Raw genomic sequence first — 72,089 nt, forward strand, 5'->3', positions numbered from 1 at the left:
TTATGTCTTTCATTTTTATTTTTTCATGATACAGAGCCATAGGCTCAGGGATTTCTCCTTCCACTTGCCTGCAACTTAATACATTTGTTTTGTTTACCTTCCTGAAGTCAGGATTTGTATGTTTTGTTTACTGCTGTATCCTCAGTGCTTCTATGACAGCACTTAACGCTACTAGGAAATATCTGCCAAATGGATGGATGGACAGAAAGATGGCTCATCCGTGCCAGGTACCATGCCTCTATCACAATAAAATATCAAAACTGTGATTTAAAATCATGAATTTAAATGTAAAGGAGAGTCACAGAACGAGCATAATCATTTTGCAAGGAATTTACAGTGTAATGGAAAAACTCCAAGTCATATGGATTTTTTCAGGGGGAAAAAGCAAAATGTAAGTACAGTTGCCTAGAATTCTCACAGTGCTTATTTATAGCTGTGGCCCAAGTGTAGTACAGACTTCTCTCGCTTTAGTGCAGCTTATTGTGTTTTGCAGATATTGTACAAAAAGCTAAGGTTTGTGGGAATCAGACATCCAATAACTGTATTGGAACCATTTTTTTCAAGCATGTGTTCCATCTCTTCAAGTCACATTTTGGTCTTTTTTTTTTTTTCCAAGATTTATCTATTTTTATTAGAAAGGCAGATTTACAGAGAGCAGGAGGAAGAAAAACAGAAAGATCTTCCATCTGCTGGCTCACTCACCAAATGGCTGTAACAACCAGAACTGAGCCCATCCACAGCCAAAAGCCAGGAGCCTCTTCTCAGTCTCCCACACAGGTACAGGATCCCAAGACTTCGGGCCGTCCTTGACTGCTTTCCCAGGCCACATGCAGGGAGCTGGATGGGAAGTGGAACAGATGGGACATGAACCAGTGCCAGATCCTGGCACTTGAAAGTGGAGGATTGAGCCATTTAGCCATCGTGCCAGGGCCCCACCTTTGGATCTTTTCCTCATTTTTAGCATAGTAACTTGCGGTTAGTAATCTCTGATGTCACAAACTGCACCCGTGTAAGATGGAGTTCCTTTCTATAGTTTGTGTGCTCTGCCTCCATCAACCACCTGTTGTTCTCCAGGCTCTCTTCTCCCAGAATTGACTGAGACACAGCAATATGGAGGGCAGATCAGCAGTCCTCTATAAGCAGTCTCCAGGCGTTCAAGGGAAGGGAAGTCACGTGGCTTTCACTTGCAGTCAAAAGCTTAGTGAGTATTATCAATATCTGGGATACTACAATACTGAAAATAATGAAACACTGAAAACAGAAAGTTCTTGAAGGAAATTCAAAGTGGTCCTGCAGTGAATACATGAATGGTAAGAAAGCAAAACAGCTTTAGTGCTAAGATGCAGTAAATCTTAGTGGTCTGTATAGAAAATGAAACCACCTGAATATTCCCACATGAATCAGGATTCAGACAGGGAGTGACGCATCCAGGCCCATCACATGGGCGGCAGGAAAGCAGGCCTACCTTCCATCTGCTGCTCTTCCCACCATTCTGTTTCAGCGTTCGCAGAAAGCACAGGCAGGACTCAGTCAAGAACCCAGTATAGGATGGAATGGGATATTGTACCAAGTGGCAATCCAACCTGCTGCATCACAATGCCTGCTTCCCCCACCCAGGTCTTATTACTAAAAAAGATTTTGTTAGGTATCACCATTGAGTGATTCCTCAATTGGATCTGAGATGTGGATTTTAAATCTGGGTGTCATTAAAGACATCTGCGACTCATGGAAGGCTGCTAAACATATCAACAGAGGGGTAGGCATTTCCTTAGCAATAATAGCTCAGTTGTGTTCATGCCACAAAGGAGACCCCGAGTTCCCAGTTTTTGGTTTTGGCCCTGCTCGGTGGCTTTGCGGGCCTTTGGGGAGGGACCCAGTGTGGATGGGAATTCCATCTTGATAGATGTCTGTCTCTCTTCCTCTCCGGTAAATATCTACCACACCATTTAACTTGTTAACAAATCTGATGTCATTCTTGCTCAGAACATTTAAATGACTTGCATCACCTACAGAGGCCATGTGCAGAGGCAGGGATTTGACATAGCAGCTAAGATGCTTCTGGGGATGCCCAGATCCCGCAACAGAGCACCTGGGCTCCAGGGCTGGCTGTGCTCCCTCTTGCAGCCCCCTGGGGGGAGCAGGTCAAGCAGCTCAGGAGGTCGGTGCCCTGCCACCCGTGCAGGAAGCCCGGATGGAGTCGGTCTGGTGCAGCCACAGCTACCGCAGGCATCTGGGGAGTGAACCAGTAGAGGGGAGATAGTTCTGTGTCTCCTTTTCAAAGAAATAAATACATTTTTTTAAAATGTTTATTTTTTTTCAAAGAAAAACAGCAACAGCTAATTGGAAACCTACTTATTTTTCAACTTCAATTTTGCTTTATTTAAATTTAGAAGTGACTTACTGATTACTATTTTCAACAAACCTCCCTTTGCCCCTTGAACGTTTACCATCTACTCGTGCACAATCCTTCCAAGGAGATTGCTCCCGCGTATTATCTCCAGGTCCTCGCTTTGCTCCTTTTACCAAAAAATGCAAAACACAATTCCGTCGTGCATCTTAACGGCTCCAATCATCAAAAGAAAAAAAAGGAAAAAATTCTTTGGAATAGCCAATTAAGTGGAATTTTAAAAATTCACAAGAATATATAGCCAATTAGGTTGAATAAAAAAAAAATCCACATGAATATGGTTTGGTTGGGGCAGGAATCCACTCCCATGCTCCTGGAAATCTGATCCCATTCCATGAATCCTTGTAATTCATCCTCCGTATCTTATCCACATTATGATTTGAATCCAATGATCCAGCGCCAAGCATTGGGATCCAGTGAGCCCTCTCCAGTCCAAACCTTTATAACTAGCAAAGCCAAAACAGAGGAGGCAAAATGTTAGATACTGCCGTCAAAAAGGGTTTCTGGGGAATGAGTTATATCTGTCATCAATTTCACAGATGTACATCAATAACTAGCAAAGTCCCCAAAACAAGTTTCTGAATGGTGTTCAGATAAACTTTAGAAACTTAACCATCATAGAGACTAACTGAAGAAGCATCTAATATTTACAGTTCAATGGATAATGCCAACATTTGTTACTTAACAGCGCATTACAGATTTTGTGGTTGCAAAGTTATGCGGTTGTAAAGTTAACTGGTATTGCTACCCACCTAAGCCTAAACTAAATCTAAAGCTCCCATTTGCAATTTAACTTGTAAATTAAAGTGTTTCAAACATGAGTCAATTATGAATACTATTTTAAAGGGGAAGGTGAGACTAGATTATCTACACCAAAATGCTGGAATTCAACATTCTGCTTTCATTTTGTCTTTAAAAAATGATATAGCAATGCTCTATCAGTCACACAGAGGACATGCAGGGTTAGCAGTATTGATACTATACTCTGTCTTGTTGGAATCACTGACACCCTGTACCCACACGTACAGCGACAGCAGGTCACAAATAACAGTTGGAACTAAGCTCTGTGACACATTAACCAATTCTTCCCACATTACTCCCTATTAAAACAAACCAAAAAATAGGGAGCGGGTGAGGGGAGCAAAATAAATTGTTACCAAATGGGCAATACAATGATGCCACAATTGCCCAGGTAAAGAGCATTGCAATTGTAGCCAAGGGTAACTGCACTAAGAAGCAGTTTGCAAGTATTTCGAGGTAAACACACTCATTTTTAAACCCTTGTATTTTAGTATAAGGTCAATACTGCCAATTTCATCTGGGACAATAGCACTTGGAGTCATACCATTGCCTCCATTGTTGATCTGATCCTCCTCCTCCTCAATCCTCCGTTTGACCATCCTAAAATGATTGAAATGTGCTCCCACAATCCTTAATCCAAAGCATCCTTAATCCATCTCTTCAGATATGTCTACAGAAAGACACGTGAAAAGCAAGATAAACAAAAGAACGTCCCCAGGTAAGATAACCACAAACAGCCCCCACATCCCAGTTCACACAAATCAGCAAAACAGACATCACAATATCGCAGTCTGAAGGGCATGGAGAATGAACTAAATTTAAACAATCCTGTCTATGACATCCCTTAAAGTACAATTTATCAAAGGCATGAGGGGAATGTAGTTGTTAGGAGCAAGGGGATTTTACACAAGAATGCGATTTAACACCAGCCCACTCTGAACAAAAACTGTTTGAATTTAAAAAAAAAAAAAGAAAAGAAAAGAAAAGAAAAGAAAAGATTGTACTGAGTAAAGGATAATTGTATACAACATGGGTTCTACAAAAAGTGTCACCAAACCAATCATCTTATGTACGGGAGCGAGATCTGCTATGACGCGGGGAATAGCGGGGTGACCCTCTGCTTCTGCTCGGGGAGTAACTGCGACTCCTGCTGTTGCTCCTGCTGCGGCTTCGGCTGCGACGGCGGCTTCGAGATGGAGATCTTCCAGAACTGGGGCTTCTGGGCCCATCAGCCTTCACCCGGATGTAGGCGGTTTCTCCCACGTGAGATCTAAACTTAGTGTTGTCCAGTTTTCGAACTGCATAGGTCATATCTTCTTTCCGTACAAACTCCACGACACCGGTGCCATCTCGGTGGACATCAGCGTAACATATATCGCCTGCCTCGCGCATGTGATCCTTCAAATCCTGCCAGCTTCCACTCGGAGGCAGTCCAGAGACCACCACGCGGTGGTCGGACCGCCGGGATGGGGGGCCATAGCGGCCTCGGGGCGCTCCGCCCCATCCACCTGCACCTCCGCCTCGGCCCGGCCCGCGGCCGCTCCGTGGAAACTCGACCCGGAGACGGTAGCCGTCGTAATCGTAGCCGTCTCGCTCGTGCACCGCGTCCTCCGCGTCGCGCGGGTCCTCGAACTCGACGAAGGCGAAGGGCGGGCCCCAGCGGCGGTTCTTGAGGTCGATGTCGCGGATGGCGCCGTACTTGTAGAACACGGCCTCAATGTCCTTGGTTCGGATGTCCGGGGGTAGGTTGCCCACGTAGATGCTACAGTCGCTGTTCCACATCGGGCCACGGTTCACACCACCTCTGGACATGGCGACGGCGGGCGACGGCGACGGTGCTGAGCGCGGGCGCGAGCAGGAGAGGCCTTCCCACCAAGTCAGCTGGCAGCAGCACTGAAATAAACACATTTAAAATTTTTATTGCGAGGTTTCCTTATTCATTACAAGGCATAGTTACTGAGACACAGACACACGGAGAGATCTTCCATTTGCTGGTTCACTGCCCAGATAACCATACAGGTCAGGGCAGGGCCGGTCTGAAGTTAGAAGTCCAGAGTTTCTTCCAGATCTCCTACACGGATGGCAAAGGCCCAACCACTTGGTCCCTCTCTTAGCAGGGAGCTGACTGGGACGGACCTCAACGGCACAAAATGGCTTAACATTGCTCCCAAGAAATACATTTTTCAAAAAGATTAATTTTCAAAACTTTGGTTCATAATTCTGAATGGCAAGGCGAGTTAAAATTCAGCTTTCTAAATTCATTCAGCAGAGGTGCTCATTTAGTTTAATCTGCCTTCACCCCCGCTTGCCTTTTCCTCTCCCACACCTCGTTTCCTACCTTCATCCACTCCTGGGACTTCCTGTTTTGCCAAAAAGCAAACAACTTTGCATTTCACCTACATATCACACTCCCTCGGGCCTCTCGGGCCTGTCGGGCCTGTGGGCCTCGTTCCTATAAAGGGCCACCACACACTAACACCCTGTTAAAGCTGGACGGCTCCGAAGCCCCCTTTTCCCGTGTCCCCAGAGGACGGAAGACGTCCCAGTGTTTCTGGGTGGACCCAGGTAGAGACTCGTGCTTGTGTGTGCGCGACCACAGCTTTCACGGGCATTTTGTTTGCACTTCTGCCTGCCACGTGTGTCTGACCTACACTGCGTGTTTCTCCAAGTCTTCACCTTTCCACGTGGAGCGAACCGACTGGCACAGAGCACGGGTTTCAACCCCTCGTTAGGGGATTTTGCTCCGGGGAGCAGTGCTGGGAAACCGTTTTCGCACGGTCACAATCCGAGCCAGGCTCTTCGAATTGCAGGTGCAACGGTTTTTTGGAATCGCTGTGGCCCTCTTTTGGATGACACGTCCATCCGTCGGTCAGCTGCACAGGTTTGCGCCGCACCTGCAGCACCTGCCACAGCTTATCATAAGGCTAAAGCTCTTTGCAAACAGGTCTTACCTGAGAACAGCAGTCTCCAGTTCAGCTGGCTCTATCTGACTCAATATTTCCCGCAGGCCTAGCAAATTAGTAGGATTCAAAACAAAAAAAAGTTGTTCGAGTGACACAGCTGTTTACAGACAGACAGGACTAAGTACGAATAACTTCAAACGTGCCAATTCTTGGCCGTGCTTTCGGCCCCTCCACGCTGTTTTAAGAATTTACTATCCAGGAAGACGGACTGGCGGCAGGCGGCCCCCCGGAAGTGATGATGTCACAATCTGGACCAAAAACTACCCTTCCCAGAATGCGCGGCGGAAGTGGCGCGCTCCCTGAACGAGGTGTGATTGGCGAGGAGGCGTTTTCTTCCGGCGGGTCAGGCCCTCGGAGGCGGTGACTGGAGGAGGTGTAGGGCACGCCATTACCGGCTTGGGCGGGCTCTCTCGGGGAGGGATTTGTGGGTAAATTAGGTCTCCCGCCCGCCGAGGAGATGGATGAGGACGGGCTTCCCCTCATGGGGTCAGGCATAGACCTGACCAAGGTTTGTAAAAAGACCGAGTTGAACTTCCGGCGGCCGGGGAGGAGAAGGAGGCCGGGGAATCGATGTTTATCCGGAACCTAGGGAGACCCCCTCCCCTTCACCCCAACTTCCCCAGGCCCCAAACTGGCCCGAAACCCTTCTGCCGACCAGGGAGAGAGGGCGCCGCGGTGCACCTTCCTGGAACAGGGATTAGGCGAGGCGTGTGCGCCTTCAGCCATAGCTTCCCCGCCGGAGATGGCGACTGGCTGCGACCTTTGAACCAAATGCTTTAGTTAGTCCCCAAGTTTGGCGTTATAGACGTCGTCCTGGTGGATCTAGAGCCCCGTCCTCAAACTTTGCCACGAGACACCCCCGTTGAGGAAAACAAGCTTGACAGTCCTACAAATTCACGTCACATAACACAATGTCCCAGCGGGAGGCCTGAGTCGAGGGGTTGGCCGGCCTGCGTTCCTTCTGCCCAGACCTGTTTGTTTTTACACGACACAGGTGCCTGCTATTCAACAGAAGAGAACGGTGGCCTTTCTAAACCAGTTTGTGGTGCACACTGTGCAGTTCCTCAACCGCTTTTCTACCGTGTGTGAGGAGGTAGGTCCTGTGATGCGGGGTGGAGGAGAGTCACATGGCTCTGGGGCGGCTGCCCGTGCCTAGGAGCCTGTGTTCCCCTATAGGCGCTCCTACCACACGGTTGGGGGATCAGCCCAGCCCCAAGCTCTGCTGACTCAGCAATCCGATGAACATGGGATCTTGTTTTTAAGCTTTTTTTTTTAAATCTAATTCTCGGAACCTTTTTTCCTCAAAATGTATAGAGTTCATTCAAAGACAAAGGGCAGAGAATGATGGGGGTTGCCGTGGGAAGAGACGAGGTTCCTGGTCTTCGCACACAGTGGGCAGGGGCCCATATGCGTGGGTCATCTGCTGCCGCCTTCCCAGGAACATTACCAGGAAACAGAAGTTCAAGAGCTAGGACCCCATCTGATACTGCAGTGTGTATGGGGTGCCGGCATCCAAAGTACATGCTTAATGAGCTGGGCCACAGCTCTACCACAACACTGGCCACTAAGCAGCAAAATCTTTCCTGGTTTCCCAGTAAGACAGAAGAAAAAAAATATGCTCATTGATTAAGTCCACAACCCAATCTGAGTGTCCCCCTTGAGTGACAGGAACTCATATACTTGAGCCATCAGCCAGTTTCCAGGGTGCGCATTAGCTCAAAGGTCAGGTCAGACACAGAGCTGGAGCTCTGAGCATTTTGACATAGAACACAGGCGTGGTGACATCCCCACCAGATCCGAGCCCACTGCAAGCGCTGACACGTTTCATTAACTATATCAGAAGCCCACTGCCAGCCATGATGCATTATATTAACCTACTCTTGCTTATATAAAAGCCTCCACATGAGCAAATTGTAGCAGTAAAGGGTAAAATTAGCTTTGGTGTCATAAAAGAAAGATTCTAGAATTTTTCTTAAAAAAAAATTATTGGTCTTATTGGAAAGGCTGATTTACACATTGAGGGAAATACAGGTCTTGAATCTGCTGGTTCACTTTCCCAGAGGCCACAATGGCCGGAGCTGACCTACTCCAAAGCTGGGAGCCAGGCCTCCCATGAGGGGACAGGTGCCCAAACATTGACCCATCCTTCGCTGCTTTCCCAGGCCACTCCTGGCTTTAGATTGGCTCAGCTCCAGCTGTCACACCCCTTTGTGAACCAACGGATGCAAGCTCTTTCTCTGTCTCTCCTTCTCTCTGTAAATCTGCCTTTCCAAAATAAATAAATAAATATTAAAAAAAAAAAAAAGTGGAGTTGTAGGAACAGGAACCAACGTGCCCATATGGGAAGCTGGCGCTGCTGGCAGAGAATCTTCTGCAAGCCACTGTAGCAGCCTCTAATATTTTCTTTCTAATAAAACTTCCTAATATAAAATGCCCATTTTAAAAATAAGCATACCTTAAAGAATTGCTTTCTCTGTGGCCAGCTTCAGATTATGTACTCTTTCTGGTTGTTGACAAAAACGATCATTTCTCAGGATATTGAAGTCCTGCTTATTATTCAGAGTCTTAACAAAAACCTAGAAAGCAGTCTGAATACTGTGTGTCTGCCAGATCGGGAACTGGCCAACCTTCATGGACTGTGTGACCAAGTATAACAGTGTTTGCAATTAGAAGGGTTTATGGACTCCCGATGAAACTGTTGAATGTATCTTGACAACAGGATGCTGGACTCTGCCATTGTCCATGCCTGCAGTGTCAGGATACGCTTAAATAGCGGAATGATGGACTTATACCTGATTGTGAAGGAGTATGACATGGGGGAAATTATTGGTGGGAGGGGGAACAGGGCTTTGGGAAAGGGGGCAAGGGAAATGCTGGAGCCTGTGGAACTGTATCATGGAATAATAATTAAAAAAAAAAAGAATGTAAAAAAGCAAAAAAAATTAGGAGGTTTTAAACAAATATTATGGATTGTACTTTATGATGATATTTTTATTTGTGTGGGGATGCACACACATATCCACTGGAGGGTACTTTAAAAAGTCTATAGAAAATGGAATTAAAGTATGTTTATTTTGGTACAGATTTTGCATTTGCATCAGATTTTGGAGGACGCGTGTGTGTGTGTGTAGGAGAGAATTGCTTACATTTAAATTTTATATTACTGTTTTGCCCTTTTACACTTCAAACTTGAGACTGTGAATTTGGGATTAATTATAGAATGCTTGTCTATCTAAGTAATTTTAAGAGTAGAGTCTGTTCCAGGTTCTCTAGCCTACTTTTTATTCTTGTTTTCAATGAAGAATTCCTTCATTCGTCATCCAGTAATAATTATGCACCTATTAAGTGTCAGGTATTATTCCAGCAATTGGGGCTATAGCAATGACCTAAAGATTCGCTAGTTTGGGTTGATATGCCAACCCCTATGATTGTTTACTGCTTAACGGTGAGTTTGCTAAAGTTGAAAATGAGTTTTCTTTGTCAGTGAATATTATTTTATGAAATATCTGTGAAATATTCTAATGAAGACAATTAGACACTTGAGTTTCATCGCTTCTCGGCCTTTTGGCTAAGATCCTGGATAGATACTTGAGTTGAGTTTCCATTGCTAGCCATGGATTTGGACATTAGTTTATCAAAAAGTGACACATATTTAAATCATAATTGCTTTTATTTTCAAACTTGTGTTTAAAGACTCTGTTTCGTTTTTAAAAGATTTCTGTATTTGAAGGGTGAGGTGACAGAGAGATCTTTTATCTGCTCATGACTTCTCAAATGGCTACAATGACTGGGGCTAGGTAAAGACAAAGCCAGGAGCCTGGAGCTCCATCCAGGTCTCTCCCATGGGGGAAGGGGGCCAAAGACTTCCGTCGTGCTCTGCTGCTTCCCTGGGTGCGTTAGCAGGGAGCTGGAGACGAAGCCAGCAACTGGAGCTCAAATCACGCTCTGATATAGAATGCCAGCGTGCCACACAGCGACTTAGCCCGTTGAACTACAGCGTTAACCACGGACTTTATTCTTGTCTCTAAATTTTTATTTTTCAGAAACTGGCAACCCTTTCTCTACGTATCCAGCAGATTGAAACAACTCTCAATATTTTAGACGCAAAGGTTTGTATTTCTGAATAATTTGTAGTATAAACCACAATGTGTATGCCAGTTTTTTCAGTCATACTTTCATTGCATTTGAAAATGAACTCCACTTATCTGCTGCGTCTATGAAGTGGTGTGGTGTTCTGTTATTCACTGTGAAGCATTAGCCAAGTCTATTTAAGTGTATGCATGGCTTTAGATTCCTTTCATTATATTATTCAAAAAATAATGTAAATAATATGTTAACCAGCTGTACTGTTACACAGTTAACTTCCTTGATGGGAAATTCCAAATTACTTTACACTGTTGTAAAAAAAAAAAAAACACTTTAGATGTCTCCAGTGCAAAATTCAGAGATCAGATCAGATAATTTTCTTTTTTTTTAAAGATTTATTAATTTTTTTATTACAAAGTCAGATATACAGAGAGGAGGAGAGACAGAGAGGAAGATCTCCGTCCGATGATTCACTCCCCAAGTGACCACAACGGCTGGTGCGCGCTGATCCGATGCCGGGAACCTGGAACCTGTTCCGGGTCTCCCATGAGGGTACAGGGTCCCAATGCTTTGGGCCATCCTCGACTGCTTTCCCAGGCCACAAGCAGGGAGCTGGATGGGAAGTGGAGCTGCCGGGATTAGAACCAGCGCCCATATGGGATCCCGGTGTGTTCAAGGCGAGGACTTTAGCCGCTAGGCCACGCCGCCGGGCCCCAGATAATTTTCAAGTGCCAAGTAACAGAACCCATTCTTTTTTACTGTTAAAATGAAGTAATTTTCTTTTAATCAGCTGTTGAACTGATCCTGATTTTATTTTTATTATTGTTATTTTCCACAATATGGTTTTGTCGACGTAGGAGTTCATCCCTCCGATCCCCATTTTCCCTTCCTACTTCCCTCCAGCCGTTTGTCTACAAATTATCACAGTAGTTACCCCCATAGTAACAGGTATACGTTTAAGGTTCTGCTGTTTAAATGTATTGTATCCTGCTAGGCATAGAGAAAGGTACAAAACATAATATACTTTAAAGATATATTTAAATATTTTATAGGGAATCCTGCTGTTTTTTGGAAGTAGAGATATGTAACGGTACCTATTTTGATATCATGGATTTTAAGAGATGATCAGGAAAAATAGAATGCTATTTTGAACTAAAAGATTTGATAAATGACAGTGCCATATTTAATTTAATTAGGTTTTTTAAAGCATGATGTATCTTTTCCCTGCCTGTCAGGTAATGGATACACCTTTATTTGTGACTTTGCCCTTTTTTTTAAGATTTTTATTTTAAATTTTGAATTTTATGGTACAATTCTGTAAAGTCTGAGATTTCCGCCCCCCTGCAATTGCACCCCCTGGCTGATTTTCCCATATTGTTACATTAGTATAGTCCTACATAAGGAGTTATAATTCCATCAGTCTGTTATGTAAGTGTGTCCCGACATTACTGGTACAGACAATGTCAGACAGTCCAGCATCCCGTTGTCTAGACATGTCCAAACGTTTCATTGGGAGCCCATCTTTGATTTGGAAGTAGAGATGCATGTGGCATTGTCTTCACATCTGGATGTGTTAGTCTATTTTTCTATCACTATACATTCCAGTTTGCTTGATGATTTCCTCATATTAGGGAGTACACATGGCATTTGTCTTTTTGGAATTGACTGATTTCTCTAGCATAATGGTCTTTAGTTGGGACCATCTAGTTGCAAATGAAATAATTTCATTCTCTTTAATGGCTGAGTAATTTTCCGTGGAGTAGACATACCACAGTTTGTTTAACCACTCATTTTTGGACGGGCATCTAGATTGTGTCCATGTCTTTGCTATTGTAGATTGTGATGCTGCAAATATAGGATTACAGACCTTCTCATATGCAGTTTTCATTTCCTTTGGGTATATTCCTAGGAGCAGGATAGCCAGGTCATGTGGCTGGTTTATTTGCAATTCTTTAAGCACTCTCCATACTGATTTCCATAGTGGTTGCATTAGAGTGCACTCCCACCAGCAGTGATGGAGGATACCTTTCTCCCCAGATCCACACCAGCAGGTGTTGCTAGTAGAATTCTGAATGTAGGCCAGTCTCACTGGAGTTAGGTGGTACCTCAATGAAATTTTCATTTGTGTCTCCCTTATGGCTAGGGAGCCTGAGCATCTTTTCATAAGTCTGTTAGCCATTTGAATCTGTTCTTTCTTTTCAATGAAGCAACCAACAGAATGGGAGAAAATTTTTGCGTACTACACAAGTGATAGGGAACTAATATCCAGGATTTACAAAGAGTTTTAGAAACCCAGGGAAAGTTAAAAAAAAAAAAAACCTGCGAAGAAATGGGCAAAAGAAATGAACAGACATTTTTCAAGTGACTTTGCCCTTTTACCCCAGGAAATTTAGCCTTGAAATTATTTATTGAATATGTATGTAGAGGGAAAAATGGTATTAGTCTTTTTAGAATTATGACCAGAATGCAGTGTAGGGACTTCAACAAGTGTTCCTCTCACATTTCTCTTGCTTGAAGTTCAGGATACCTGGCCATGAACATGTTCATTATTCTAGCAGCCATACCTGCCTGACACGGGCCCATAGTCACTGTGTTAGAGAAGTGATAGCTGTCAGCAGTTCTCAATGAGTAATCCTACTTGAGCCCGTATTACCATCAAATTTTTTCATCTTTGTTGTGAGTGTCTGACTCATTTGAATGTTTGAGGAATTCTCATGGAGGTGAGTCCAGGGTCACATATTAGGTTTCCATTTGAACAAGTTAGCTTTTTTTCCATGGCCATGGTTTATTCCCTAGGTTAACCAAACATCTGAAAAAACATTTATCATTGATGGCAAGATGAAATTGGGGTTGAAAAGGGTTAGCATACTTCATGAGACGTTAACCTGATATGCTTCATGATTTTAGGTTGAAGTGCTTACCCATTTTGTGTTCAGTCGCTGATGGTATGCCCAGTTTTTAATACACAAGAAATCTATTTTAGTAATATTCAGCAGTAAACGTTTGAACAAAGACAAAAGAATGAGCTATGTTATACATTAAAGTGTAAAGACAAGAGTTCCATCATACCCCAAATAGTTTAAATATGCACCAAAGATCTTTTGGTTACAAAGCATTTTTAGTGAAATTTTACAATAGCTTTGTAAGGCACTTCCTCTGAGTCCCCACTTTCCTGATGAGCGTCTTATCGAGACATGGGAGATTGACAAAATGTCCCAGCTTGCAAGTGGTTGAACTAGAACTTAATACTATGCAATCTGACTACAAAACCCCATACTTTCAGTACTTACACAATAAGATTCTCAGTATTTTAAGAATAATTTGGGAGAAAGGAGTGGTTAAGGAAAATTTAATTTTTGAAAAATTCTTCAAAAGCATTTTGTCATTGTAATTCACTTTTAGTTTGTGATGTGGAAAATTAAAGATGAGAGATTATAAACCTAAAAAAGTTGCATAAACTTAAGATAACTGTTAGAAAATACACATGTAAAAAAATCATAGCATGAAATTATGCTCCTAATGCTGTCCTGAGACGCCAACACTGAGTTTCTTTTCTCAGTTGTCTTCCATCCCAGGCCTTGATGAAGTCAGATTTGAAGTATCTACTTTAAGTGTCACAGATGACTCACGTTCGGAAACTGCGCTGGAGCCATCACAGGTAAGTCTTTTAAGGTCCAGGAAGCAGGAGCAGCTCTCCTTCACTGTGCCTGGTAGACCTACCTAGCAGGTTGGAAGGAAGAAAAGTGGGTGAAACTAAGTTTTGTTTTGTTTTGTTTTTAAGATTTATTTATTTATTTTTTTGAAGATTTATTTTTATTGCAAAGTCAGATATACAGAGAGGAGGAGAGACAGATGGTGAGATCTTCCGTCCGATGATTCACTCCCCAAGTGACCTCAACAGCTGGTGCTGTGCCAATCCAAAGCTGGGAACCTGGAACCTCTTCCGGGTTTCCCACGCGTGTACAGGATCCCAAGGATCTTGGCAGTCCTCGACTGCTTTCCCAGGTCACAAACAGGGAGTTGGATGGGAATTGGGGCTGCTGGGATTAGAACTGGCACCCATATGGAATCCCGGCGCGTTCAAGGTGAGGACTTTAGCCGCTAGGCCACGCCGCCAGGCCCAATTTATCTATTTTTATTGGAGAGGCAGATATACAGAGAGGAGGAGAGACAGTAAGGAAGATTTTCTGTCCGCTGATTCACTCCCCAGCTGACCGCAAAGGCTGGAGCTGAGCTAGTCCGAAGCCAGGGGCTCTTCCGGGTCTCCCACGCGGGTGCAGGGTCCCAAGATTTTGGGCCGTCCTCGACTGCCTTCCCAGGCCACAAGCAGGGAGCTGGATTGGAAACAGGGCTGCCGGGATTAGAACCCTCGACCATATGTCTACGGCCATACTGCCCTGAACACGCCCAATCTCCTTTGATCTCGGAAGCTAAGCAGAGTTGGGCCTGGTTAGTACTTGGATGGGAGAACCGGCGACCATATGGGATCCCAGCATGTGCAAGGGGAGGACTTTAACCCCTACGCTGTCACGCCAGGCCCGAAACTAAGTTTTAATGTGAAGATTGTAAAAACTTGAAAGATTATGGGTTTTTTTGGAGTGAAAAAAATTTTTTTTTTAATTTTGAAAGGCTTCCTGCAGTTAACATTTTCTTTACCTGTAAAAACCAAGATCAGTCTAAGTTCCTATGAGAACATAGCTGTGAAATGTTCAATGTAGAATTTTGAAACATACACAAAACAAAATAATGAATACTCATATACCCCATTCCTGAATTCACTAGTTAAGAGTTTTTTTTCCCACAATTGCTTCATCTTTTTTTGTTATTTCCCTAAATGAATCTCAGATATATCATTTTACTCACCATAAATCCTTGAGTCATTTCTGAAAAGTCTTGACATTCTTTAATTTTATAAAAATCAGTGCTTTTATTATACACATTACAGCGAACCATAGTTCTGTTGTCCATCTGACCCCTGCTACTCAGGGATGCCTCTTGGACCAGGTGCAAGGGCCTAGGCTGAGTATTTGTTAGATTTGAGGCATCTCAGCCTGCCCTCCAAAACTACTGAATCAATCTACATTTTCACACATTCCCTAGGTAGTTTTAGGCTCTTGAAATTTAAGAGCTACGGATAATAGATATACCATTTGTCTGTAAAGTTTACAGCTCATTTGTTCACAGAGAATGGAAACGCTGCTGTTTCTCAGTTGGGTAACAAAATCCAAACTCAAGTAATCACTAAACGACTAACTTCCAATGTAATTTAAGTCTTCATTTTTGCCTAGATTTGGTATTTTTTCAGATCACAATGATGTTGGTAATCACAATAGCTAAGACTTGAAGTATGCTTACTTTTTGCCATGGCTTGCATGTCTAGGTGATTTCTATAACATAACCCATGTTAAATATGATTTAAACACTTATAAACAATCCTTGTTTATACATGTGTCATGTAAGGTACACAGAGGCTTAAATTAATTGCTGAAGGTCAAACAGTAACGTAAGAGCTGACATTTAAGCCAGGCAACCTACTGCCAAGAAATCTAGCTCATATCTGCTGTATTACATTATACCATCTCTGGTACCGGCTTTCAGTTCATTAAACATAATGAAGATGTGTGAAGCCCTGTGGAGAGCACCTTGTACAGTGGGTTCTGTGTTCTGCATCTATGGACTCAGCTGTCTGTAGTTCAGAAATATTGTTTTAATTGTGCCTGTACTGATTATGTACAGACTTTTAAATAAAATTTTCTGAACAATAAGCGTGAACAGCTATTTTGCATTATAAAATATATGGAAGAATAGTATGAGTTGTATGGAAGAACTACACCATTTCATTTAAGGGCTTTGAGCATATATGGTCTTTGGTATCCTTGGGGTTTCTTGGCACCAATCCCCCATGAATATCAAGGAATAATTGTGTTTAGATATAGTATTATTTAAGAAATGAATTCAGTGATCATTTATGCTACACTTAGATATTAGAAAATGTAACCTCAGTTTAATTTATATAATGAATTCCATTATGATGGAATGTGTTTTTTATATAAAGTTCATGTGGAATTCTAGCTGTTGTAGGGGTGTCTGACAAGCTTGTCTACAAAGACCACCCTTTTTCTGAAATGACATCTGTAAACAATATTAATATAATGTTTCCACTCATTCATTCTTTGGTAGCATTGTCATATAGTTCTCCAGAGCTTTTAAGTATGATCTGTCTTTGACCATGACTTTCTCCCAAGTGCTGATTTAAATTTCATCTATGATACATACTTGGATTTTAAAACTTAAGCTGTTGTGTTAGTCTTTGCCTAAGATGTGTCATCAAAAATTTAATACAATAATCACAGATAAATTTCCTAATTTGCTTCACAAGTGATCTGATATAGCTCTGACAGTTTTATTCTAACATTGGACATTAATTTCCCTAGATGATTTATAAAGATCTGTTGGCTACTTAATTTAAAAAATAATAAAATTGTATGATTGATTTTAAAACTGATAAGTATTGGTAGTTTAATAGTTTAATAAACTGTTCGCTATGTTCTTAATATGTAAGTCACTTCACATTCCTCCTTCATTGTTACTAGCTTGTTATGTGAAATATTTTCGAAATAGGCTTAACACTAAGTTTCCATTTGCCTTACTGTCATCTCAGTAGTCAGATAAATAGTAATTAGATATTTTTAGGGAAAGTCATCCATTTATCACCATCTCTAATCTATCCTTGAGTCAAAAGGGTTTTTGTACACATTTTTTTATGCAACTTTAAGTTCATGGTTCACATTTTAGTATTTGTAATAGAACATCCAATTGTACAGATTGAAGTTGATTTGAGAATAAAATGAAGGGCAGTTGAGAGATGTGACGGAGGATTTAGTTGGTTGTCCAGATAGCCAAGTTGTAAGGCATCATGTAATTAAACCTTGCTGAGGTCTTGGTTATTAGGACAGAGTTAATAGCTGAGTTGAAATCTATTTGTAAAAACATACTTGGATACATTTAAATTTTGTGCTTTATTAGTAATGTTTTGAATTTTTGTATTTACATATAATGCAGGTAAGTATACACAGAGATAAACATGTAGGTTTAAATATAGATACACTCACTTTTGTAATACTTGGTATCATATAATTGGAAAAACTTGAAAATTTTTGGATGTTTCAGAATTTTTGACAGATTAAATTGTATTTCAGTTATTTAAGAAAAATTCATTTTAAAGAACAAAGGAAGATATATACTAATTTATATGCATTTAATCTTAAATACTGAGATACAGAATTGAGTTCATTTATTAAAGAATTTCCTCATAATGCTTATGTGCTGATAATGGTATTCACAAAAGTGATTCTAAATTTGTAATTTAATAGAAAATTCAAATGTTATATACCTGTGTCCTTTATTAATGACAGGATTCCAACAGAGACAAGCTTCAGTTACACAGTATCATGCAAAATGAGGACTGCCTGTATAATGAAAGCACCTTTTGCTCTAAAAAAAAGACCATTCTACAGTGTTTACGTTGCTAGTTCATTTTATTTAGTCTTAACTGCTATGTGAATACCATTACCACTGTTGCTTCTATCAGCAGCTGAAATGTGCGGAACCAGATAGTTCTTTCCCACCAGTTCTGCAGGCAATGCTTTCTAGAAAGTTAGAATAGACATGTCCACTTAGAATAAGGTGATTTATAAATGAAGAGTTCAGCAGATGATGGATACCAGTGAGATAAATTCTCTTTCAGAACTGATAAATTGACAAATAGTTTTTTTTGGTGTCATTAAAAGTTCCATTGAAATAAGATATCTTGCTATTATTCATGTTTTGTGTGAAGACTCTGAGGTGGCCAAGTAAAGCAAAAATATGTTTTTGCATACCATGAGTATAATTGTGTTTTAAGGAACATTTGTTAAGTATAACTTCCTCTGAAGTCATATTTAAGTATTTATAAATATTTGGAAGCATGTATCCCATAATTACTGGTATTTAGACTCAGAAGTGTGATTCTGTTCTACATGCCAATTGTCGTGTAATTATAAAGAGGAACATTCCTTGTAAGTAACTTGAAGAAGCCCTTTATGAACTGACTGAAGATTTACACCAAGTACTCTGCAGCAGAATGGTGTGCGAGGCTCTGGACCACAGGAAAATGAGGTATCAGCAGAAAATATCGTAACTGTAGCCAAGGATCCAAGATACGCCAGATATCTCAAAATGGTTCAAGTGGTAAGTTAATTTAGTCTGTCTTTTCTGTTCAGCAGCCTCATTTGAAATGAATAACCCTGGAGGTTTCATTGTGATTTTTTTCAGTCTAAGGAAACCACCAAGCTGAGTGACCAAGTTTTCTGTTCTCTTGCTTCTTTCCTGTTTTAATACCCTGATAAAAAGTTACTGCAAGTGACAGCTTTCTAATTAGCATGCTTTAAGTTAGCATAGTTTAATATAGATTTATGTTATGTTTTTGGTTTACACAAAATTTTCATTGCAGATCTTGGTTGAATCAGCAAATAATGAAAGGATTATTCATTTAGAAAATCATTTACTGTAGCTTAATTCATGTATACTGACATATATTCTTTAGAATACATTTGTTGCAGTGTTCGTTTGTAGGACAGAAATGAATTCTCTTGGCCGTGTCAGTAGTGCTTTTAAAATTATGTGTTTTCAGAATATTTGTAATTCTCCATAATAAGATAGTTACTTTCATCCCTGTAGAAAGTCTTCCGATGATTCAAGAGCTAGCTGAGCATCATTTTTCTGTTAATCAAAAATGCCATTTTTATTGTTGTCACACCAAACAAAAACTGATATTAAAGGAGAAAAGTTATGTTTCTGTATGACACATAGAAAAAAATTATTCATTTGAAGGGAGAATAACAAAAAGGGGAAGAGTTTTTTTTTTTTTTTCCCAATGGAATAAGACAGTTCTCTTTCCTTTTTTTTTTTTTTTTTTTTTTTTTTGAGAGTCAGATATACAGAGAGGAGGAGAGACAGAGAGGAAGATCTTCTGTCTGATGATTCACTCTCTAAGCAGCCGCAACAGCTAGAGCTGCACCAATCTGAAGCCAGAAGCCAGGAGTCAGGAGCTCCTCCAGATCTCCCACGCGGGTGCAGGGTTCCAAGGCTTTGGGCCATCCATGACTGCTTTTGCAGGCCACAAGCGGGGAGCCGGATGGGAAGTGGAGCCTCCGGGATTAGAACCAGAGCCCATATGGGATCCCGGGGTGTTCAAGCCGCTAGGCCATTGCACCGGGCCCTCTCTATTTCTTTTCTTTGTTTTTAAAGATTTATTTATTTTTATTGGAAAAGTAGATTTACAGAGAGAAGGGGAGACAGAAAGATCTTCCATTCTCTTGTTCGCTCTACAAATGGCCAGAAAGGCTAGAGCTGAGCCTATCCGAAGCCTGGAGCGTGTTCTGGGTCTCCCACACACTTACAGGGTCCCAGGGACTTGGGCTATCCTCCACTGTTTTCCCAGGCTGTAAGTAGGGAGCTGGATTGGAAGTGGAGTAGCTGGAATACTAACCATGCTCTTTTGGGATCCCTGTGCTTGCAGGGGAAGGATCAGCAATTGAGTCAACATATGGGCCCAAAACAGAAATCTTGCCTGCTCTGGTTTACTCGCTAAAGAGGTACAAAGCCCAGGTTCTGGTCCAAGGCAGGAACCTGGGACCACAACCAGGTCTCCCTCAGGGGTTCAGGAGCCCGAGTCCTTGGAGTCACTTTGCACTGCTTTCCCAGGCACACTTGCAAGGAGATTCAACAGAAACCTTCATCTCTCATACAAGTTGCCAAGGTAACAAGTAGCAAATGAACCCACTGCACCACCATACCAGTCCCTGTTCCTGGCAGGGTTTTTTTTTTTTTTTTTTTGGCAAATCATCGAAGTAACTTGAAAACAAAGTATATTCTCTTTGAAACCCAGAAAGAATAGATTAGCTCCTATCAAAATTCTTCACTAACACTAATACCCTGAACTCTGGCTCCAGAAAAAATAAACTAGATTTTAGGATGAAAATGCCTAAAAGTTGTTTTTTTTTTTTTAATAGGAATAAAGCCAAACTAGTTTGAGTATGAATCACAATGACTGTATTTTTAAAGCTAGAGCCCAGGAAGAGCAAGCCTCAAATATAGACTGTTTAAAATGACAGTCTCACCAAAGAAAAAGCTTCAGAGTGACTCATAAAGGCTTTTTATATTGGTCTCAGCTTACCTAACCTACGTAAAATAGGAAATAGGAAAATCTATTCCGTAAGAATGACCTGAAGTCTTACATGAAAGATTAGATCTTAGAATCACTTTGAAATAGCAGTCCCCATTTATCTGAAGTTTTGCTTTCTATGGCTTCAATTACCTGCCATCAGTCATATCTGAAAATATTAATCGTAAAACTAGGAAAAATAAGTAATTTGTAAGTTTTAAACTTCATTCTGTTTCGGGTAGGCAGATGAAACCACACTGTCTCCCACCAGGACGTCAGTCATCCCGTTGGGCCTGTCCACGTGACACCTACTCGTTAGTCATCTAGGTTATCAGACCACCTCTCCTTTCCTCTCCAACTTGGAACTTCCAGAAAAGATGGCAATGTCATGCCACTTTAGAAAATGCCTGAAGAATCATTAGGAACCTGTTGCAATCTATGCGTTAAATTATTCAATTCTGCTATTCATAATGTAAAAAAAAAACCAACTAGGTAGATATTTGTGTACTCCAGGTGTACTTTCCTATTTTTATGTTGGTATTGTGTATTTATTTATGTTTTAAAAGCTTTATTTATTTTTATCTGAAAGTCAGATATACAGAGAGTAAGAGAGACAGAGGAAGATCTTCCATCCGATGACTCACTCCCTAAGTGGCTGCAACGGCCGGAACTGAGCTGATCCGAAGCCAGGAGCCAGCAACTTCTTCCTGGTCTCTCACTCTGGTGCAGGGTCCCAAGGCTTTGGGCCATCCTCCACTGCTTTCCTAGGCCACAAGCAGGGAGCTGGATGGGAAGTGGGGCCGCTGGATGGGAAGTGGGGCCGCTGGAATTAGAACCGGTGCCCATATAGGATCCTGTACGTTCAAGGCGAGAACTTGATCCGCTAGGAATTTAGCCGGGTCCTGTAGTTTGTTCTAAAGTGGTTTAGTTTCTTGAGTGTTACTGCAAAAAAAACAAAAAACAAAAAACAAAAAAAACCAGTATTCAGAAGGAATCTACATAGAAAAAATAAATATGACCTCTGACCATAAGGAGCTGCCACCTCAGTTCTGGAGGCAACCTCACTTTCCCAATAAGATTACAGATTTCACTAAGAATTATCCAGTTTGTCTCAACTTCAGAGATTAGCGAAGATTTCTCTTGCTTATCACTTGTGAGAATTTAATCTTAATTGTTAGTTTAGTGAAAGACTGACTTCAGTATGAGTCATCAAAGGAGTTCTACTTTGTTGGTGTGTGATCCGCATAGTTTACTACCTGTGGTATTCTTTCCTACGGGGAATCAAATCAGGATATTTAGAAGCATGCATTCCAGTTTTTAAGGAATTGTTTATGTTAGCAAAAATGAAGATACCATTCTAAAACATAGACTGTATTCCTGAGATTCTAAAAAGTAACAGCGCAACAAGGTTTCTCACTTTAGAAGACTAATTAAAGATGTTTGTTCTTCAATTGCCTCTGCATTCTTACCATTAAAAGAAAAATAAGTCAGCTGATCCCCTGTGGTGCCTTTTATGTGTAATTCCACTTCCGCTCAGTTTCTTCTGTGTTTGTAATGTAGAACTTTCTTTCATTCAGTAGCATCTCAGTGTTTCATAAGCCACTCTACAGTCTTGTAACTTTATCCCCACTTCCTTCCTAAACTATTGCTAAAAATCATTTTATCCTAATAAAGACAGGGACAGAAAAATGTTTCTCAGGTTGCTCCAGTTTCTTCTCTGTTACAAAGTGCTAGAATCTATAGACCAGATCATTCAGTTTAGCTAGGAAGACCCAGATGGTCCTGCAGACTACATAAGCAAGATCGGTCTTTCCAGACTTAACTCTGGGTATTAGCATGAACTGTAAGCTTTTTGCTTTCCTCTAAACTGCCTTGAAAGCTTCCCCTTCCAGGATCCTAGGTACATCCTGGAACAGGCTGCTTTTACATTAACCTGGTCTCCCCTTTCACATACCTACAGATACTTCACAGTCTTAATAATTATCATAACCTCCTTTGAACAAAAACAGATATAATTTTTTGCTTGCCACAATTACCACTTAACAGAGTAGTAAACAGGACCTTGGTTTTTGGCCTCCAGTGTCCCCCACCACCCTTTTTTTTTTGTCACTCCTGTGAAACGTGAGATGGGGTGGGTACTCTGAGAGACAGCTGAAGTGCCCAGGAGGACACTGGATCTGTGCCCTGGGGTGCTGGGACGCAGCGCGGTCCACTTTGCCACCTCTGCCACGTGCGGCCCGTCTGACCGTGTTCAGATCGTGTCACCTCTCAGAAAATGAGACCTGAAGTTCCTTCTTGGTTCATGGTGTATTAATTGATACCCAGATTACTATTTTGTTACTAATGAATGTCACTGGAACATCTACTGGCATTTTCTGATTTTTCTGTCTTTTAATTTTTAAAAAGATTTATATATTTTTATTGGAAAGGGAGATCGGATTTACTGAGAGGAGACAAAAAGATTTATATCTGCTGGTTCACTCCCCAAATGGCCACAGTAGCCAGAGCTGAGCTGATCAGAAGCCAGGAGCCAGGAACTTCTGGCTCTCCCGCACAGGTGCAGGGTCCCAAGGCTTTGGGACATCATCTACTGCTCTCCCAGCCATAAGCAGGGAGCTGGATGGAAAATCCAGCATCTGGGACACAAACCGGTGCCCATATGGGATCCTGACATTTGTAATGTATGGTTTAGCCATTTCGCCATTGTGCCAGGCACCCTTCTAAAGTAAATTTTACACAAGATTTTTTCAAGAAATAATACTGTTATGTTCCAAATGTAGCAGATAATTGATTCTGATTTAATGTTTGTTGTCATAACAGTACAGCTTGACATATTGCTTTATTCTGAATTACTTATTGCTTTTATAACTTAACTGGAACTGTATGTATAGGTCACTTTTCCAAAATTTCTCCACTTTTAACTGGCAGAGTTTGGTGATTCCTTTGCCAGTAATAAATTGTGTATTAGGAAAGTCCAACCCCCACATTAAGAAGCTAATGACTTGTATTTTTTGAAAACATACTTGCCAAAATGGGACACTTACACTTTTTTTTAAGCTCTATTTTCTTTGGCTGACATAAAAAGTGAATTAAATAATCTCTGGGTTTGTGGTTCAGCTGGATCTGTTGCCAGCAGGATGTTGACCTGGAGAAATGTGACTTCCATTAACTAAGGGCAGAGATTGCCAAATGACTATTTCAAATGTTCATTAAGAAGTGATACACCCAGGATCTGGAGAAACTAATGCGGCATGAAGTAGAGTATGCTTCACATTTCACGGGTAGGGGAATGTTACCCTCAGACATAGCTTTCCATGGCAGCGAACTCCAAGGGAGGTTCCTCATGGCAACAATATTGTCTGAAAAAAACAAAAAACAGGAGCTACTGGTGCTTTTTTTTTTTTTTAATTTGAAATTCAGATATACAGAGAGGAGGAGAGACAGGAAGATCTTCCATCTGTTGATTCACTCCTCCAAGTGGCTGCACGGTCAGAACTGAGCTGAACCGAAGCTGGGAGCCAGGAGTTTTCTTCCTGGTCTCCCACATGACTGCAGGGTCCAAGGCTTTGGATATCCTTGACTGTTTTCCCAGACTACAAGCTGGATGGGAAGTGGGACCACCAGAATTAGAACTGGTGCCCACATGAAATCCTGGTGCATGCAGGGCAAGGACTTTAGCCATTAGGCTACCGCGCCAGGCCCTACTGGTTCATATTTAACCACAACTGTGAAAAATAGTGATACAGATTTAGTTCAATAGCTATGTTATTTCTTCAATTTTAAGTAATATGCAAGTATATTTATGTGTTTCATTTAACACATAAAACAAAGGATTATTAATCAGTTACAAAGTCAGTTTTTTTAAAACGATTTATTTATTTTTCATTACAAAGTCATATTCAGAGAGGAGGAGAGACAGAGAGGAAGATCTTCTGTCCGATGAGTCACTCCCTAAGCAGCCGCAACGGCTGGAGCTGCACCAATCGGAAGCCAGGAGCCAGGAGCTCTTCCTTCCAGGTCTCCCACGCGGGTGCAGGGTCCCAAAGCTTTGGGCCATCCTCAACTGCTTTCCACAGCCACAAGCGGGGAGCCGGATGGGAAGTGGAGCCTCCGGGATTAGAACCAGAGCCCATATGGGATCCCCGGGGTGTTCAAGGCGAGAACTTGAGCTGCTAGGCCATGGCGCAGGGCCCACAAAGTCAGTTTTGAGCATATGAAACTTTGTGGGATGGAGGAGACAGGATTTTGTGATGTTTCCGTCTCACACTGGTCATTGAAGGTAAGAGCTGCATGTCTAGTGACAGATTTCCATGTATCTGAGGAGATGGAAATCTGGAGTCGGGAGGCAGAGCTTAGAATCCAACCGAGACAGTGTGGTGCGGCAGGCAGGTGTCTGAAGCACTAGGCCAAATGCCCATCCCGATAACCGACTTCGAAATTGAAACTATTTTATCCTTCCCATCAAATGTACATGCTGGTCTGTTTGCCTGAAAATGAAACGACAAAGGAAAGTTTAACTGGATGGTTGTCTGTATCAGGCGCTTCGATACACGGAGCTCAGGTGACCACTGTCAGCAGTGGTCCTTGCTGCACATTTCGTTCCGTATGAAATGCAAGCACCTTTGGTAGCCTGTCTCCATAAGCACAAGACTTTGACAGCTACCAGTTAAAGATCCTGCGTTAACACAGCCTGAGTATCCCGGAAACCTAGAAACAACTTTTTGTCATGTTTTTGGCAGAGAGCTAAAAAAAAAAAATGACTTGTTCTCTGCTAACGTCAATGAGCTGGCTTCTAAAGAAGCCGTGTGTGAAGAATTATTATGCTAGTCTCACGGATGCTCTTTTTTTTTTTTTTTTCAAGCGTGTTGACTCCCTTTTGGATCCTCCCATGTTGTCCTGAAGATTAGGAAGCCCACAACCACTAATGCTACGTGTTGATTTAATATTCAGAAACATTGCCTTTCAATTCTGTATTGGCCCTTCTGTTTATTCCCTTTGTTTTTAAAATATTTCTCAAAAAGTTTGTAGCCGTAAAGAACAGCATTGCTGAGTTCAGATTTAAAGTTTCATCCATTTCCTAATGTGTGATAAAGGTTGAAGGTGCCGTGTAAAAGGACGGTGGTTGTTAAGTCATGTGATTTTCAGCATCTGTTTGGAAATACATGTGCCGCCCTCGGTTGCTGTCTGTTCGGCTGGTATTCATTGACACCAATTTTTGCTACAATTGGCCTGATGAAAATCTTTTAATACTAACACTACATCATTTCTCATTATACCTTTACTTCTTAGGTGGTGTTCAGTTACTTCAAAATGCTAATTTGTGAAGAACCTGTTATCAGAAACTATTTGCTTACCATAACTACTTTTACTTTTGATACTTATAGCCCATGGGAGATGTTTTTGAACGGTGAGCTTCAGGAAAGTTTAGACTTTAACTATTTTAGGACAAGCGTTTAACCTAGAGATTAAGACACCAAGTACCTAGATCTGATACATAATTCCAGCTCCTAACTTCAGCTGCCTGCTAGTGCAAATCTCATGAGCCAGTTGAGGATGGCTCAAATAATTGAAACCCTGCTGTCCACATTGGAGACCTTGAGAGACCTGGGTGGAACGCTCAGCTTCCAGGTTTCAGTTCTGCCCAGTCCTGGCTGATGCAGGCTTGGGTGAGTGAACCAAAAAATTGAGCTTTTCCATGTTTCTCTCTGCTTCTCAAATAAGTAAATGTTTCTAAAATCTTATCTCAAAAATAGTCTCATACCAATGAAATGGTATACTCCACAGTTGCCTCTGCATTTCAGTTGTAGAAGAACAATATTTGATTAGTATCATATTTATAATTAATTGTTAAGAATCCCATTCTTTATAGCTTTTATTACTATGTTTGGAGATGCTTTTTAAAATCCTCCTAAGGAGGCATATGTAGTAATTTGTTTTGCAAAACTGAACAGGAGATCATCGGAACTTGTGTATTCTTACATTGCATTATGTGACACGGTTTCATAGGCTCTGGGATTCCCACAACCTCTCCCGGTGCCCTTCACCCCATGGTGCCTCCACCTTGTATATTCTTAGTTTAATAAAAAGCAAAAATATCTGCTATAAAAACTTTTTTTCCTAGAAAGCAAAACTAATAACATTTAGGTTCTAGTTAATACATATTTCAAAGACCAATTATTTTAACAAAATGAGGTCTATAATCATAATGTAGCATTAACTTAACTTCAAAGCATATCTTTGCATTTTAAATACTGTTTTGCATTATAATGAAAATAGAAGAATGAGTCTTAGTAAGATGCTGGACTTTACGATTGGTCAAAACCTCCAATGAAAGAATCTCAACTGAATTTGAACTATGGAAATGCAACAAGGTGGAGCAATCCACCGTGGGGGGTGGGTTTGGGGAGGGGCGGGGGGAATCCCAGTGCATAAAAAAAATGTCACATAATGCAATGAAATTAATAAAAAAAAATAGAAGTGAAAAAAAAAAGAAGAATGAGTCTTTCACAACTCCAAACTAATCTTAAACAAATACTCAGGAAGCTACAAAATGCACAAATAGCAGGCCCGTTGCCGTGTTGGAAGTGTTCTTTGTGAGAAGCAGAAACAGGAGGGGTAAGTCAGCCACGTGGGAAGATCAGCGCGGCTATTGCTGTGCCACAACCCTAGCCCCCTTCCTTTTGGAAATACTAACTAGATGGTTGTTCTTCAGCCTCCGTACCCTAAAAGGGAAAGATCGTTAAAAGCATCTTATGAGCAAATTAATAACAACAATTGACTTACCAGCTTCCTGGGGCTCTGGCCATAGCTTATACAATTTTTGTTCATTTTCCCATGTGATTTGTTCCACCATTTTTTTTAAAGATTTATTTATTTTTATTACAAAGTCAGATATACAGAGAGGAGAGACAGAGAGGAAGATCTTCCATCCGATGATTCACTCCCCAAGTGACTGCAACGGCCAGTGCTGCGCCAATCCGAAGCTGGGAACCAGGAACCTCTTCCAGGTCTTCCAGGTCTCCCACGCGGGTGCAGGGTCCCAAAGCTTTGGGCCGTCCTCGACTACTTCCCCAGGCCACAAGCAGGGAGCTGGATGGGAAGTGGAGCTGCCGGGATTAGAACCGGCGCCCATATGGGATCCCGGCGCGTTCAAGGCGAGGACTTTAGTCACTAGGCCACGCCGCCGGGCCCTGTTCCACCATTTTTATTTATTTATTTATTTATTTTTTTTATTTTTTTAAAGATTTATTCATTTTATTACAGCCAGATATACAGAGAGGAGGAGAGACAGAGAGGAAGATCTTCTGTCCGAAGATTCACTCCCCAAGTGAGCCGCAACGGGCCGGTGCACGCCAATCCTATGCCTGGAACCTGGAACCTCTTCAGGGTCTCCCACGTGGGTGCAGTGTCCCAATGCATTGGACCGTCCTCAACTGCTTTCCCAGGCCACAAGCAGGGAGCTGGATGGGAAGTGGAGCTGCCGGGATTAGAACCGGCGCCCATATGGGATCCTGGGGCTTTCAAGGCGAGGACTTTAGCCACTAGGCCACGCCGCCGGGCCCTGTTCCACCATTTTTAAAGAAAACTGCCAACATTGAGAAAGTATTCATCACTGTGAGACAGATCTTGAGATAATTCTTTAAAAAGGAATGATTTACTGTTTGGTTTCACAGAAACCACCATGTATAGTTACTAGTCAAGATTTGTGATCCACTTTCCTACCCAAATATCTGTAATCAAATGAACACTCCTTGGTGATAACAGTGTCAGAGTTAAAGTTTACTATTTTCTAAATGTGTTCAAGTCAGAAATGAAACTTCTACTGTTCCAGAGAGTCATAGTCAGTTTCATGGTTAGGAGATTTCCTTTTCATTAATTATAATTTGTGCAGTAACCACTTATCCAATTACATCCTATTTTATCTGAACTTTTTATCTTAACTCTAACACACTTCTAAGGTATTTCATAAAATGCAATATAGATTTTTTTTAAAGCTATTGAAAATTAGAAGGCAAAAGTGTAAGTGAATGTGTCAGTGTATGTTAGCACTTAAATAAAAGGAATCTGATTGGAGAACTGGCTGCCTTCTATCAAAGCCTCTTTTCAGTTTCTACTCATTTCTCCTCTAAAAAAAAAAGTTTTGGCCATCTGTCAACATAATAGATCTTTTTCATTATTATTGTCCCAGGTAGGGAAAAACACTTCAAAATTTCCATCTTTCATAACTGAATTGTTGCAATTCAAACTTATAAGCCAAGAGGAAAACTCTAAAATATAAGGTTTTTTTTAATTAAAAAAAATAGTCATTTATCTCTTTTAAATTAAGAGGCTTCCTTCCCCAACCCCCGCTTCTAATCTAAAACTCTAGGAAAATTTCAAGATGATTTATAAAGGGATTCAGTATCTTGGTTTTCATTAACAGAATCACAAATATATATAAATATTGGCAGACCTGTCCCGCTCCAAGTGGTTCCTATGATGTAAGAAACTGGTGTTTCCCCATTCGTGTGGCCATCCTAATGTCATTAGTGTGGCTTCTTTACGCACTTTCTCCAGTGACGCAAATAAAGACATGATTTTTTGGAACATGAGGCTTATGGCTGCCTTCTCTCTTCTTCATTACTTATGTTGGACAAACTGCCATCTCCACTTGCCAAAAAAAAACCCCACAGTTGAATAGACTTCAGCTTTGAGGTCTTTCATACCCTCCTTAGACCACCAGTAGCTTTGTCTCTTGGTGAGTAGAAATTGGACACTTCTTTTTGATGTTTAACAAACCAGATTCTGTTACTTGACCTTTAAGGAAAAGTTTTCTAAGCCATATCATTGGAAACATAATGACAAATCTCTTTGGAACATAGGCCATTTTTTTAAAATCAAACTTTATGAGATTTGTATCAAGATGTGGCATGAAGTTTCTAATAGAATGAGATAGTGTTGTGTATTTTCCTTTACCTATGTCCATGTGCAGAAATTATTAAGGATGCACTGATTTTTTTTAGTATGTCTGTACTGTTATGTTCTAAATTAAGTACAAGAAACTAAGGTTAAAATACTGAATTTCTAGATTCAGATTTCTGTTCTTGTACCACAATTGATTCCATGGACTGCATGAACTTTTAAAATAAGAGTTTACTCAATTGCACCGGCTTCCCTCCTCCCGTTGCTGCCTCTTCCCCACCACCTCCCTGCACCTCCTCCCCTTAGCACTTTCTTTGCCATATTTGAAGAGATGTTTTCTTCAGCCCAATTTCTCTTTATGTTTTCTTGCTTTGTAACTTATTTGTGTAGCCTTTCCAGTGATGTCCTGTGCATTATACTGAACTATATAACAAATACATCACATAGCTGAGTTGGCAGACTGTACCTCAGCGCATGGTTCCTAGCAGCTGTGAGGTCTTGTAAAAGAAGCCGGAGTTACGGTGCTCCTTGTTATTTTTCTCCCTGCTCGGCGTTCTGAAGTGTTCCCTATGCCTTCCCTCTAGAGTCCTAAATAATTGAACTGCAATTAGTTATCTAGTTAAATGCCCATTTTTGTTGTTCAGTCAGCTTTCTTCTGTTAATAATTTGATTGTTAACTAGATTTTGTTTTTAAACCTATTCTATTAAGTCTGTGTTCTAAGTAATATACATATTTAAAGTAGTGTTGTTTTTAATCTCATGCCTTAACCTATTCCTAAGAGTGCGTTCACATTGGATGCTCCTAAGCAGAGACTCACTAAGAAATGTAAAATAAAATCAACATTTGGAGAAGGGAATTATCTGGACGAGTGTACACTTGTTCTTAAAAAAATACATCTGATTTAGGTTTATATATGACAAATTATTTAAAGATTTGTGTTTGTTTATAAGGCTTTCATTTTTAATTATAAGCAAGCTCCTATTTCATTTTTAAGACATAGATCAAACGTCACATCACTGCATCTTCGACTGACCGTCAAGCACAGTGTGGCTTTTCCTTAATTCAGTGTTCCCCATTACACAGGCATTAATATCAATGTCATGATTGTATTATAACACATCTGATGGACTGTATGCTCCTGAGGGCAAGGAACCCTTTATTTCTGGAGCCAGAAGCACTCTGCTGCCTGCCACAGGAATATTAAACAAACATTGAGATATTCATTATGATACCAGATTTTCCATCACCAGCCACCTTCACTGGTGACCATCTGCTAGGATCCCGAAGGCCAGAAAACATGGGGGGACAACTGCAGAAGCAGAGTGCGCCTCTGTGCGCTCATGTGCCTGGAAGCCTCAGAGTGCGGCTCTGGAACTGTCCTGGACCATCAGAGCTCCCCGGGGCTGTTCCCCACCTTACGTTTAACCTGGATGTCTGGAGGAATTGGTGACATGGAAGACTGAAGGGCTGAGCGTTCAGCTGCAGCAGAGGGAGGAGGGCATTTATGTTGTCCGTTCTTGACCCAGTTTCCCTCCTGATTGAGGGAGATGGTCCCATCTAGTGCTGTCATCAAGGTCCTCGACTCTACCACACCCCAGCAGCGTTCCTAATGTCAGGAGTGGTGTGACGTGTTTGGTTATATCTTCACCCTGAGCGCTCTCAGTGTTTCTCAGATCGGTAGTCTTTTCTTTTTCTTTTTTTTTTTTTTTTTTAAGATTTATTTTTTTTTATTACGAAGTCAGATAAACAGAGAGGAGGAGAAGAGGAGAGACAGAGAGGAAGATCTTCCGTCTGATGATTCACTCCCCAAGTGAGCCGCAACGGCCGGTGCTGCGCCAATCCAAAGCCAGGAGCCAGGAACCTCTTCCATGTCTCCCATGCGGGTGCAGGGTCCCAAGGCCCTGTGGGTGCTCTCCCAGGCCACAAGCAGGGAGCTGGATGGGAAGTGGAGCTGCTGGAATTAGAACCGGCGCCCATATGGGATCCTGGGGCGTTCAAGATGAGAACTTTAGCTGCTAGGCCACCACGCCAGGCCCAGATCGGTCCTCTTTTCAAGCAGAGTTGTATTTGTTGATGTGCTTTTTACTTACGCTTTTATATTTTAACTTAATCTGTAAAATTTATGTATTCTGTTTTTGAAATGTAAACACTTCTAAAATTATCAGTATTTATTGTTTATATTGCTGGCTGGAAGCTGTATAATGTAGTCCTAAGAGACTATAGCTCTTTGATTCTTTGGTTTTTGTGTCTGAGTTTTCCAGATAGAATTTGATCATTTGTTTAAAAAAAAAAATTAAGATAACTGATTTATATTTTTAAAGACTCTGATTATATATATATATATATATATATATATATATATATATTTTTTTTTTTTTTTTTTTTTGCCATTTCTTGATCGTTTAGGTTGTCCTTTTTCCCCCCACTTTGGGTGATGAAAATGAGAATTTGATGTCTACTTTCTAACCAGTAGAATTAGTAACAAATAAGCTCAGATAATTTTTTTTTCGTTTCAGTTATTTTATTTTTCAATGCCAGAGTTTCCATCTGGTTTCTTTTTAGTTTTTCTATCTCTTACTGGTGTTTCCAGTTTCTTCACAAATTGTCTTCTAGACCCTTTTACAATAGATATTTAAGGTAGTAAATCAGCAAGCAAAATACATTTTAATTTACATATTTCACATTTAACCAATTTCATGCAAAATACTTGAAGCAACCACAGGTACAGGTTTCAGCTGCTTGATTACTTCATTGCCTCTTCCTCCATTTCTTTCCTTCTGTAACCTCTCGCAGTTATGTCCCAGGGTAGGGCTTATCCTCTGCATACTCTGTCCACTGTTCTCCAGGCAGGATCTGATGCCTCGTGGCCAGGTCCTGTGCTCTCATACTGTGAAACATCCTGTTACTACACAGGTTCTCAGGAAAGCTCAGGTAATTTTAATTCAAGCTTCTGTGGTATTGATTCCATTAGATCAGTGTAAAATATGTGCCTTATATTATTCAGTAGCTATGTGCATAGTAATTCAAATTATGAACTGTTTTAAGTAATGATACATGTAAAAGTTTTGGTTCAGTTTCTGTGTAGAAACATAAAGGAGCGTTTTTCATGGTTAAGTTATTGTCTTGTGTCTTTTGCTCAGGGTGTTCCAGTGATGGCAATAAGGAACAAAATGATGTCAGAAGGTCTGGATCCAGATCTTCTTGAGTGAGTAATTCTTCTAGTAATGATATTCTGCCAACTTATTGCATTTGTCAGTTGTAATAAAATATTTCAAGCTATATTATTTTCCTGTAGAGCGTTCTGTGTTTCTGGAAACTATCTTCATAGAATCTTTGCTGTGTTATAAACATGAGGACAAAAATCTTATGCTAACAAATCCAACCTTTGCACATTTTAGGAGCAGTTTTTGTTTTGGTTTGTGTTGCTTTTAAAGAATGATTTATTTGAAAGAGTTACAGTGAGAAGGAGAGAGAGAGAAATCTCATCTGCTGATTCACATCCCAGATGGCCACAGTGTCCGATGCTGGGCCAACTGAAGCCTGAAACTGGCAGCCAGGAGCTTTTTGTCGATCTCCCACACTGGTGGCAGTGTCCAAGCACTTGGGCCATCTTCTGCTGCTTTCCCCAAGCCATTACCAGGGAAGTGGGTCAGAGGCGGAGCAGCTGGGGCATGAACAGTGCCCATATGGGAGAAAGAAGGGTTGCAAGCGATGGCTTTACCTGCTGTATACAGTGGTAGCTTCCAGGAGCAGTGTACATAGTGTATCTATATGTCTAAAAGAACTGAAAATCATGAAAAGGTTTTGAAAATTAGAATGTAGTGATTTCTTGAAGAGACGCAAAGACGAAGACAACAGAGAGCTTCCGTGTGCTTCCTACTGCTCAGTGCCCACCACAGCCTGAGTGTGGAAACCAGGAGGCTCAGTTCCGGTGTTCAGGGTCAGTGGCTGGGATCCCACCCACTGGAACCATTACTTACTGCCTCTTAGGATACACATTAGCATGAAGCTGCAGTTAGGAGCACAGCTGACACTAAAGCCCAGGCATTCTCTTGGGAGATGGGGGTGCCCACATAGCAGCATCTTGACCACTAGGCAGATACCTCTCCCAGGTGGTGATTCTTTTCTTTTTTTTTTTTTTTTTTTTTTTTTTTTTTTGGTGGTGATTCTTTTCATGCTACATTTTTCTTGTGTGGGATTTTGTTGGGGCTGGGCAGAGGTGGCAGCTGTACCTATCTTGTTTCCGTCAGAGATCCTTAATCTGTATGATATTTATTTAAAACAAATTACCAGGTTTGAACTATACTGAGAAATCAATACGGCCAAGTCACCCTAAGACCACATTTATGGTTATTATGAAACTAGGCACCAGTCTATGCACATTGTTTATAAAATATTTTTTCAGAAATGCTAAAAAAAATTGTGGTTCAGAAATTTGACAATGATTCATTCCATCCGTGTGAACCTCGCTAATATAGTTCATTCTGAATAAGCTGTGTATTAATTAATCCTTTGAAACTATTCAGTTTTACAGAGACTTAGAAAGAATGTTTCCAGTTTGGGATTTTAGTTCACTCTGGCGTGTTTAAATAGTGTGTAACCTAGGCATTTAAACTACCTTTGTAGGCTTTGAAATTTTTCTTAGCTGTTAGCCCTTTAGGAAAAGCACACATATCAGAGGTGAGATACCACAAACGTTTTTCCTTATTTTTAACTTTCAAACTAAAACTTAAGGTTTCTAAGAACTAATTTCTAACATGTGTCTATTTTGGGTATGTGTCCAAGTGGCAAACAGTTTAAGTACAATGGTACAGCTTGGTAATTTGAAATAAGCTATCTCTGGGATATTTTGTATTTGTTCTAGAAATCACTTCTGATGCACACTTTAAAATTAGATGGATTATGACATATAATTTAACGTGATTTGAACATATGGATCCAAACTATTTTAGTAGTCATTGGAATATATATTATAGTTAACATTTATTATGACCTCATTTTTTCTTTTGGAAATACATAGTGCGCATTACATAATAGCATAGCTAAAATGGCCTTTAAAAAGATATTTCTGTATAAAGAAAATGAAATAAATGGAAAATCAGCACCTGTGAGAATCAGCATGTCCTGGATATTCAAGCTCATTACCCGTACTGTGGTCAGTGACCATGAATTTCTTGTGTTTAATCTATTTTACATCTGATCACACACCTCCATACCCGTTGCTGTTGAGTTCAGGTTCTCATTAGTGTAGCGGCTCCTGATGAGTTTTTCCATCCTCCCTCAAGGCATTCACTGAAGCCTGTATCTCTGTTCCTGCCTGAGACCTGCTTCGTCTTCCCATGATTCTTCACTGCCTGAAATGTGTAGTCTAACATCTTAGCATTGTGTCGTAAGGTTTCATTATCAAGGCTCAGACTGTACTTGAACGTCATCTTTTGCGTCTCTTCCCAAACAATCTGTGTTGTACAGCCACAGTAAACTGCTTGCAGCTTCCCTGAATGTATCATCTTCCGCTTCCCTGTTGGTGTCTTTAATGTTTTCTTTCCTCTTTGAGGAGCTCCCTTTTCCTCAGCTTGTTGGCTTGGCTAATTTGTTCTCCAGAACAACATTCAGAATTAAGTTCATGAGCGCCTACCAGGAAAGAATCTCAACTACCCCACGACTCTTAACAAGTGTAAGGGGAGGTGGTTGTCTGTAAACGTTAGGAAACATTCCACTGTGAGGGGGTGCCAAGTTTTAGGGCAGAATTCCAATAACAGTTAACATTGTCTTACAGAAAGGCTGCTGCCCAACCACAGCCTGGAGCCTCAATTCCGACCCATTACCTCATGAGTGCTGTGCCATTGGTTATCAGGGGCGCTGGTTAAAGTGGAGATGACTCACAAAAACTTGACACGACTAATAGCAGATCAGTTCCAACTGCAGATAAATAGGTATGATAAGTGGAGTCCACCACCTTATTAACAAGGATTCTGGCACTTTGGATAATGATGCTTACATAAAGGTTAAGGAACCTCACTTTGGGAGAAGAGAATATGAGGAAAGATAAGAAAATGTGCCATCCGAGGGAAAAGTACACTTTTAATTAGAATGTTAGGTACTATTGAGCCTCAAGCAAGACCTTTAGTAAACACTGTTATGTTTTATTTTTTAAGTTATAAATATATACTTTATCTTTTATTAGCTTCAGATACTCAGACAAACCGTATCATTGGTGGAAGAAATAGCCTAGATCCTGTCTACACTGAGCAAAGAACAAAGCTGAGGTTAATTTGGAAACAGTATTGTTCATAAAATATTTTGGTATTCAGTTGTCATGTGTATAAAATTTGGAAGCTCAGTGTACACAATTTAAAAGTGCCATATGATAGAAGAAAAGGAAAACTTGGCACTTTTCCTAGAAAAATGATTGTCATAGAGTTGAAGTCTACAAAACTGAAGAAAGTGCCTGATGATTACTGACTAAATACTATTTATTTGACACTTATAAGTGAATGTTTATTTTTGAAAACACAAGTTTTAGAAATAACACTAATTCTTATATAACTAAGGATTAGTTCTATTTGGCTTGTAAAAATTAGCTTAGTGTATTGAAGATATGTAAGATAATATTGCCTTGAGTTTTCATTCATAATATGGAAATGTAATTTATGCCTTAAAAATTATTCTGGTCAACTTCCAGAATTTCTTACTAAGGGGGGTTGGAAGTTCTTGGTTTCTATCTCAGGAGCTAAGGTCACCATTCCCATTTTGTAATTGGGACTTTTTATGACTCTGTAGTAAATAGCCCATAGGCAAGAGGTGACATCCCTGATGGATACAGCTCATGCAGCTCATGGATACAGCTTCATTCTGTGCCTTTCCACCACCTTTGGGTGTCAGTTTCTTCAGTAGTACAATGAAACATAGAAGAGGTCCTCTCTTCATAAAAGTTCTCCAGACTAAGATACACTTTAAAGAGCTCTGGACAAGTAGTGAATGGTCAGTAAAATGTTAGCTGTGATTTATGAATGTCTTAATGTACCAGATTCTAAACACTGAATTTACTAGGTTTTTGGAACGCAACGTATCCATAATCCTCTAGTTTGCTCTATTCCATTTATAGTTTCAACAGATATGTTTGACATATACAGAGTTCTCTGTTGAAGTTATGCTCTGTTTCTCAAACTGAACATATGTAGTTTCAACTTTGCAATAAAGCATAAACTTCTGAAATGGAAATCCAGCTAGTCGCATTCTCCTCCCTGGTGCAGGGGTGCAGTGTACAACATACTGATTTGGCTTGAGAAGAACTTAATTGAATTAGGAGTTACTGTGCAGGCTTTGAGCACAGTCAGCTCAGTTGGCATTTGTCTTGGTGAGATCTATTCGAAAGACATTTATCCTGTCCTCCCAGACAGAATAACCTACTCTTATGGTTACCAGAAATAGAAATAACCATTTCAGTCTACTTAAGCACCAAGACCAGGAGGAAATTATTAGTTTTAAAGAAAATGATACGGGAAAGTAAGACAGCTTTTCTTTTAGAAATCCAGCAAATATTCCTGACCTGTAAGGGAATTTCTTATCTGCCAGTAACCTTTTGTCTACCTTCTCCTACACAGCAATGTAATAAATCAAAGATTAATTTTGAGCTGGTTGAGTGGAGTGGACCTCACTTCTGTGACTGGACAGTTCCAAAACTAATGGTTTTATTTTTTTCAGTTAGAGCTAGTCACTTTTCCTTTGTATACTGGCATAGTTTGCCTGTGTTTCTTGTATACCATACTCTAACAGTAGTTCATTTGTATTTATATTTTCCCCACTGAAACAGCAGCAGCTGAAGGACAAGAATTACTTTTTACCTCTGTATCTGATTTCCAACACAGTTCTTAGCAAAAACCAGGTTCATGATGGTAATGAATCTATTGATATGGCAGATTATATAGTCAACTTACCGTGTGTTCAGGAATCTTCTGTTGTCCAGCAAGGACAGTGACTGGGGTTGGAAAGCACACAGTCTGGCTCTGCAATCTGTGATCTTTACCATGTGCTACGATGTCAGGTATATTAAGAAATTAGTTCAATTCCTTTGAAGAACTGCGTTGCTCTGACGCTTTTCTTAGATAGCATTTATTTTAAGGAGTACTGTACATTTTTGTTGTTGTTCAAGTTGTCATAGATACTAATATAATTTTGATGTGGTATTGAAAATCTCTGATTTCTCTCTTTCTCTCTCTTTTTAAACAAAATAAGAAATCCACAGTATCACAGAGACATTTCCTGGGGCAGACGTGTCCAATAGTCATGTCCAGTACTTGTAGAGTTGCTGCTTCTGTAGGAGGGAAGAAGACAGTGGTCTCATGCTAGTGTTTGGGGCAGATGCAGCATCAGACGGAAGCTGGAAATGCTACACCCAGCTTTACAGCCTTACTGTTCTACATCCATGTGGGTCCCTCACAGGCAAAATCTAAACTTACCCAGCAGAAGAGTTGGGTTAGTATATAATGGGTGGAGAGTGGTGCTAGCATTCCTGGCTATTTTGTAACATATATATGTTTTAAGCATATAACACACACACACACACACACACACATTTAATTGGAAAAGCAGAGTTACAGAGAGAAGGACAGAAACATCTTCCATCTGCTGGTTCACTCCCCAAGTGACCACAACGGCCAGAGTTGAGCTGATCTGAAGCCAGGAGCCAGGAAATTCTTCCTGGTCTCTCACTCTGGTGCAGGGTCCCAACACTTTGGGCCGTCCTCTACTGCTTTCCCAGGCCACAGGCAGGGAGCTGGATGGGAAGTGAAGTAGCTGGGATTAGAGCTGGCACTCACATGGGATCCTGGTGCATGCAAGGTGAGGACTTCGGCCATTAGACTACCGTGCCGGGCCCCACGAGTTTTTGATAAATAAAAGAAATTGGTAGAGTGTACATTTTCTGGTTTTAGTAAAGGTAATTTCAGTTTGGTAAAGGACAGTTTTATTAATACACAACAGCTATATTATTCCATTTGCTTTGAGTGTCCCTGAAAGCATACTTTCCATGGTTAATTTACTTGAGGATAAGAATGACTAGAGACAGGACAATAGAACTACTGTACTGATGAGAGGACTTACTGCCACAGCATGATTGGAACCTTTCTAGTTGAGTGTTTTAAACACCATTAAGATTTCATTTGGGGGTGGCCAGCAATGTGGCATAGCAGGTAAAAGCTACTGCCTACAGCATAGGTGCCCTTCTGTGTCCTGCTGCTCCACCCCCAATCCCGCTGCTTGCTGATGGCCTGGGAAAAACAGCAGAAGGTGATCCAGGTATCTGGCTTCTGCCAAGCTCCTGGTTCCTAGTTTTTGCCCAGTCCCAGCTGGCCATTGTCACCATCTGGAGATGGAATCAGTGAGTGGAAGATCTCTCTCTCTCTCTTTCTATATCTCTCCTGGCCTCTTTCTGTAACTGTTTCAGATTAATAGATAAGTAAATCATTTTTTAAAAGATTTATTTATTTTCATTGCAAAGTCAGATATATATAGAGAGGAGGAGAGACAGAGAGGAAGATCTTCCGTCCGGAGATTCACTCCCAAAGTGACCACAATGGCTGCAGCTGTGCCAATCTGATGCCAGGAGCTCTTCAGGTCTCCCATGTGGATACAGAGTCCCAAGTCTTTGGGCCATCCTCGACTGCTTTCCCAGGCCACAGGCAGAGAGCTGGATGGGAAATGAGGTCGACGGAATTAGAACTGGCATCCATATGGGATCCTGGCACATTCAAGGCGATGACTTTAGCCACTAGGCCACACGCCGGGCCCAAGTAAATCCTTTTTTAAAAAAAACAATTCATTTTGGTACAACACATTCTGTTAGAGTTGGAGTTTCATCTTTCTCATGGCTACGTCTCATGCCTAGCAAGTCTTTGGAACAGTAATTTTACCAACTCGGACTTTTGTTTTTAAAGATTTATTTATTTTTATTGGAAAGTTATATTTACAGAGAGAAGGAGAGACAGAGAGAAAGATCTTCCATCTACTGATTCACTTCCCAAGTGTCCACAATGGCCAGAGCTGAGCCAGTTGGAAGCCAGAGGCCAGGAACTTCTTCCAGGTCTACCATGTGAGTGCAGGGTCCTAAGGCTTCGGGTGGTCTTCGACTGTTTTCAAGCATGAGCTGGATGGGAAGCAGGGCCACTGTGACATGAACTGGTGCACATATGGAGTGCTGGGCATGCCAGGCAAGGATGTTAGCCACTAGGCTACTGCATCAGGGCCCCAATTCAGGCTTTTTATACACTTTATCTCAAGAGAAAACATTAAGTGAAAGCATTCAACAAACATGAAGAACTTTTCTTTGAGCAGGCGTTCTTCTCCCCTGAAAAATGTCCACATTTCCTGTTTCCTAAAGGCTATTCTTGAGCTCTCTCCTGTTTGTAAGTTTTCCCCTGCAGCTTTCCTGAGTGTGAGAGCTTTGCTTGCTTTCCTTGTCTAGCTTCCCTTCTCTGAACCTCGTGTACCCTTGAGGCTGCTGGGATTTAGCACTAGTCGTACCAGCCACTACAGATCACGTCTGTCTGAAGTTGGGGCTCCATGGTAATGGGAAGCAGAAAGTGCTGAGATAGCACACTGTGTACGCACTGGCAGGAGAAGACAGTGCCGCGGCCTCCACAGAAACAACACTTAATCCCCTGTGCGCACAGCCAGAGGAGAAGCATGTTGTGGTGTAGAGCAAGAGACCCTTGCTTAAGGACAAGAGTTGGCAGATTTATTAGCAGCAATATTCTAAGATTAGCCTAATTTACAGTTTGTAAGTACTTTCTTCAGTTGGAAAAACCTTTTTTTCTTCTTTTTTAGGAGGCCAGATGCTCCAGTGCCTGAGGGCGAAAGTGACAAAACTGCAGCAGAAAGTTCAGACAGCGAATCTTCTTTCAGTGACTGAGCCTAATTTTGATAACAAATATGCGTATTTTGGGGCACAATTTGTATTCTGTGAGAGAGCCTCAGCTCTTAACATTTGATCATGAATATATCAAATGGCTGCATGCCCATGACCAAGCTTTCTCTATGTAAAAAAAAAGTAAATAAATCATTTATAACCTGCCCTTATGTCTTCTTATAAAAAAAAAAGGGCCCTGAAATGGGAAGGAGAACAATCTAAATAAACTGCAATTAGTGTAGCTAATACTAAAATATTTCAAGGGTGTAATGAGCATTTAAAAGTTAAGTTGACATGGGGTCAGCCTCTGATACTGCCATTAACACATTGCTTATGAAACCCGCCTCCCATTTCGAATTTCCTGGGCTCAGGTCCCACTCCAGCACGCTGGGAAGCAGTCGATGATGGCTGAAGTGCGCGGATCCATACTACTTCCGTGGAGAACTGGATGGAGTTCCAGCTCCTCTCTCCAGTTTGGCCCGTGCCTGGCTGCCAAGGGCATTTGGAGAGTGAACCAGTGAGTGGGAGATTTCTGTCTATGTATGTATGTATGTATGTATGTATGTATGTCTGTCGTTCGTTCGTTTTTTTTTTTTGTTTTTTTTTTTAATGGTACAATTCCATAAGGTCTGGGATTTCCCTACCCCTTCCCCAAATTCCCGTCCTCCGACTGATTTTCCCCATATTATTGTAATAGCACAGTCCATTATAAGCAGTCATAAGTCCATCAGTCTGTTATTTAAATGTGTCCTGACATTGCTGGTACAGACAATGGCAGACAGTCCAGCATCCTATTGTCAGAAATTTATGTCCAGCAGTTTTGTTGGGAGTCCATCTTTGATTTGGAGGTAGAGATGCATACTGCATTGTGTCTTCGCATCTGGATATGATAATCTCCATTACGCCATGACTATACATTCCCTTAAATGAGAAGCCAAGTAACAAAGTTAACATATGGCTCTATTTCTACCATTCAAGTAAGAATATAATACTGAATGCTTTTAGAAATAAGTTTGGTGATCAAAAATAGACTTGATATAAAAAATAGATTCAATGTAAAAAAAAATCAATGTTGATAAGTGGATTATATTTTTGTAAATATTTTGACATGAAAACTATGTTCATTTGTTTCAAAAATAGCTGGCAGAAGATAAAACTAAATTGAAATAGAAATTTCGCATGACAGCTTTAATGTATATGTCATGTATTTTGGATATGGAACTTATCAATAGTATTTATTTACGTATAGCATTTTGTGCCCAGCACAGTAGCCTAGTGACTAAAGTCCTCACCTGCATGCACCAGGGTCAGGTGCATTCAGGGGCAATTAACTACTCTTGCATTTGTGAACTATACTTTTGTGTAAGAAAGCAAGTTCCCCAGCATCAAAAAGGGGCTCAGAACAGAAAATAGGAACAGGCATAGCTCATGCTTGTGCAGGGGTTTCCCCCACGAAATGTTCAAGTCCGAGCTCTCTTAGAACCATCATTGCATCTGTGACTGGGAGCAGTGTCACCCAGGGGTGATACAGGGCCCAGACAGTGCTTGCTATCTGCTGTTTAACCACTCAGAACTGCTGGAGTCTCATTGTCTGTTAGCAGGACTTGAAGGTGATGTCCGGCCACAGGCTGTAGGAGACACAGAAGGATTAATGGGACGTGCTGCAGTTTCTGTTGCTGAGACAGCATAAAAATTCTCTTCATCGTCTCCTACCATCACCCATTACTCTTTTGCCACAGATTCAGCTTGTCTAAGTTGGTTGCAAAGTGACTCATACCTCCCATCCTTAAGGTGTCTAGGACCTTGGTTGGTTTGTCCTTTTTAGGATATGATTATCAAAATGGTGTTGTTCATTTCAGCAGTGAAAGCACCAAGATGTAACCCCAGTGAGTCACCTAAGTTCCAGACATATTCTCCCTATGTTGTTTTGTGATCACAACTTAAGCACATTGTTATTCAGCGTATCAACTTCCTTTTTTGCCCGTTGTCCCACAGGCATGAGTAATTCAGACAGACCAGTCGGCAGCAGTAGCTTCTGTTTAATGGAATCCTCATTGTGCTTTCCGGTAGAAATGTGCCAGCTCCTTCTTCCTGTCCTGTCTGGGGAACCAGGACTTCCAGAAAAGTCTAAGGCAGCACGGAAGAGAAGCACAGCTATGCAGGTGGGTTGCTGGGAAAGAGTAGGGCTAACCCTACTTCTGCATTCTTCGTTCTTGTATCTATCAATTGTAGAAATTAAAATTTTACATCATCTACTGGCCATGAATGTATTGGATAAACCACATCCTGGAAACAACCTCCTACAGGATGTTATCACTGAGCCAGTACCTGACTTGAGCCTGCTTCATCAGAAATAATGGCACATATAGGACCAGTAGACCCCATGATCTGGTAACTGAAACAGACTTCACAGCTGAGGCCGTGCAGTGCAGGACATCATGTGTGTAAATCGGCGTTCTTTACTGTTATTATTTTCCCTGATACTGTGTTGTAGGTAAGGGATTACCCCCTCCACCTTCCCGCCCTCTCCCCACATTCAGGCTATCACTAGTAAAACTAGCAGAGATGTTACTAGAAGGGGAGGGAAGCCCATATTAAGAGTAAGAATTATAGCAGGAAAGAATCCTCCCTCTTCCAGGATGGAAGGAATTTGAGGAAAATAATTCGCTACTAAGCAACTGGTACTAAATCCTCTGCTGCTGACAGGTGGAGTATGCAGTGCTGGCAGGAACTAGACCAGCCCCAAGCTGTGCAGCCTGGGCACAGCCCCCTGCTCTACCACCATGATTACCCCATTCTTGGACTCCTTGTGGAAGCCTGGCATGATCAAGGTCAAGGCTAGCTGTCTGTTAAAGGAATCTTCCTGTCCACTTAATCCTTGCTTATTCATGAATGTCTGTCATACAAAAAACCCTGCATGCTTTGTGCACATTCATATAATTTTGTGTATATGCCTCCTCATCAGATTTTTCTCTCTAATCTTCCAATCTTGATCCTTCAATCCCCTGACCAACTATGTTAGTTACAGAGATTAAAAACAAAACAAAAAGCTTTAGTTCTTCACTTTTCTCCATCTCCATGCCTTTTTCCATATAATTTTGGTTTGCCTTCTTACTCTGGGTAGATCATTGTGCCTCATGTTTTGATTCTGAACTCCAAACCATGTGATTTAGTTTGGACCAAGGAAATGCTAGCAAATGTGATCTGAGCAGAGTCTTGGAAAATATTTAGTTGTCTTGCCTTCTCGTGTGTCTGTGTTATTGACAGACACTAAGAACGTGACTTGGGCAGGGAAAGAGGAGAGCGTTTGGCCTAACAGTTAACTCTCATGTTGACATGCCTGCATTTATTCTCCGGCTCTGGCTCCTGATTGCGGCATGCCACTGCCCAGATTCTGGGAAGCAGTGAAAATGGTTCAAATGATTTGACTCCTTTTCACCCATGTGGGTGACCTGGACTGACTTCCCAGATCAGCGCTTCAGCGCTTCCAGGCAGTGCAGGCATTTGGGGAATGAATCAATGAACCAGCAGGTGCAACTGCTCTCTGCTACTTAAACAATGAAACAGAAATCAGGAGGGTAGTGTGAAGGTTGGGGAAGGACATGTGGAGCGGAGCTGAGTTGTTCCATTAAGCCACCAGCCAACGCAAACCAAGGATGATTGGAGAATCTACCAAGCTTACACGTCACTGGCCCTGAATGTTTATTATTGATTGTAATATTTCTGTATGTTTATTATACCATATTATTGCAGCCGTCTTAGCTAACACAGCTGACCCTAGACCATGAGGTCACAGGAATAGGCTGAAGGGGAGACATCAGGGCAAAAGGACCAAGAGTAGAAGAAATGAATGATAAGCCACTTACCACTTAAATATGACTTCTGAACTGAATTAGATTTGACCACAGATGTAAGATCTGTCAATGAAGGGTTGCTACTGTGGCTGTCCAGCCTTATGTTGTGGTTTTAATTAACAATGCCAAGGTCATGGAGAGCATCTTCTTTTAGTCCTTTGATGTTCTGTGTGGTAACAGTCCCATTTTCTCCTGGGCACAGAGCCCTGCCAGGGTTGCATTTCACACAATGAGAAGGCATGCCCTTTGCTGAATAGTCAAAGGGTCCTCACCATTAATCGTCAATTAGGACCTACCAGACATGCTCCTCGGGGTTCCCGTTTGCCCTCCGTAGCTCTTGGATCAATGGTAGTCTGAGTTGCGTCGTCTGAGGAGTACGGTAGCTTTTATGATGACTTACGTTGTCCCTATCAGCTGAAGCCTGGTGTTCGTTGACTTCAAAGCATTGGAGGGAAAACCTAGTGACGTCCTGGGCAGATGGTTGCTGATCTTGCTAAGCACCCACTTCAGGTGAACGCTCTGCTGGACTGCTTGATTGCCGTGGTACATTCTAAGAAAACCTCAGGCACAGTCACCCCGATGAGCTCATCTCAAGCTCAGAGCCTTCTTGGGTATTAGGGCCTTGACTATATAGCAGATGAGCCTGGTTGAGTCTGTGCCTTTCCTTTGTTTTGTTGTTCTGCCATGTTTGTAATTACACTCTGGGTCAGATTTCCCCCACACTTACTCCATGGACAAGGACAAAACAGTCTCTTTCAATTCTGCCAAGAGACTTTTAGCCATCACAGTATGCCCAGAATTGGTGGTTACCTGATCTGGGCCTGCCACTTTCTTACTTAAGGCATCTAAGACAGTGAACAAATGATAGCCAGTTTCATACTGTTCTAGTGACAAAGCCGCAAGATAACTCATTATTTCTCATCCAAATCCAGTGCAGGTAAGTGATAAACACCAGAATTATACTGCGCACTAATCCTAGCAATTAGGTTGAGTGATTCAGTTCCAGAATATCATCCAGTGTATCTGCTTTCTTTAAAAACAAACAAAAAATACTGATTGAAAGATAGAGTCACAGAGAGGGAGAGATCTTTCATCTGCTGTTTCACTCCCCAAATCACTGCAGTGGCCGGTGCTGGGCCAGACTGAAGGCAGGAGCCCAGAACCCCATCCCAGTGTCCTAAGAGTGGCAGGGGCCCAAGCACTTGGGCCATCTTATGATGCTTTCTCAGGCACATCAACAGCTGGATCCGAAGTGGGGCAGCTAGGACTCAGACTCAACTGGTTCCCATATGAGATGCCAGCTTCACAGTCGGTGGTTTTACCATTGTGCTGTAGTACCAGTACCTGCATCTGCTTTCTAGGGCCATTCTTCATATCAAAGTTTTGTGTTTCTCCTAAAGTGGATCCTGACATAAATGCTTGGTGTAAATAGTTTATTTTTGAGGTAAATCAGGAAGCAGGAATGGCTGAGTAGGAAGAACAAGAGAGGAAAGAAAACCCAAGGCAAGAGCATATGGTATATTACTGGGGTCAGTGTTGTGACATAGCAGGTGAGTCACCTCCTGCAACACTGGCATTCCCATGAGTGCCAGTTTTGAGTCCTGGCTGTTCCACTTCCTATCCTCCTCCTGGCTAGTGCACCTGGGAAAGCAGCAGAAGATAGTCTAAGTCCTGCATCCTTGTGGGAGACCTGGATGAAGTTCTTGGCTCCTGAACTCAGCCTGGACTGAGCTCTGGCCATTGCAGCCATTTGGGTAGTAAACCAATAGATGAAACACCTCTCTTTGTCTTTCCTTCCTTCCTCGTAGCTCACACATATCACTGAGGTTGCTAGTAAGGGCATTAGGGACCTGATTCCATGACCAGCAGTCCCTTACCAAGGAGTAGTGCTTACTACTATTTCCCATCTGAGGTGGGAATGTTTCTGCTCTAGACTGGAAGCATTTGTAGGGCCCGTTATCCCTGCTTGTGGGATATAAGGCCGTGGGAGCCTGCTTGGAAGGAGCATGAATTTAGAAAGTGGGAAGATGGACGCTTATTTTGAGTCGAGTTGCTGTCAGCAAAAGGGAACTGACCATTGCAGCTGCCTGGGTATCTATTTCAGGATGCCTATCAGAAGCCTAAACTACAGACAGTGCTGCTTCCAAAACACACATCTGACCTGAGTTTACCTTGATTTACAATACACAATTTTCTTGGATATGAAGACAAGTTGGATGATAAGCCACACTTAAGATTTCCAGAATTTTTCATTAAACATTTTACTTTTTAAAATCTTCCAAGAATGAGCTAAGGATAAACAATGACAAAATCTATATCTTTATAGTCTGTTGTAACTATAACACAATTTTAAAATGTTTCCTTTTACACATACTCCAAAAAGTTTTTGTGTGAAACTTGTGTATCTGAACCAGAGCATGGCTCCTTTTACATTGTATCCACGAGCTCTTGAACACTGTCCAAACAGCGAAATGCTCAGTGAAAATTCCCTTTTGTTTCTGATCAAGTTTTTCCCCCAAAACAAGCTTGATTTCCAGGTTTGAGAAGAGCTTAAGTCCCCCCATTTAATTCTGTACTTTGCTGGCTGTTTTCAGCAGTACCAAGATTTTTTTCTGAAGAATCACTTTTACTTTTCTTATTCGAACAGTTGATAAGTGAAAGTTGTGACACTAAAGCAGATGTCACTCTGACTTGGATGACTTGGATTTTGGATAAATAATTTAAATGTGACAGACATATCTTCCTTTGAAAAAGGAATCTAAATTGGAAAGGTTTTATTCATGACTCCATTTCCTTCCTTCCCCAAACAATGTTACCTTAAACAGTAGTTTAGAAATATATAAATTTGAGAAAAATTCATTTTATATACCTACAAATTGTATTTGAGTCGACTGTATGTAATTGTTTGTAAATGATACAAGAAAACTAAGTACTTTTGGGCTGAACACTTTGTTTCACAGTTGAGAATGTCTTTTGAAATTCTAATGGAATAGCATTATTAAACCTGAAAGAACTCTTAGAAAATGTCTACGCACACTAAGTCACTTTTTTTTTTACTAGTAAGTGAATTTGGTCCAGAGGAATTAGATGATTTCCCCAACAAATATAAGAAACAACTTTGCTTATACAGATAAAAACTGATCTCACCGTCATATTCTTAAGCTAAATATTAAAGCTTTAGCTATTCTACAAAAGCAGAATACTTGGATTTCAGTGTCTTATGAAAGCTTTGCATTCTAATCTTTTTTTTTTTTTTTAAAGATTTGTTTATTCTATTGGAAAGGCAGATGTACAGAGAGGAGGAGAGACAGAGGACCAAGTGACCACAATGGCCGGTGATGTGCCAATCCAGAGCCAGGAACCAGGAACTTCTTTCCAGGTCTCCCACATGGGTGCAGGGTCCCAAGGCTTTGGGCCATCCTCGACTGCTTTCCCAGGCCACAGGCAGGGAGCTGGGTGGGAAGTGGAGCTGCCGGGATTAGAACTGGCGGCACCCATATGGGATCCTGGTGCATTCAAGGCGAGGACCTTAACCATTACGCCATCGCACCGGGCTCTACATTCTGATCTTTAAAGTCAAGTTCTGTCTTTTATATAGCTCTGTTAAGGACATTTTAACCTTGAACTTTCAGTTTCCATTTATACTAAAATATGTGACATTGATGCACTCAAGTAGAGTTACTCTTATATTTTCTTAGGGAACCTCTCAACTTCTGAAGAATTTACTTTCTCTTTTGCTATACTGCCACTCTAGTTTTAGAAATCAAACCTTCATTTTGAGAAGCTGAAAATATAATTTTTGTAATTTTTTTCATTTTTAAAGTATTTATCAAGTAAAATCATGTATATTTTAAGGTTAATAATTCTAGGATCTAATATTAGTAATATTGTGTACTGATTATTACAGTAAGATCAGTGACACCCATTATTACTCATATGTGTGTCAGGACACTTAAAATGGCCAGCATAAAAAGAATACTTAGAGAACAAAGATTTTTAAAGTCACACAGGTAAAATTGATGGCAACATTCATTGAAAGACACAAACTGGCTTTGGCATGATGGCTCAGTTGGCTAATCCTCCCCCTTTCAGTGCTGGGATCCCGTGTGGGCGTCAGTTCATGTCTAGCAGCTCTACTTCACATCCAGCTCCTTGCCTGGGAAGACGGCTGAGGAAGACCAAAAAGTCTTGGAACTCTGCGCCCACGTGGAAGTCCTGGAAAAGCTCCTGGCTCCTGCTTCACGTCGGCTCAGCTCCGGCCGTTGTGGGGGATGAACGGCGGATGGAAGGTCTTTCTGTCTTCTTCCTGTGAAGAAGGTGACACAGGCAGCAGCTTACCTTGCTGCACCAGAGCGCTGCCCTCTCCAACAAACTTTGAAAGCGACAGTTGATGCCGCAGGATGGTGGAGGATCACGCTTAAGGTACTCAAAAGAAAAAACGAGAGTTAAGTGTATCCAGCCACACTGAACTTTAAATATGTGCTAGTTGTTAATACTTCAACTCAGCAACAACAACAAAAAAACACAATTTAAAAATAGCCAAGGACCGTAACAGGCATTTTGCTAAAGAAGTGGGCAAACCGCCAAGAAAGTGCACGAGTAAATACTTAACGTCATTAATCATTATGATGGTTATTATGAGACCAAGAAGCTCAAATGATGAGAATATGGAAAATTGGAACTCTTGTTATTTGCTGATGAGAATATAAAATTGAACAGCCACCATGAAAAATAACATAGAAGTTCTTTGAAATACTAAATACATAATTAGAATATGATGCGGGACCTAACAGAAATGATAGAGAAAAGATCTGAGAGATCTTAAAAAGCATTTGGGGAAGTGCATATTTCATTCCTTTTTCTACAAATTTTGAAGCCCCTACTTATATTACATTTTCTAAATCTATTCATCTGTTGACAGACACTTCGTTTGATTCCAAACCTTGGCTACTGTGCATAGAACTGCAGTAAGCATCAGGATGCAGTTGTGTCTTCGACACACAGGTTTCATTTCCTGTGGGAGATACACCCAGCACTGGGATTGCTCTCACACTAGGATTTCTAGAGGAACCAACATGTTCTGTTTCCCACAACGGCTGTACTAATTTAAATTCACACCAACAGTGTGTGGTAATTCCTCTTTCTTTACATACTTGCTAATACTTCTTATTCTTACAATTTTGAAAATATATGTATGTATGATATTTATTCAAAAGACAGTTTTAGAGAGATATCTTCCATCTTCTCATTCAGTCCCTAGATGGCTGCAATGATTGGGACAAAGCCAAACCAAATCCAGGAGTTTCATCTGGGATTCCCATGTGGGTGCAAGATCCAAAGCATTAGTAAGGAGCTGAATTGGAAGTGGAGCAACCAAGGCTTGAACTGGCAGCCATGTGGGATACAGGCATGACAGGCAACAGCTTTACCTGCCATGCCACAGTGCCAGATCTCTACTTTCTGTACCTTTGGTAATAGCCAGTTGTAGCTGGGATGAAACAGTACCTCACTGTGATTTTATTTTGTGTCTGTTGATTAGTGGTGCGAAACTTTTTTTCATATCCTTGTTGGCATTTGTGTGCTTCTTGAGAAGTACATATTCAAATTCTTTTTTTGTTTTTAGATTTATTTTTATTTTATTTATTTAGTTGCAGAGAGAGAAGGAGAAAAAGAGAGATCTTCATCAACTGGTTCTCTCCCTCAAAAGGCAAGAACTCCCAGAGCTGAACTGGTCTGAAGCCAGGAATCAGGAGCCTCTTCCAGTTTTCCACGTAGTACAGGAACCCAAGCATTCACACTATCCTCTGCTGCTTTCCAAGGCCATAAACAGGGAGCTGGATCATTAGTAGAGCAGCAGGAACTCAAACCACTGCCCTCATGGGATGCTGGCACCGCAGGCAGAGGCTCAGCCTGCCACGCCATGGCAATGACCCTCCTTTGTCTGTTTTAAAATCAGATTATTTGAGTTTTGCTTTTTGCTGTTGGGTTCCTTATATACTCTGGATATTAATCCCTTGTCAGATGAATAGTTTTCAAATGTTCTAATTTCTCCAGCACCATTTATTGAAGAGACTGTCTTCCTCAATGTATGTTATTGATGCCTTTATCAAATATTAGTTGGCTATAAATATAAAAATTTGTTTCTGAGCTGTTTTGTTCCATTGCTTGATTTTTATGGCCATCCTGTGCTATTTTGGTTATTATTATCATCTGTCCCAAATTCTTTTTGGGAGACAGAGACAAGAAAAAAAAGTTTTGAAGAAAAATTAAGCCAGGACAGAAAATACAATATAGGGGACAGAAAAGTGTCATAGATGACAATGGCATGATTTGATACATTTTTTTAAAGATTTATTTAGAATACTTTAAATATTTTGGGCCCTTGACTGGAATGCAGTTCAATTTATTGGAAAGAGTCTGAGGGTTCTGAGACTTCCTCTTAAACTTTGATGGATGCAGAATAGCCCAGGGGTAATTGAACACTAATTTGGAAGCAACACCTTTCTGAGCACGCACTGTTCTGCGTCAGGAAGTATTGCTATGATGACTGATGAGAATAGCATAGAGTCGTCCCAGTCCTGTGTGTGCTCCAAGGGTTCCCCACATGCCTCTTTCCAGTAATTTCTTCTCCAGACTTAGTAGTTTCTTCAGACCCATTTGCTGATTTGTCCTCAAATGAAGACTCCAGGGGATCCTCTGCAAGTTTCTGGAACTCTTAGCCACTACAACTCTGAATGCTGTCACCAAACTGTCCTGGGTTCCCCTTTCCCTGTGCAGTGAACTTGAAATGCTGGGGCACAAATCAGGTTCCTCATTTAGTTTTTTAAAGATTTACTTATTGGGCCCGGCGGCGTGGCCTAGTGGCTAAAGTCCTCGCCTTGAACGCCCCGGGATCCCATATGGGCGCCGGTTCTAATCCCGGCAGCTCCACTTCCCATCCAGCTCCCTGCTTGTGGCCTGGAAAAGCAGACGAGGATGGCCCAAAGCCTTGGGACCCTGCACCCACGTGGGAGACCCGGAGGAGGTTCCAGGTTCCCGGCTTCGGATCGGCGCACACCGGCCGTTGTGGCTCACTTGGGGAGTGAATCATCGGACGGAAGATCTTCCTCTCTGTCTCTCCTCCTCTCTGTATATCTGACTTTGTAATAAAATAAATAAATGTTTAAAAAAAAGATTTACTTATTTTTATTGGAAAATTGAAAAATTTTTCTATTGGAAAGGCAGTCATATTTTATATGGAGAAGCAGAGACAGAAAGATATATCCACTTCTCTGCCCAAATGGTACTCAATGGCCAGAGCTGAGCCAGTCCAAAGCCAGGAATTTCTTCCAGGTCTCCCATGCGGGTTCAGGAGCCCAAGGCTTTGGGCCATCCTCTACTGCTTTCCCAGGCCACAAGCAGAGAGCTAGATGGGAAATGGAATACCAAGAACATGAACTGGCACCTAAATGGAATCCCAGCATTTGCAAAGAATACCCATTGAGCCATCACACCAGGCCCTCCTCTTGGTTTTTAAAATCTGTTGTGGAGAGTTCCATCCTAAAGTACAAAATTGCCAGTGTATGAAAACCATAATTTCACCTGTTTTGTCCAGTTTTTAGTTGTCAAAAGAAAGCAGATAAACTTTGTCCTTGTCACTGCATCATGGTCTATAGTAGAAGTTTCTGCTTCAATTTCAATCAAGCTCTTAAATGTAACCAGAATGTGAGCCTCTAGAAATTAAACTAGCGCCTAGAAAAAGGCCTTAATGCAGTTACTGCTTCTGAATGACTGAAGTTCTGATTCCTCCCAAAGTTATCTTCAACAAACTTTTCTTTTTTTAACTCTGATAATTTTCCTGATATACCAAGAACATTGGCAATCCTGATTCCCTCTTAAGAAGTATTGACCCCTCTCTGTTACAGCCATATTGAGTAGTTAACATACTACCATAAAGACTAGAATTTGTCAGGAAATAGCTTGTATTGACACGTCGTCTCTTCCAAATGACACCACTACCTGCTTAAACAAAACAAAAAGTCTGCAACTAAATTGGATCTAAAGGAAGGATAAAATAAATCCAGCTCAGTGTTAGTGACTGAGCTAGTTAACACATAGCATGTGGGCTCCCTTCATCATCGCTACAGCTGGTTTTCTTCCATCCCTGTTAGGACATTTGCCCTTTTGAAAAGTAGAATAGCATGACGAGAGGGAAGCTATGTGTATCATTCCAGCACTAAGAAGGAAACTACCCCCCTCCCAACAAACACTTTTTAATAATTCTCTAAAACTCAGATGTGGAATTAAAGGTACTTTTAAGTGAAAATAATTCAACTTAAATATATTGCTAACATAATTGAATTAAAACAGAACATAGCAAAAAATCTACCTTACAAACTACAGCATAAATGACTTTTTGCAGCTTTTTTAAAATCAGTTTTTTATGATACAGTTCCAGAAGCTCTGGGATTTTTCCTCCCTCCCTTTATTTTAGTTCAATAGTATAGTCCTTCATAAGTAGTCGTAAGTCCATCATTCTGCTATTTAAGTGTATCCTGACATTGTAGGTATGGACAGTGGCAGAGTCAGCCTTCTATTGTCAAGATACAGCTAACAGTTTCTTTTTTGAATAAATTTTATTTTTTGTTAGCCTCATTATTTGTATTATTACTATTATTATTAATATCATCATTTTATGATACAGTTCCATAAGCCTGGGATTTCCTTTATCCCCTGCCTAATTCCTACACCCCCCCTCCCGCAACAATTTCCCCTGTATCAAGTAATTCCAAGATGGAATTCAGGCATCTGACATTACATCATAGGTTGTGGTTAGGACTTGCTTTTTTTTTTTTTTTTTTTTTTTTTGTAAACATACTGGTTACTCAAAACCATGTCAATTCCATAATATTGCAAACTGCTGTTGATGTTATACTGGGACTCTTAATTGACTGGGATGATATTCTACCAGCTCTAACTTCGGACCAGAAATGGTCTCCCCAAGAAACTGTTCAACCCATCTGGACAATAAGTAGCTGGACTCTATGCTTGGTATATGTTTGCAAGGAAAGAATCTTGATTGAATTTGAACTGTAATACTGCATCAAGGTGGAGGAATCCACCAGGGGGAGGGGAGGAAAAGGGGTGGGGGGATTCCCAGAGCCTATGAAACTGTCACATAATGCAAAATAATTAATAAAAAAAATATTTATACTACAAAAAAAAAAGATTTATTTTACTTATTTGAAAGGCAAAATTTATAGAGAGATGAGAGAAAAGAAAATCTTCCACCTACCAGTTCCCTCCCAGAATGCTCCATCCAGGTCTCCCATGTAGGTAGCAGGGGTTCACTTATTTGGGCCATCTTGTGTTGTTTTTGCAAGTACATTAGCAGGGAGTGGAGCACCAGGGCTGTCGTTGCTTCTGTGGGATGACAGCATCATAGTGGCAGCTTAGCCCACTGTGTCATAACACTGGTCCCTCAAGCAATATCTTAACCTCTGACCAAAGCTTGCCCAAGGATGTTTTGAAAGGGAGCATTTCCAAACTTGTCACCCTTGCTCTACATCCATTGTAAATGTTTTCTGGGACATAGTTGGTTAATCTCAAGATATCCCTCCAGAGGAACTGCTCAGGTCACAAAGTGTCCCTCACTGGCCACAGGAAGACTATGGATTTCTAGAAGCACATGCCTCTCTTCCAACTCCTCTCTTCAGGTAGTTGAAACTAAAATGAAAAAGAAAGCAGGCTCTTAAAGAATGTTCCTTCTTTAAGAGAATTCAGTTATGTTTCAGCATTATGGAGTACACAACCCAAGTAGTCCGTAAAAGCAATGATCATGGCAGCAAACCAAAGCTTTGTAAAACTAGTTTATTAAGCATGAATTTAGTTTGATATCTTAGAGTTTAAAAAAAAAAAAAGTGCTTCATCATTTTGAGCACCAAATTTCTGAGCTGCAGGTGGATGTCATCTGTAAGGCCTGAGTGGGATTTATTTTCCCTCATTTTATTTGTGCAAAGAATTTGAAGCCCGAGCAATTCAGTGTTGACTGTAATGATTACGCCAAGAGATTTTAGTGGACAGAGTTACAACATTGAGTGTAGAGGGAAAAATGGGACAAATCAAAGTCAAAATAAGTTTCTCCTCCTGGAGCGATTACACGAGTGGGAACAGCTTGTTCACTAATTGCACAAATGAAGTCATTTTTGTTGTACGATTTTAAAAGCCTGACATGGGAATCTTTCTGTTTCATCTTGCTCGGCAATATAACGCTGGTGACAGGTATTAAAGAACTGCCTGTTCTTCCAGAAGGTTCACTGTCTACCATGTCCTGTCACTGTCCATGTGCATGAGCTGCTCATAGCCGTTGAGGCACAGCAGACACTCCGTGCAGTGGGCCGACCTCGGTTGTAACTCCTTTGGGTTTCATGCTCATTACTTACTGAGGTGTTTTTTTTTTTCCTTGCTTACACCTCAAAGACAGTGAATAAGGCTTTCCATTTTTTTTTAAGAGACCACTTTTATTTAAAAACAAATGTACTGGCTCCCCAAAAGCGAAGAGACTTACAAAACATGGTAAAATGCTTTACATGATGCCTCAGATCCTTGCTGAAATTTATTTTCATTGTCTAATCAGTTCCATTTGTTGGAGACTCCTGGAGGTTAGTTCACATTCTGTTAAATGCTAACAGTAAATTTGTAGAATCATAGGAGCATGTGAAGCAAAAAGGTTCATAAAATTAGGATAAATGAGGCCAATGGTCAGCACTGTGATAAATAAAACGTTAAAGTCCCCCCATCCCACAGCAGTCCAGGAATGCCATTTCTGAACAGTTACTTGCCGTTCATCAGTGTAAAAGCAACACGGTTCTTAAGCTCCATGTTTTGAGCGTTTACAAGTGTTGTTTGATATTCTCGTAGAGATGCTGGCCCCAAGCACTTTGCCAGAGGGACTATTTTGCAATAAACTCTTCTTGAGAAAGATTCGGACATTTCATACCACAACTTGCTTGATATGAACATTATGAATAAAAGACCTTTTCCTTTAACCTTCTTGCTTGCTTTTTAGATGCCCCAAGTAATGAACATTCTCAGATTTCTAGTTTAAATAATATTTATAATATGAAAGCTGTACAGAAAACCAGGGCCCTGAAAACAAGCCTATGGTCAGTTGCACTAATCTCCATAGAAACACTGAAATGCAGTAAATCAACCCTAGACAATAAAAAAATAATGCATTAACCTGCTTGTTGCAGTTGAATTTCTTCCTAGTGCGCATGTTGGCAAGTTTCCTGAAATAAAGGTCAAAAAAAATCAGAGGAAATAGAGCTATTTTATTATTTCAGTAGAAAATAGCACAAACTTTCTACAGCAGTTCTATCCAATAAAATGATATAGCAATGGAAATTATTTGAAGTTTTCTAGTAGTTCTATTTTAAAAGCAGGTGAAATTTGATTTAGGGATACATTCTGTGTAACTCAATATATCTGCAATAACATTTCAACATGCCACCAGGGAAAAAAATCCATGTGATATTTTTCTTTTCCTCATTCAAAGCCTTTAAAATATAGTGTGTTTTTTATACTCACGGTAAACCTGAATTTGGACTTAGCAGTTTTCAAATGTTCATTTGCCATTTGTTGCTAGACTGCTGTATTAGAACAACTCAATCAAATGGTCCATAATTATTTCACTTAGAAAAAAAGAGATCTGTTGTAGCCCCAGCCATGCCCTTGGCTTTGTTTGGAAGCCATATTACTTCTTTCTGTGGCCTCCAAGGACCAACTATTCTGTCCAGAATGAGTACGCCTCAGCCTGCCGGCGTGTTACAAGGCAGTGCGTCTACCAGAACCCAGGAGTATTTTGCTTCTCTGTTAACACTGTGCTCCACTACAGGTTCTGCTATTAATCTTACAGAACCTGGGCCCAGCACGATAGCGTAGTGGCTAAAGTCCTCGCCTTGAACGCCCCGAGATGCCATATGGGCGCTGGTTCTAATCCCGGCGGCTCCACTTCCCATCCAGCTCCCTGCCTGTGGCCTGCGAAAGCAGTCAAGGATGGCCCAAAGCCTTGGGACCCTGCACCCACATGGGAGACCCGGAAAGAAGTTCCTGGTTCCTGGCTTTGGACTGGCGCAGCTCCAGCCATTGCACTCACTTGGGGAGTGAATCATCCATCAGATGGAAGATCTTCCTCTCTGTCTCTCTTTGTCTCTGTACATCTGCCTTTCCAATAAAATAAATAAATAAATCTTTAAAAAACAAAATCTTACAGAACCTTTTCGTTTTCATGGCTTCTGGCCCAGCAACCCTATGTTGAAACTAATTTGAACCCAAGAGAAGGCCTATCCTGAGCATCCCTGAGGCAGTGTTCGGTCAGCACCTGTTTCTAAGGCTAGACACTGGTTCTGTTCCTGCTGCTTTACTCAGGCCTCACTTACCCTCAGCAGTGCATCACAAGTCCCACTCTCGTCCCCTAACTGCATGGGCTCCTCCTCATTAGCCCTGTGCCCTTGAGCTTTGGCCATTGCAAAGTGATGTCTTGCCCGTCCCTCACCCTATCATTTCAGTCTTGTGCCAGATGTACATAAGTTTCCTTTGATTAGATTGTAGCTTCTCATATTGTTCACCTGTCAGATCCTAACTGTTAAGTTTCTGAGATCCATGGTAGTGCCCAGCCTCCCTACTGATTTTGTGGGACATTATCCACTAGCCTTACAACACTTTGGTTTCTGATCAGAGGAGAATAAGTCCAGTGAATAGAATTGATGCCTCCGTGCTGTTGAGAGTAATGTCTCAGGGGAAGCAAGTAATAAGTTTTGTTTCTGAGGTTCACTTGAAAGCAATTTTGAAAGACATATGAATCATCTTAACACAGTCGTTACAAAGGACTGAAAAAAAAAGAGGTGGACCTTTGAACTCCTTTTTGTGGGCTGGGTCCACATAATCACCCCTTTTGGAAGCACTCCTTATCCTTCAGTGTTTTGCAAAGGAGTTTCCCATTCCTGCTTTTTACTGCACAGCTATCCACAATTCAGCCTCATGTCTCAGCATATCCCAAATCAAACTCATCATCGTGTCTCCAGAACCTGTTGCTTTGGCCTCTTGAGTTCTGCCAAGGACAGCCCTGGGTGTCTCCTGCGTCACTCCCGACAACAAAGAAGTTACCAAGTTTTTCTTATTCTGCATCTTTAGCATCTGAAATGACTGTTCCTCCTTGCAGTCTCCATAGTCAACCCACTGGTTCAGGCTCTACCATCTCTCCTCCATATGACTGGAATCACCTCCAGCTCTGTTTCCCTTTGCCTCTTGACTAAGTTGTCTCTTGACAGCCTAAGTTGACTGTCAGCTCAATTCTCAGTTCCTGCACTCTACGTAATAAAATCCAAATTCTTAAGCCTGACTTTCAAGGCCCATCCATGTTCTGATCCTAATATAATGGGATCTCCTCCTCCTCCCCAGCATGTACTTCAGCCAAAATGGAATTATCAACTCCCAAATATACCCTGCCAACCCTGGGTCTTGTCTGTGGCATTCTACTCCTTTCTGAACTTCCGTAGTCTCTTGTTGACTGAAATGTGATCTCATCCTTTAAGTGCCAGTCAAAAGTGCTACTTCTTCCCATGAATACCTAGATATCCAGTTGTTCCATGTGCATATTTTATGTGTGTCTGTATTATAACCCTTACAATATTTTACATTGTAAATGTGGTTACATTTTATGTATCAGCATCTTACTACTGCTTAAGGTAATTAAATCATTCATTCAACAAATACCAAGTACCTGTGATTTGCAAGTGTGATATGAGGAACAGTGAACAGGGCATATTCACTTTAGAGGATCATCCATCTAACAGTACATAGCGTAGATCTTACACTTTGTAAGCACTTAACTGTTGTTTGTTAAATACATAAATTTCTCATTTATTTGAAAGACATATATCCAAACAGGAGATCAACTAAGGAGGGCTCAGAGAAGCTGAATTAAGAGTTACCTACATACACATGTTTGGTTCTTAGTTTGCTCTTATAGTCCCTGGAAAGCCAGCTCACAGAGTGAGCCCTTTGCTGGAGTTTTATAACAATAGTAATTGTGATAACAGCCAGTGAGTTTGGGCATTCGATTTCCAAACTTGTTACATATGAGAAGCAAGTGGATTAGGAGCAAGCCGCAGTCACACAGCAACAGTAAGACTGACAGCAAGGGAGATCTCAGAAGAGTAGGGCAGCCATTTAGTAAAAGGTCACACAGTTCCAGATGCCACAGGAGGGCCTGAGGGTTTCTCAGTGTGCTAGCTCATTGCCACTCTACTGAAAAACCTGAATCATCTAGCTGGATTATGTTTATAAGGCACTATTTTAGAAGGCAGGAAAAATGAATATATTGGAAAATTTTCCAGCCAAGGTAATTAAAAGTAAAACATTTGGTGTTTAGATAAATCCTCTGCCATCTATTAAATTCACTTACCCAGAACGACTCCTCCCACCCCATCTGCAGCCTCTCCAGCCAGGGTTTTATTGTACTTCCCTGTATTACTTGATTCATATGCCTTAGAATATTCATTGGCTTTTCGTATCTAGTTTAATTTTCATTCAGTAAGTTTTATTCCCATTTTATCTGCACAAGCCTCTTTGAAGGCCAACATAGGACACAAACGATTGAAAGATGTCCACCCAAGGCTTGTGTTGGGAATTCTTAAATGCAGGTTGAGGAGGTAAGGCCCACACCCTTGAACCAGCTAATGGCACACTGGAGTGAGATGCAAATACAAGTCTACAACACAAAAAGAGTTTGTGCTGAAGGATTGTTCGGGGAAAAGATGATGCCTAAGCAGGAAAGATTTCTTAGAGATGAACCTCTTAGCCAGAAGCGGAAGATGCGGGAGGTCATTGTGGGTAAAGAAAACAGACAGGAGGAGTACGTAACAGAGGCAAGAAAGAGCAAATGGTGTTCAGGCAGCCGTAAAAAACTGTCCCGACGATGGATGTGAGGCCCGGAGCAGGACTAACAACAGAACTTGGAAACAGTCCCGTTATCTTGTACATATCCCCGGATTTTTTCTAATGTCTTAGTCTTCTCAGGTTGCCATAGCAAAATACTATAGACTGATTGGTTTCAACAAACAGAAATCTCTTTCTTACCATTTTGAAGGCTGAGAAGCCCAAGCTCAAGGTGCTAGCTGATGGATTTTGTCTGTCTTCCATCCATGTGGTCTATTCCTGTTCTGAGGTGGCAGGCTTCAGACTGTGTGCTTTGTCAGAGAAAGCAAACTCTAATGTTTAGAAGGTCCACAATCCTATTAAGACACAGACCTCATTACCTCATCTTATCCTCATATGGGGCAGGGACCCCCTAGGGCTTCAAAATACAAGTTTTAGAGAGAAATAAATGGCCAGTGCATAATATACCATTAGAATGCAAATCCCAACACTGTTTGAAAAGCCCCTGAAAATGAAGTGTGATGTATGCATTGATGCTGCTATTGCCCTTTTTAAAAAGATGTATGTATTTATTTGCAAATCAGAGAGATGGGGGGAAGGACAGGAACACAGATCTTCCATCCAGTGGTTCATTTCCAAATTGATACAACAGCCAGAGCTGAGCTAACCTGAAATCAGGAGCCAGAAGCTTATTCCTGGTCTCTTTCACATAGGTGGAAGAGCCATAAATACGAGGGCTATTTTGTGCTACTTTCCCAGGCTAATAGCAGAGAGCTGGGTTGAAAGTGGAGAAGCTGAAACACAAACCAGTATGCCCACATAGGATTAAAAGTGTGACAGGCTGTGGCCTTAACTGCTGTACAACTACATGAGTCCCATTTTGCTAACATTTAGATAATAGCTAGTTGCCAATCCACAAAGATAAATTGATTTGCTTTCTCCATATTCTTCTCACAAATAAAATAATATAAATGTAAAGTTCTTCTTTGGACAAGACCTTCTAAGGATCTTATTTCTAAAAAATAATACCTAAAGCTGTGGACGTACCTGAAGCTTAGAGTGATAGTTAACAGATTCATGGGAAAGTGTTTGCCTAGCAACTTTCTTTAAAAAAGATTTATTAATTTTTATTAGATTTATAGGAAGGAGAGAACGACCTTCCATCCACTGGTTCACTCCCCACATGACCACAATGACTGGAGCAGAGCTGATCTGAAGCCTCTTCCAGGTCTCCCATGCAGGTGCAAGGTCCCAAGGCTTTGGGCCGTCCTCGACTGCTTTCGCAGGCCACAGGCAGGGAGCTGGATGGGAAGTGGAGCAGCTGGGACATGAACCAACGCCCATATGGCATCCTAGCACCTATAAGGTGGAGGTTGTAGCCATTGAGTCATCGTGCCAGGTTCACCAAACACTTTTATAGCTTGTTAGGTGCTAAGGAAACTGGAAAGTTATTATCCCATTGAAAGAAGGATCGAATAGTTGTACATTTACCTTTAAGCTGTGAGAAGATGAGTTTAGAGTCTTCCCTGGTGCCTGTACGGTGTGTACCAGCAAGATGGGTCTTGGTCTTGGACAGATGACTGAATGAATGGTTGAGTGTAAAACAGATTTATTTGTTAGCACTTGACTAAAGCTGAATCATATACTTCTCAAAATAAACTTATTCTGAATTGGCAAAAGTTTTTTTTTTTTTTTGACTGGTGGATCATGCCTTTTCAGGAAATTAAAAGTGAACCACAAAATCAGGTATTTTAAAATTATTCTTTCACAGACATGTTCATTGTAAATCCAATACACATATTCTGATGAGTTGGCTGCTTTATGTAATTGAGAGCCAATTTCAGTGTTCACATGACAATGAAAATATCAAGCTTAAGTTTATTAATATGTAGCCTTGGCAGAACACCAAGAACCTTAATAGCAATATGGACAGAAAAGATGTTATTCTCCAAAGAGTCAAGTGTGTTCTTCAAAAGATCATTTATGGGGATAGTGCTATAACTCAACTGGCTGATCTTATACCTTCAGGAGCCGACATCCCATATGGGCACCAGTTCGTGTACTGGCTGCTTGACTTTCAATCGAAATACTTGCTCATAGCCTGGAAAAGCAGCCGAGGGCAGCCCAAGTCCTCGGGGTCCTGCCCCCACACGGGAGAACCGGAACAATCTCCTGCTTTGCATTGGCTCATCCCTGGCCATTGTGGCCATTTTAGGGAGTGAAACAGCAGAGCGAAGATCTTTTGCTCTGTCTTTCCTTCCCTCTGTAAATCCACCTTTCTAATAAAATACATTTTAGAAAAAAGTTCATAAGGACATATGACTTTATAAAGTTTTATAAATGAGAAATAATTGCAAAGAGAATCAAATTTTCAGTATGGGTGTTTGGTGTGATTGGAGTTCCTGTTAAAAGAAGACCCAAGATCAAAACATCTAATGTCTTGGGACTCAGCTGAACAACTCACATCTCATCAGCACTCCTCACCTGGCATACTTGACAAATAATGTGTCAAATGTATTGGGATATGAAGCAGAAGCGCTGCATATCCAATGAGTTCCATCCCCCACAAGGGGGACTACAGAACTGCTAAAAACAATGATTGCCATTTATTACCAGGCATGTGCCTAGTACTGCATCAAGTGCTATATGGACAGTGTTGAGTCTACAAACTTCTACTGAGCAAGGGAGGACGTGAAGACTGAAGGTCAGTTAAGAAAGTTGTCTCCATTCTATAGGCCTTTGGATTGCAAAGCAAGATGTGAATAAAGACTGCTAAGCTTTGCTACCATCCGGTCCATTCTATTCCAGCGCCCCTCGACATGAGTTCCTTGAGCTGACAACATGAGCAGTGTAGGAACTTACTGGGCATGTAATGCTCAAATCTTACCCAGATGTGCTGAATCCACAGTTCTGCTTGCAACCTTGAAATCTCATGTAACCAGCTCCCAAGAGATACTTCCTTTTTTTTTAAGATTTATTAATTTTTTAAATTGGAAAGTCAGAAAAACAGAGAGAACGAGAGACAGAGAGAAGCATCTTCTATCTTCTGGTTCACTCTCCAAGTGACTGCAATGGCTGGAGGTGAGCCGATCTGAAGCCAGGAGCCAGGAACTTCTGGGTCTCTAAATGGGTTCAGGATCCCAAGGCTTTGGACCATCTTTGACTGCTTTCCCAGGAAATGGATGGAAAGTGGAGTAGCCAGGTGTCTATATGGAACCCCAACACATGCAAGATAAGGACTTTAACCACTAGGCTACTGTGCCAGGCCCCCAAAGAGATTCTAATGCACGCAGTTTATAAAATGTATTTTATTTCTACCACATTTCTTCAGGCTTCAGGAAACATAGCTAATATTTTACTTTGCCAGTGAAAACACAGCAAATTACTATCACATCCATTTCTCTTTTTAAGCAGTGTGAATACTAGTCCTTGTACTGGGAACCGCAGCAGGTTAAGTCATTGTTGGCCATGCCAGCATGCCATAATACAGTGCCAGTTGGAGTCATGGCTGCTGGGCTTCCAATACTGTTTCCTGCTAATGCACGTCAGAAGGTAGTAGATGAGAGCCAAAGTATTCGGACCCCTGCCACCCACTTGAGAGACCTACATGGCTCTCAAGATTTCTGGTTCTTGTCTGAGCCTGGCCCAGCTCTAGCTATTGTGAGCATTTGGGGAGTGAATTATCACTGTCTCTGTCACTGTACCTTTAAAGTAAATCCATAAATAAAACTAAAGCACAGAAAGTACAATTTAAACATTTGTACAAATAGGATATTTAAAATGAACTCCAAGGCTAACTACACAATAGCATTATTATCCTAAAATATGAATCTTTGTAGATGTCTGGAATCTTCAAAACCTGAGTGCACTCAGCTCATCCTAAGCTGTAACAGATAAACCAGGTTTATAATATAATCGGAGACATGAATATCCTGCCAAGAGAACAAGAAAAGGCAAGAGCTAGCAGCCCATGGGAGGTGGAAGAACCATCAGCCATCAGAATTCCAGGCTGTTGGCTATGGCTGCCTATCTTGCCAAATAATGAAATGTATTGACATTAATGCTGAGCTGTTGTTGGCATGTTACATGGTGATTGAAAGTTTCTGAGCAAAGTTACTGGAAGTCATTCAAGTATTCGTGATGGTGTAAGAGGTGAATTGGAGACACTCACTTTCAAAAAAAAAAAATTGTTCCCATCTCCTTGATGAGAAAACACTTGGACTGACACACAATAAATTTATATACAGGCTTATGTGGCTGAAATTGATTTTTATTTCCCTGGGAATTTAAGAATCTTTTTCATAGTGGATAACTGGTATACAGCTGCAAGGGTTGGCTGCACACGAAGCCAATGTTTATGCCGTCTTGCTAGAACAAGGAGGAGCTTTGCTCTGTTTTCTGTCTGACACTGAAAGCCTGGCAACACTGCGAGCTAATGCGTGCTGCTCCACAGTCTGCCTAAACTGTTGTTCGCTGTTTTGTATTTTATCTCAGAGTTGCTTTATTTATAATCTTATTAAACTTCAAAGAAACCCATATGGTGGAAGGGAATGGGGAAATTTTGTGATTCCACTGTTTTATTCGTTTTTGAAAGAATTCTGTTGAAACATGCTTTCTTCTCGAAGAATGAGTCCATTCTTTGCAACGGGGTAACTTAAACAGATGGCAAATTAGGTTTCACAATGAACAGTTTGGCTGCTATATACTCTGTGAAGAAATGTGGGCTTTTTTTTTTAGCAGGTATGAGAAAGCTTTTATTGATCTCTGCTGTTTCTGCAGTTCAATAAATCAAGCCTTGCAAAAAATACAGATTTTTGTCCAAATGTAGATACAGCAATATTGGGTATACAGTCCCCAGTTTCCAACCATTTCTGGGTTCTTTCAGACCTTCTTTATTTGTACTGCTTGTCATTTTTGCACTATACTGAGGACCTGTTAAGGGCCAATTTGACGCTTGGTGCTTTCCAGAAGGTCGTATGTGCACGATTTAGTACTCTGACCTACAGCAAGCACTGGAACAAATGTTATATATAGAATAACATTTATGGACCCGGCGCGGTGGCCTAGCAGTTAAAGTCCTCGCCTTGCACACGCCAGGATCCCGTATGGGCACCAGTTCTAATCCAGGCAGCCTCGCTTCCCATCTAGCTCCCTGCTTGTGGCCTGGGAAAGCAGTCGAGGACAGCCCAAAGCCTGGGGATTCTGCACCTGTGTGGGAAACCTGGAGGAAGTTCCCGGCTCCTGGCTCCTGCTTCAGATCAGCTGAGCTCTGGCCATTGTGGTCACTTGGGGAGAGAATCATTGGATGGAAGATCCTCTCTGTCTCTCCTCCTCTCTGTATATCTGACTTTGCAATAAAAATAAATCAATCTTTAGAAAAAAAAATAACATTTGTGTTCTCGGCAGATGTGTCTCTAAGCAAAGTCATGTGTGCTTTCCCAGATCCCAGCTGTGATTAACAGAGTCTTGACAATACAAATCATCTTTTAGTGCAAAGAAATAGGGGCAACAATTCAATCAATGTAATATGGCGATTAGGATCATTGGCACTGAGTACCAATAGCCTGATGCTGCTGCTAGCTTGACTGCTCACCACTTACCTGATCTTGAACCACCCCCTTAAACCTCCTTGTCTTGGTCCATTTTGTGTTGCTAAACAAAACACCCATTAGGCAGTCTGTAATTGAAAGAGGCTTGTTTGGCTCATGAGTGTGGCAGCAGGGAAGTGTGAACAGCCTGGCAGCATCATCTAATGAGAGTGCCCTGGGTGTGTCACCACGTGGCAGAGAAGTGGGTGCACCTGTGCAAGAGGACCAAGGCAGGAGAACAGGTCAAAAAGGCCACACTCTTGTGTAAGAACTTCCTCACATGGGAACCTGTCTAGTCCAGGGAGTCCTAGCCCAGGCTCCGCAGAACTATCCACGTCTCCCAAGATACTTTATTCATGAGGGTGAACCTCTGAGGATTCCAAATATTTCTTAGGGGCCTCATTCACCATGTCTTAAAAATATCCCACCACACTGTCGCCTTGAGTAATGAAGCATCAACAGGAATTTTGGCAAGGAAAAACAGCAATTCAAATCGTAGTTCCTCTTAAGCCTGTACTTGCAATTTTCTAGGACTGCTGTAAGGGTTAACTCACAAAGTCCTGGGAATAATGCCCAGCATGGTAGTTGGTTGATGTACAATAGCCAGGACTGACATCATGGTGTAGTGCGTTAAGTCTCTGCCTGCAATGCCAGCATCCTATATGAGCACCAGTTTGAGTTCCAGCTATACCACTCCTGTTCCAGCTCCCTGCTATTGTGCCTATGAGGGCAGCCAAGTACTTGGGCACCCTGTGATCATGTGGAAAATGATGGAATTCCTGGGTATAGCTTGGCTCAGCGCCAGCCATCGCCACCATTTGGAGAGTAAACCAACAAATAAAGATCTCTCTCTCTCTCTCTCTGCTTCTCTGTACCTTTCAAATAAAGTGAATGAATAACTCATTTGTATAAAGCATTCAGCATAGTGATCAACACATAGCAAGTGTTTGTTCAGTGAGGGCTCCTGTTTTTATCTGTTTTGTGGATTCCTCAGTGGAACATTTGTTCAAGCCCAGGTTCTACCTGTAGTACTGTTTTAGGGACAGCTTTCCTTAACACAGCTGAAGCCTCTAGGAAGTTCTACCCAGTGGCATCCTAAAATAAGAACTTGAGAAGAGAGGAGTTTGTGGCAAAAGCATTGGGCCATAAATCAAGAAAATCAAGATTCCAGATGTGGTTCAACAACCTCCTTGTTGTTGGTTTCAACAAGTCATTTCAACCTCCTAATCTTTCAGCCCATCCATGATTGACCCATTTTGATGGAATCTCCACAGTGTTAGGAATTTTATCTTAACTCCTTAAACATATGAGCAACTGTTATGGTTTATCTTTTACGTGGGCAGCATGCTCATTTCACATACGGAGACACAAAAAATGTGTGTCCATGAGTCAACAGTGCCTTGTGTGAAATTTTTCATCCATTCTAGGAACTTTTCTTCTGGAACAGTTAACTCCCATCTCTATCCTTTTTTGGTGCTGCTTGTATGAGACTTGTACCTTTAGATCTGCCATCCCTGTTAGATTAGAAATGAGAAATGTTTTCAGAGGAAGCCTTGATTAGGAAAAATTAATGACCTATGTTTTTCCATTCCAACCCAGTGTGATTTCCTCCTCCACTTTTGTCTATTTTTTTCTTATTCATTCTAATTATTTTCCCTTTTTTATATATCCATCGTGTGTGTGTGTTGAAAGGGAGTACAGATGTATCTCCTTACATAAGAATAGCATCAGAAGTTAAGTACCTATCATTTTCTGGAAACTCTGCTAGGGACTCTTGTAATCCTTAAGACAGTCCCGAGAAGGGAATGAAATTTAAGTGCTTAATTAATTGAGAGAGTGATTTGCAAACGTTAATCACTCCCAGTCTTCATCCAGCACTCAGGCAGAGCCAAGGGCTTGCCCCATTGCCCGTGGTTATGATGTCAAATAGAGGACCCTCCAGCAACGAGGGAAGTGAACTTTAATCATAGGCCTCCACTGTCCTGTGAATGAGGCCTGGGCTTACAGCATGTGAAGGCTTTTTTTTTTTTTGGTTGTTTATAATTTTTAAAAATGTAAACAACTATTTTATTGCTAATTTAAAAATAAATGACTTTGTATTGATTGTCAAAAAAAAAAAAAAAAACTCAGATAGGTCCTGCCAAAGTCAACGACCTTTTTACCCCATACAGTCTTTCAACTAACTTTTTGCCTTATTAAATCCCAGTATTCTAAAATCTCCCCTGGAAGCAGCTCTATTTATTATGTTTCTTTGAAACCCTCACCCTAGCAGACACGCTCACAGAAGCATCTGTAGGAGTCCTTAGAAAATATGTGTTTAGTAAATGGAAGAAAAATGGGACACGCTGGGCCTTGTATGGTTTGTAGACTTGATTCTCTTCTTGGGGGACCAAAACAGGCATTTAGCAGGTATACTCACTGCTATTAAACATTTCACAGTGCACAAAAACAAAGCAAAAATATAGGTGGGGAGGGTATTTTTTGAATACAAATCATAGAGTTAACGATGGCCACCAAGGAATGTAGAGTCCCTATCTTCCCAACATGCACCAGGCCTGAATGGCAGTGTCCCTGTATTATGATGGTCTCTGTGGTCAGGAACCGAGGGTTTTTTTTTAGGCTTTCCCCTAAGGGTTTTTCTGTGATTAGGTTAAAGTGTAATTCAGAACAAATAGACTCTGTTGGCATTGTAATATTAATAATATTACGTATTTTGAAAACTAGAAAGAATCGATTGAACATTGAACAAAGCCATGACTTCTGATCTATAGAAATGAGAATACTCATACCTAAAAGGAATAATAAATGCAGTTTTGAATTTTTTTTGGCTGTACTTCCTTTTGAAAAGTAGTTAATCGGGCTCCACACTATGGCACCTTGGGTAAACCACTGCCTACAATGCAGGCATCCATGTGGACACTGGTTCAAGTCCTGGCTGTCTCACTTCTCATCCATGCTAATGGTCTAGGAAAAGCATTAGAGGATGGCCCAGGTGTTTTCTGTTCCTGCACCCATCTGGGAGACCTGGATGAGGCTCCTGGATCTTGGCTTCAGCCTGGCCCAGTGCTAGCTGATATAGCCATTTAGAGAGTAAACCAGCATTTGGAAGATTCTTTCTCTCATTCTCTCATTCATTTTCTGTCTGTCTCTCTCTCTCTCTCTTCTGTATCTCTTTCAAATAAATAAATCTTTAAAGAAGAAAAATAGTTCATCAAAATCAATCTAGCAAGATTGCATTAAACCTACTACTTGATTTAGCCAAGGTATGCTAATGGCTACAGTAAGTAGTCCTGAATTCCAGAAGCTGTTCACAGTGAAAGTTTATTTCTGACTCATGCAGTGTGTAATGTAGCTGACCTCACTCAGGCACCGATCCTCTACATGGAAACATAGGGACCTAGGCCCTATCCGTATTGTGACTCTATTTCCTTTAGATCTTCAGAATATCTCCACTAGGTTTCAGACTAAAAGCAGAAAATATATCGAAAACTAAGCCAAAGATTCTGATAGGTGAGATCTGGGTACACATCACTTCTGCACATAGCTTGTTGGCTATTGGCCACACCTAACTGCATTGGAGACAGGGAAATACAGTCTAGCTGAATGCCCAGTAAGAAAAGGAAATGAGGTCGTGTGAACCACACTGCAGCTTCTGCCACACTCCATTTTTGTAGTATGGGTTGACAATCTCTTGTATGAAGAATCTATAGATACTCTTGTTACTGTTGGTACACTTAATACAATCTAACAACCATTATCCCAGCCCCCATATGATACAATGGCTAGTGTTAGAGAAAAGGCTTGTGAACTTTGGCATTGAACGGGATCTCCAGCCCAAGAGGCACCCCTGCCTTTTGTAGATGGTCCTACCACTTTAGCTGTGCTGGCAGAGGGCTATTCTAGACTCTGACACACAGTTCAACTGCTGAAAATGGCTGACAAGAACAGTCGGAAACAACACAAGAGAAGAAGCAGAGGCTGTTGGCCTGGGCCGAGAAGAAAGCTGCAAGAGACCACCTGTCCTCCAAGCAGGTGTCAGTGCTGTCACTCTGAGTTGGAGAATAAGAAGGCTCAGTTGGCCCTGATAGTGCATGACATGGCTCCCATTGAGTTGGGTGTCTTCTTGCCCACCCTGGTTCCTAAGGTGGGGATCCCTCACTGCATCACCATGGGAGGGCCCAGACAGTGCACTACCGTTGCCTTCATGTGAGTGAAAAAAAACAAAAGGAGCTCTGGCTAAGCTGGTGGAAGCCATCAAGAGCAGCTACAAAGATATGATCTGCCACCACTAGAGGGGTTTTCTGCATTCTGGATCCCAAAGTTCTGGCCTGCATAGCCAGTCTGGACAAGCCAAAACTAAAGAACTTGCCATGAAGCTGGGGTAAATGTGCACTGCTGAGCTCCCAGTTCATAATAATATTCTCAAAAAATAAGTTTTTTGGGAAAAATTTGGGGGAGAACTAACAAACTCTCATAAAGAAGAACAAAGTAAGTAGAAAATAGAGGTAAAAGATCCTTATACCATACATTTGACTATTTGCCTGCATTTAACATTGTCAAGGCCAAAATTTGTAATATTTATCTTTTTATCTGTAGTCTTTAGTCAACACCTAACATACTGTAGGGGTTATAGAAATATTTTTCAGAAAAAAAAAAAAAAGCTGAATTGCAGGCATATAGGGAGTGAAATAATTGCTTCTGACCAGCGAGTTGTCATAAGTCATTCCTTGTGCAACTCCAGATGTTGTGACTGACAGAGTAGTTACTATGAATATCTTCCTTAGAGCTGTGTAACATGCAGCAGCCTGCACAGGTGTGTACAGAAACCCTGGGCAAAAAAGAAAGTATAGGAAAAAGCATGCAAGAAATCATGGAACTTGAGCTGGTCTTTGAAATACACAGATGATTTCTTTTTCCATAGATTTGTTTATTTGTTTATTATTGGAAAGGCAGATTTGCATACAGAAGGAGATAGAGAGAAAAAGATTTTCCATCTGTTGGTTCGTTCCCACAATGGCCACAGCTAGCTGATATGAAGCCAGGAGCTTCTTCCAGGTCCACCACACAGATGCAGGGTCCCAAGACTTTGGGCTGTCCCTGACTGCTTTCCCAGGCTACAGGCAGGGAGCTGGATGGGAAGTGGAGCAGCTGGAACACAAACTGACGCCCATATGGGATCCTGACATTTATCAGGAGAGGATTTAGCCACTGAGCCATCTGCTGGGCCCATGTACAGATTCCTGCAGGTGGAAAGAAGAACAGGGATGCTTCCGACCCATGCAGAGATGCAGACTAAAGGAACTGTAAACCAGTGAGCTCGTCAAAAATGGAGAGCATTGGTTGCCACACTGAGAAGCATGAAGTTCTTTTTGTAAACAATTTGAAAGAAAATAAGTTGAACAAGCCTTGTTTTAAGAAACTCAGACCACCTTGTGCAAAAGGCTGGAGACATGAAAGGCAGAAAGACCACATTGGAGGCCACCTACATAGTGTAGCTGAGAGGTGAGAGATGCCTAACCAAGATAATCATCAAGTACATAAAAGAAGACAAAAAAGAATGCAGTGATATATCGGCTGCTGCAGGTGCAAGAGAGGAGTGGAAAAACTATCCCCCAAGTGTGATTTAGAAGTCAGTGACAGTAATTCATTGCAAAAGGAAATTTTAAAAATAGAGACAATGTGTGCAGTGTAGCTTGCGTTGCGTTGAAGATACCATCAGCAGCACACCTACCAAAATCCCTGGCCCAGAGCTTAGGAACGAGGTAAGATGAAACTTGGTGAATTATCAGCCCCCGGACAGTGGTATAATCCATTCCGGCCAGGTGGATAGTGTAGGCTCGTCAGTGATTCTTTTTTTTTTTTTACATTTTTATTATTATTATCATTTTATGATACAGTTCCATAGGCCCCTGTTATTTCCTTTGTCCCAGCCCTAATTTCCCCCCCAACATAGTTCCTTTATATCGTTACTAAAGTATAGTTCCTCACACACAGTCATATGTCCGTCATTGTGGGCATAGACTATGGCAGAGAGTCCAGCATCCTATTGTAAAGATACAGTAAACAGTTTCATTGTAAGTCCATCTTTGTCTGGAAGTAGAAATGCATACTACCTTGTATGCTCAGATCTGGATATGTTAGTCTGCATTTCACAGCTACTGTAAATCCCCTCAAATGAAAAGTCATAATACAAAATCAACAATAGAAAGAAAAATAGAAACTTACAATGCCATAAAGTTAAATAACATGTTACTAGATATGACATTCTCCATTACACAGCTACTATACATCCCCTTAAATGAAAAGCCACAAAACAAAATCAATATCAGGAAAAAAGAAGTTAACAACACCATGAAGTTAAATAACATGCTACTAAATAACTAATGTGTAGCTGAAGAAATGAAAATCAAGAACCTTCTTGCAGAAAATGATGCTAGTGTATGATCTATGAGTCATTGAATGATTTAATCAGAAGAAAGTATTTTGAAGAGATGAAACTAACAGAAAATATCAAAACCCATGCAATATAGTTTCCATTGATTTTTGTTGGTGAAATGTGTCTCTTTTAGACAACAAATAGATGGATTTTGTTTTTTAATCTGGTCTACTAATCTGTGACATTTGATTGAGCTTAAGCCATTTACATTCAGTGTTAATATGTATGGATGGTACTTTGGTCTTGTCATTTTAGGAATGGGTTGTTCATTGGTTTAGTCTTCTGCTGTCATTTTACTGGGATGTTCTTCACATTTGCCTTTGGCTTTGTTTGGTGCTATTCCTCTTCTCTGTCAAGAGAACATCTTGAAGTATCATTTGTAGGGCAGGTTTGGAAGAGGCAAATTCTTTTAACTTTACTGTGGAAGAATTTTATTTCATTTTCAAAGACAAAGGAAAGTTTTGCTGGATATGTTATCCTAGGCTAACAATTTTTTTCTTTTAGGATCTGGAATATGTCACTCCATTCTCTTCTTGCCTGAGGAGTTTCCTGTGAGAGATCTCCTGTGAGTTTAATTGGCATTCCTTTATATGTCAGTTGATGTTTTTCTCATGCACATTGAAGGATCTTTTCCTTATGTTCAGTTGAAGAGAGCTTGATGATCATGTGTCTTGGTGAAGATCACTTTTGATCAAGTCACTACAATACCACATCATTGGGTCCGCTGCTTTCCTGTGTCTGTCAGTCTCCAGGTACCCCTCTGCTGTTGTTCTGTCCTCTCCTGTTTTCTGGAATGTGTCCTCTCTGCTTCATCCTGATTAAATGTTTCTCCGTCCGTTTAAACGTGTCCTTACCCTTATGCCATCTTGATTATCTCCTCCTCAGTGATTCTTAAAGATTTCTATGTGTGGCTAGTTGGGGAGATCTGGCCTAGCTTACCTGTTGCTGAGTAACAAATAGCTCTAAAACTTACTTGCCAAACAATTGTTTCTCCACCTGTACTTTGTGAGTCATGAATTTGGA

General features: G+C 41.1%; 2 protein-coding genes across 6 annotated transcripts; one reads left to right on the forward strand and one right to left on the reverse strand.

Annotated features, from left to right (window-relative positions):
• Positions 1-2,337: 2,337 nt before the first annotated feature.
• On the reverse strand, positions 2,338-6,385 carry LOC105942078 (serine/arginine-rich splicing factor 1-like). Of its 2 annotated transcripts, XR_001168313.2 has the most exons (3): positions 6,160-6,385; positions 3,753-5,101; positions 2,338-2,853 (listed from the first exon to the last, which is right to left on the reverse strand). XR_001168313.2 is itself a non-coding variant. In XM_058673175.1 (2 exons), the coding sequence occupies exon 2, from the start codon at positions 5,018-5,020 to the stop codon at positions 4,274-4,276; it is 747 nt and encodes a 248-aa protein (XP_058529158.1). In that variant the 5' UTR covers positions 5,021-5,101; positions 6,160-6,385; the 3' UTR covers positions 2,338-4,273. The 2 variants fall into 2 exon arrangements, 1 of the variants encoding a protein (XP_058529158.1); XM_058673175.1 differs by having other exon boundaries at positions 2,338-5,101.
• Positions 6,386-6,504: 119 nt separating this feature from the next.
• Positions 6,505-40,433, forward strand: WASHC3 (WASH complex subunit 3). Of its 4 annotated transcripts, none has more exons than XM_058673177.1 (7): positions 6,505-6,679; positions 7,166-7,264; positions 10,215-10,280; positions 13,817-13,915; positions 18,379-18,486; positions 32,504-32,568; positions 35,140-35,495. In XM_058673177.1, exons 1-7 carry the CDS (start codon positions 6,629-6,631, stop codon positions 35,228-35,230), a joined length of 579 nt encoding a protein of 192 aa, XP_058529160.1. In that variant the 5' UTR covers positions 6,505-6,628; the 3' UTR covers positions 35,231-35,495. The 4 variants fall into 4 exon arrangements, with proteins under 4 accessions (XP_058529160.1, XP_058529159.1, XP_004589662.2 ...); XM_058673176.1 differs by having other exon boundaries at positions 6,509-6,679; positions 18,376-18,486; XM_004589605.3 differs by lacking the exon at positions 35,140-35,495 and adding an exon at positions 40,188-40,433 and having other exon boundaries at positions 6,515-6,679.
• The last annotated feature ends 31,656 nt before the right edge of the window (positions 40,434-72,089 follow it).

The sequence above is a fragment of the Ochotona princeps genome, chromosome 15 (genome assembly GCF_030435755.1).
Source record: "Ochotona princeps isolate mOchPri1 chromosome 15, mOchPri1.hap1, whole genome shotgun sequence".
Lineage (NCBI taxonomy): Eukaryota > Metazoa > Chordata > Mammalia > Lagomorpha > Ochotonidae > Ochotona > Ochotona princeps.

Coding starts and splice junctions, on each gene's coding strand:
- LOC105942078 (XM_058673175.1), bottom strand. CDS start 5,020: ATGTCCAGAGGTGGTGTGAACCGTGGCCCGATGTGGAACAGCGACTGT.
- WASHC3 (XM_058673176.1), top strand. CDS start 6,629: ATGGATGAGGACGGGCTTCCCCTCATGGGGTCAGGCATAGACCTGACC. Junction 18,487..32,503: donor ATCTCAAAATGGTTCAAGTG/GTAAGTTAATTT, acceptor TCTTTTGCTCAG/GGTGTTCCAGTGATGGCAAT. Junction 32,569..35,139: donor CTGGATCCAGATCTTCTTGA/GTGAGTAATTCT, acceptor ATTGTCTTACAG/AAAGGCTGCTGCCCAACCAC.